General features: G+C 34.0%; 14 protein-coding genes and 1 non-coding gene across 17 annotated transcripts in view; 7 read left to right on the plus strand and 8 right to left on the minus strand.

Moving 5' to 3' along the window:
* LOC102590761 (mediator of RNA polymerase II transcription subunit 19a-like) overlaps positions 1-776 on the plus strand; it is a 6,931-nt gene extending 6,155 nt beyond the window's left edge. For 2 of the 3 annotated variants that reach the window (XR_001472382.1, XM_015305078.1), the window contains one exon: positions 1-776. This exon is cut by the window's left edge. The gene's annotated coding sequence lies outside the window, so the exon portion shown is untranslated. The other variant, XR_001472383.1, reaches the window with a different exon arrangement.
* Positions 777-6,857: 6,081 nt separating this feature from the next.
* LOC102591335 (formin-like protein 1) lies at positions 6,858-11,008 on the plus strand. The gene is made up of 4 exons (XM_006366751.2): positions 6,858-8,907; positions 8,978-9,174; positions 9,645-9,889; positions 10,014-11,008. The coding sequence occupies exons 1-4, from the start codon at positions 7,322-7,324 to the stop codon at positions 10,818-10,820; spliced, it is 2,835 nt and encodes a 944-aa protein (XP_006366813.1). The 5' UTR covers positions 6,858-7,321; the 3' UTR covers positions 10,821-11,008.
* A 263-nt stretch (positions 11,009-11,271) lies between these two features.
* On the minus strand, positions 11,272-15,406 carry LOC102591662 (probably inactive leucine-rich repeat receptor-like protein kinase At5g48380). The gene is made up of 3 exons (XM_006366752.2): positions 15,189-15,406; positions 12,737-13,735; positions 11,272-12,519 (listed from the first exon to the last, which is right to left on the minus strand). Exons 2-3 carry the CDS (start codon positions 13,598-13,600, stop codon positions 11,521-11,523), a joined length of 1,863 nt encoding a protein of 620 aa, XP_006366814.1. The 5' UTR covers positions 13,601-13,735; positions 15,189-15,406; the 3' UTR covers positions 11,272-11,520.
* Positions 15,407-21,687: 6,281 nt separating this feature from the next.
* LOC102591999 (FRIGIDA-like protein 3) lies at positions 21,688-26,419 on the plus strand. Its single transcript, XM_006366753.2, has 4 exons — positions 21,688-21,883; positions 23,368-24,429; positions 25,040-25,212; positions 25,824-26,419. The coding sequence occupies exons 2-4, from the start codon at positions 23,379-23,381 to the stop codon at positions 26,235-26,237; spliced, it is 1,638 nt and encodes a 545-aa protein (XP_006366815.1). The 5' UTR covers positions 21,688-21,883; positions 23,368-23,378; the 3' UTR covers positions 26,238-26,419.
* A 654-nt stretch (positions 26,420-27,073) lies between these two features.
* On the plus strand, positions 27,074-28,725 carry LOC102592564 (photosystem I reaction center subunit XI, chloroplastic). Its single transcript, XM_006366755.2, has 3 exons — positions 27,074-27,294; positions 27,925-28,150; positions 28,347-28,725. Exons 1-3 carry the CDS (start codon positions 27,124-27,126, stop codon positions 28,610-28,612), a joined length of 663 nt encoding a protein of 220 aa, XP_006366817.1. The 5' UTR covers positions 27,074-27,123; the 3' UTR covers positions 28,613-28,725.
* Positions 28,726-30,073: 1,348 nt separating this feature from the next.
* Positions 30,074-31,875, plus strand: LOC102592900 (photosystem I reaction center subunit XI, chloroplastic-like). The gene is made up of 3 exons (XM_006366756.2): positions 30,074-30,322; positions 31,036-31,261; positions 31,486-31,875. Exons 1-3 carry the CDS (start codon positions 30,152-30,154, stop codon positions 31,749-31,751), a joined length of 663 nt encoding a protein of 220 aa, XP_006366818.1. The 5' UTR covers positions 30,074-30,151; the 3' UTR covers positions 31,752-31,875.
* A 306-nt stretch (positions 31,876-32,181) lies between these two features.
* Positions 32,182-33,466, plus strand: LOC102596543 (uncharacterized). Its single transcript, XM_006366767.2, has 2 exons — positions 32,182-32,372; positions 32,840-33,466. Exons 1-2 carry the CDS (start codon positions 32,359-32,361, stop codon positions 33,393-33,395), a joined length of 570 nt encoding a protein of 189 aa, XP_006366829.1. The 5' UTR covers positions 32,182-32,358; the 3' UTR covers positions 33,396-33,466.
* Positions 33,467-34,884: 1,418 nt separating this feature from the next.
* TRNAD-GUC (transfer RNA aspartic acid (anticodon GUC)) lies at positions 34,885-34,956 on the minus strand. Its single transcript has one exon. It is a non-coding gene; the product is annotated as a tRNA-Asp (tRNA).
* Positions 34,957-35,049: 93 nt separating this feature from the next.
* LOC102593240 (NAD(P)H-quinone oxidoreductase subunit U, chloroplastic) lies at positions 35,050-36,727 on the plus strand. The gene is made up of 5 exons (XM_006366757.2): positions 35,050-35,344; positions 35,521-35,582; positions 35,706-35,795; positions 35,870-36,010; positions 36,517-36,727. The coding sequence occupies exons 1-5, from the start codon at positions 35,101-35,103 to the stop codon at positions 36,610-36,612; spliced, it is 633 nt and encodes a 210-aa protein (XP_006366819.1). The 5' UTR covers positions 35,050-35,100; the 3' UTR covers positions 36,613-36,727.
* Positions 36,728-37,932: 1,205 nt separating this feature from the next.
* On the minus strand, positions 37,933-41,727 carry SI1 (putative C-8,7 sterol isomerase). Its single transcript, NM_001288433.1, is given in 5 exon segments — positions 37,933-38,356; positions 39,061-39,169; positions 39,279-39,425; positions 40,131-40,317; positions 41,707-41,727. Coding segments are annotated over 4 exon segments (666 nt in total). The 5' UTR covers positions 40,279-40,317; positions 41,707-41,727; the 3' UTR covers positions 37,933-38,094.
* Positions 41,728-42,943: 1,216 nt separating this feature from the next.
* Positions 42,944-46,515, minus strand: LOC102593888 (uncharacterized CRM domain-containing protein At3g25440, chloroplastic). Its single transcript, XM_015305076.1, has 5 exons — positions 46,495-46,515; positions 46,119-46,287; positions 45,683-45,993; positions 44,242-44,649; positions 42,944-44,150 (listed from the first exon to the last, which is right to left on the minus strand). The coding sequence occupies exons 1-5, from the start codon at positions 46,513-46,515 to the stop codon at positions 43,611-43,613; spliced, it is 1,449 nt and encodes a 482-aa protein (XP_015160562.1). The 3' UTR covers positions 42,944-43,610.
* A 222-nt stretch (positions 46,516-46,737) lies between these two features.
* Positions 46,738-47,375, minus strand: LOC102594210 (calmodulin-like protein 3). Its single transcript, XM_006366760.2, has one exon. It carries the CDS (start codon positions 47,246-47,248, stop codon positions 46,799-46,801), a length of 450 nt encoding a protein of 149 aa, XP_006366822.1. The 5' UTR covers positions 47,249-47,375; the 3' UTR covers positions 46,738-46,798.
* A 3,612-nt stretch (positions 47,376-50,987) lies between these two features.
* On the minus strand, positions 50,988-51,735 carry LOC102594547 (putidaredoxin-like). The gene has a single exon (XM_006366761.2). The coding sequence runs from the start codon at positions 51,654-51,656 to the stop codon at positions 51,183-51,185; it is 474 nt and encodes a 157-aa protein (XP_006366823.1). The 5' UTR covers positions 51,657-51,735; the 3' UTR covers positions 50,988-51,182.
* Positions 51,736-52,436: 701 nt separating this feature from the next.
* Positions 52,437-55,389, minus strand: LOC102595868 (serine carboxypeptidase-like 20). The gene is made up of 14 exons (XM_006366765.1): positions 55,241-55,389; positions 54,997-55,142; positions 54,736-54,812; positions 54,536-54,658; positions 54,351-54,453; positions 54,237-54,274; positions 54,042-54,143; positions 53,800-53,880; positions 53,475-53,705; positions 53,333-53,398; positions 53,116-53,234; positions 52,856-52,969; positions 52,601-52,646; positions 52,437-52,520 (listed from the first exon to the last, which is right to left on the minus strand). The coding sequence occupies exons 1-14, from the start codon at positions 55,387-55,389 to the stop codon at positions 52,437-52,439; spliced, it is 1,479 nt and encodes a 492-aa protein (XP_006366827.1).
* Positions 55,390-56,903: 1,514 nt separating this feature from the next.
* On the minus strand, positions 56,904-60,646 carry LOC102595531 (serine carboxypeptidase-like 20). Its single transcript, XM_006366764.1, has 14 exons — positions 60,498-60,646; positions 60,252-60,397; positions 59,413-59,489; positions 59,210-59,332; positions 58,876-58,978; positions 58,753-58,790; positions 58,497-58,598; positions 58,241-58,321; positions 57,913-58,155; positions 57,771-57,836; positions 57,546-57,667; positions 57,323-57,436; positions 57,071-57,116; positions 56,904-56,987 (listed from the first exon to the last, which is right to left on the minus strand). Exons 1-14 carry the CDS (start codon positions 60,644-60,646, stop codon positions 56,904-56,906), a joined length of 1,494 nt encoding a protein of 497 aa, XP_006366826.1.
* Positions 60,647-62,346: the final 1,700 nt, after the last annotated feature.

Genomic DNA, 62,346 nt, shown 5'->3' on the forward strand with positions numbered 1-62,346 from the left:
AAAGGGTAGTGTCAATAATCTTTTGTATTGGGCGTTTTGTGATTTTCCCTTCTTTTTTTCTTCATGTATAATCTGCCAAGTTTACTTGATGTAGTGTTCTTGATATCAACTTGAGTTCTTTACTAAGAGCAGAGGTTGATCATAGTACTTTCTATATGTAGCATAATATTTCATGCCTTCCTGCATGCAGAATAGCCTCGGAATGGATTTAGTTCAAGGTACTCCCTTGTGTCATATATTAAGGGCTCCCATTAGTTGGCAGTGATGGTGAGGAACTTGATCCATCTTCAGGTTTAGCAAGTTGCTGCATGCTGTTGTATGATTCTATGTTTCCCTCTTTTGAGGGTTCTAATCTCAAGGTTCAGTCTTAACCATTTGGAGCTTTGGGTAATAAAATGAGAAGGTTGAGATGAATGTTGGTCTGCTCTTCTGTCATTTGTCTTCTCCATTGAGTTTGAAGGTTAACTTCTCAACAGCATTAAGCATCTGCAGAGAATTTTAAAAAAAGGTGTCGCTATATGGTCATGAATAGAATCACTTCTTGTATATACTAGGATAGAATGAGATACATAACTCCTTTCTTGATGAAAACAAGATTTATTTTGTGTGTGTTTGGCCAATTTTATCTGCATTGGACTTGGCTAAGCTAATTGTTAGATGTTCCTAGTGATCAACATGTAAATTTTTGGCTTTACTATTCGAATCCTGGACTAAAATGTAGCCCTACTGCAAATATGAGAAGTTTATATAAATAGGCAATGAAGATGATTTGTACTTAACTTTAGGCACTTTAGCCCTATCTGCATTTGGTTTCGTTATTTGATCAAGGTCATGTTTGAATGCTTCTTTTGCTAGTCCGGTTGTATGACCCAAGAAGCATGACAGTTCTAGTTCATTAGTGATCTTTGACAAGAAAAGGGAGAGTATTTGCTAGGTTCCTAGTGATAGCTGTAGTATATATTGCTTGAACTCTCCAAAAATGATGTTATACTCGTGTCAAATCCTCAAAAATTACACTATTCCTTTCAACTTTGCTAGAGTCTGAGTTCTCACTTCTCATGACTGAATGAGCATTGGTCTGGAATTCAACTTTGCATTACACTTGTTATGATTATGATGATAATGAAAAATTGGAGCAGTTGTCTTGTTGTATGAACAATAATGAAGGGAACAGTAGTCTTTGTTGCTATAGATGCATTGCATGTAATTTGTTATGTGTGCAGTTTAAGTAGGAAGCAAAAGCAGCTGTTATTAGGCTGGAAGAACATGTGTATTGACAAGTCACATCTGGATTTCAAATTTTTGTTTATAACTGCCGTCACATTGCATACATGGAGGAATCTTTCGCAATGTTGCATATAAAAAATAAGGATTAAAGTTATATACACTGATAATTTATACTAGTGGTGTAAATTTCATATTTACCAAGTTATTAATTATTGATAATCATAGTGATTAACTTGTAATTATCTTACAAGTGACATTTTAAAGCATCTTAAACTTTTTTTCCTCTTTTCTGGTATAAGAATCTTTCATCCCTTTGTAGTCAGTTAGCTCCATCAAATCAAGAAAAGACAAACTAATCAACTAAGATATAGTCATGACATGAGTCTTATATTAGTATTACTAGTATCTAAAAAGAAGGAAGTTACGTAGACTTTGTGATACTTATATTAGTGCGAGCCATTTGGGGAAAAAATGTGCGAACTTGATTCAAAGCGGATTGAGTAAAATTTAAAATGTGTTTTAAGCACTTATTTTTAAGTTTAAAAAGACAAAAAAAAACAATCAAAAATCACAAGTTAAAATTTCTGCCTTTAAAATCAAAAGTTATAAGGCCATCCAAACAGTCTCTAAATATTTACTCATTTTGTTTTCCTGCTTCGAGTTTGCCTTATCCCTTAAGAACTCTATTGAGCTTTTTGTTAGAGCTAAATTGGAGAAAAATGAAATGTTTCCACTCCCAATGCCACAAAATGATTGAGGATTACGATAGAGTTAAAATAAATTTTGTTGTTTATTATATTTAATAAGTATTACATAATCAAATAACTAAAGAAAGGATAGACTGCGGGAGAATCTTATTAAGTAGATTAATGACTCGTCGGAGCAGGACTTTAACTCCTTTTCTATCATGAACAATATATCAGTTTTAATTTCGACGTATTTTGGATGCTTAAAGGCATCGCTTGACACAAAGTAGCATTAAGCTATGTAGGCTCTTCTTCGTCAAATAAATAATTAAATTCACCACTTTGGTCTTATTAATAAATCGTTATTAATTCCATATAAAATATACTACTAATATTAATTGAGTGCGATGCTGAATAGGTGCAATAATGATGGAAAATTTTCTTTTAAAAATGATTTAAAGTACGGACAAATTTTAGATCATACAAAGGGGGAAAATGATGGAAGATAAAAAAGTAATTATATAAAGAGAGATTCTCCACTAAAGCTTTTTTTGGTGTTTTAGGACTTTTTTCTTTATCTTTTGGTATACTAATTGTAAAACTACTTTCAACTTTATGCAACGATAATGTAAATAATTATTGCACTCAATGTCAAAAAGAAAAAAAAAAGTTTGATACACTAAGCTTTCGTTAGGTGTGGAATTAAGAAAAATAAATTAGATCACAAGAATCTATTTTTATGAGTACGATTTGGAAAAGATAAGGTACACTGTGCACATAAATTTTATCCTTACTTTAATAGAGTAAAGAAATTGTTTTTGATAAACTATCGACTCAAGAAAATTATTTTCCCGATTGTTTTTGGGACAAACTTTTCCAAGATGTTTACAAAACGAAACGGCTAGTAGATTCTTGAAACTTTTTTACTCATGTCATTGAGATATCATTTTTATCTTTTTTGTTACTTTAATACTTTATCATTTGTAATAAATCTTTACAATTAGTGACAAATAGTAATTATTATTGTGCTTAAATGATTAATTGTATTATTTCATGTCTCTTACAATTATTTTGTTTAGTAAAGAAATAGGAGCCTATATGTGTCCATGCATGGAGCTCTACATTATTGGGAAAGTATTTGTCCTAAAGTTTAAAGACGTTTTTTTTAAAAGTTTGGTCCCAAAATGATAATATTGACAAACTTTATATTATAAGAAACAAAGATTATTATAATGGGAAACTTGTCCAAAATTTTATTATATAGTTTATCCTTATTTTTCTGAAAGGCCTTTTGCATGTTTGTGAGTGTCCAAAATGGTTACTTCTTCCAATTCCATGAACTGATGAACTGCTTCAGTTTCACATGATAATTGGACTCATTTGTCAATTGTTTTTATGTATCGTATTTTTTCTGTCTCAATTTATATAGACATCATTTTATATGATATAGATAATTTTTTTATAATTTATTTAAATAAAATATATGATAGATGTTTTGTGTCTATTCTAATATCTTATTTATTGTGTTTTGATTATTATATTATTTTATTATTATTTTTAACTCTTTTTTAGTAAGGTTTGCATTGATACCTTGTTACTTGCTATATTCTCTTTACTATATCCTTCTTCTTTGTATTTGGATTTATTACGAGGGTCTTTCAGAAACAAAATATCTACTTCCACGAAGTAGTGATAAAATCTATGTACATTCTATCCTCTCCAGACAACACTTATGGGTTTAATCATCGGATATGTAGTTGTTGCTGATGAATAACTTGTGTGATTATAAATTATTTTATTAATACAAAATTATATCATTTAAAATATAAAATTGCGTCATTTTCTTTTGGACGAAAACTAAAAATGATAAAAGTGTGATTGAGTACTAGATTATTACTTTATTCGGTCCCAAATATTACTAGTTGTTTTGGACTTTTAGCAAAAGATAAATTTGTTCTAAAATCTCTAAAAGATTTTTTTTTCTTACAAAAAATCACTACTATAACTTCAATAAGTGAAGTATTAGTTAAATTAATGAGAAATATTATACGGATAGAAGATAATAAATGCATTAAGAATTTTTGACAGAAATAATCCATTATGTAAAATATTTTATCAAAATAATACATTTTTCTGAAATTTTACCAAAATAGATTAAATGTATTTGTCAGTAACGTTTTATAAATTATTATATTAAAAAATTTCAACGGACAAAATTAACGGTAGACAGATTTTAACAGAAGCATAAAACGTTACCATGAGTAACAATTTAATCTTAAAACGTTATCACGAGGTAACGATTTTCTGGTACAACCATGAGTTTAATCAATCTCTCAGATAAATCTTCATTCATCTCCTCTTTCCTTCATCCTAATTCTACAGCACCATCGCATCTTTTCAGTTTTACCGAAAAAGTTCAAAAATTCATTTTTCATAATATCATAATAATATTTGAATCTCATGTTTTCAAATTCAATACCTATTTACAGCAAAACACATTTTCAAAATTAACACGACCTCAAATTTCAACAACATTCAACCAAAAATGTAATACCAACATTTAAAATAAAAACCAAAAAATAAATTGTATTACACAGTAAATCAAAATTGCAAATTACAAAATTTTGATTATATGTTCACAATCAGCAATTGCAAAATTTAAAATACAATAGAATAGAAAAAAAAATTAAATCACGAAACTCTAATCGGAGTTGGACATTTTCGAAAAGTCTCAACATCAATTTGATAATATACAAAAAAAAAGAAAAAAAAGAAAGAAAGAAAGAATAGATTTAAACCTTGCACTAATAAGTTAATAACTCATGAGAAAGGGGATCACTCTTTAAGGAAATTCTTAAATTACATCAATTTTTTCAGTTGTTTCTTGGATTCGTTGCAAGTATGTAAGTTGCAACTGAAATTTGAGAAATTGAAATAATCTCAGTTTTCAAACAACAAGATCTCACTCAAATTAAGATTTTTGATGTTTCACAGATGGTGAAATTGGAAATGAAGAATCGCCAAAATGGCATTTTTCCTGTCACAGTCCATAAAACTTATTCCCCTGTTGCCTCCCCAAGATTGAAAGGACACTTGTCTTTTTATCGTTAATTAAAACGTTACTCCGAAATATGTACTATCTCATGTCGTAACTGTTGATCACAAAATACTTCTTTAATGCCGTTTATAATTAAATATTGTTTGCTTATTCTTTAAAATAATTTTTTTATAAAACCTTACTCAAAAGTACGTTTATTCTATTTTGGTAAAATTTCAAAAAATTATACTACTTTTATTAAATACTTTAAATAATGGGTTAGTTAAGTCAAAACTTCATGCATTAAAGAAATGGATCTACCTATCATCGGAAACATCTAATTTATTTGTTACTTTTGTTTTGTCCGTTACACAAAAGTTTTCTCTAAAGTTACAATTTGCAACTTTTTTACTTTTAAATTAAGAATTGTTTAGATACTACTAATGGGACACTCTCAGCGATCGTTTGGTAGGGTGTAATAAATTAATATATAAAATAATTTCACATATATATATATATATATATTTGATGTGTGTTACTTGAGTCAAGGATCTCTTAAATATATCTTTTTTATCTCTCTAAAATGAGTAAAATTTGTGTAATCTTTTTTAAACTTTGTTTATAAAATTACATTGTTAAAGTTTTGTATAGATAATGCATATAAAAAACTTAAATCTATAAAAAGAAAGTGGATTATTTCTCTTTGTTTACCTTGGTTTTGATGACTCATTTTGAAACATAATATAATGTGCATTATTACTAGTTTATATACCTAATGTATGTGGGAGGTGATTTTATGTCGATTTAAATATTGGATAAGGAGAATACTAATGTCTATGAAGTTTTAAAAAATATATTTTTTGGTTATATAAAATATTATTTGTAAATCAATGTCGGCCACATTCTTCTGTATAGTCAAATTACGCTGCTCTTTTTAAAAATGTATATTACTATTGGTGTCTTCTAGGAATATAAATTTACTACTTTAATTTATTTATAATAAAATAATAACAATGCAATGTAAGTATGAACCATGCAGCGCAGCATCCAAAATCCACTACTAATTAATTAATAAATAAATCACATTGCCCTTTCTGTTCTTTCAAGAAAATTAATCAAGTTTAAATTATTGTCATCTACAATATAATGTCATCATGTATTTAAGAAAATAATTTTTTATTCGAACTCTAATTTCACGGGTGGTACTACTAGCTTGCTTGTATAACAACACAAGAGCACTCCTTCCTATACTCCTCATAGGTGTACCGTTAACTATACCTAATTTTTGTCAATTTCTCAAAATAGATATACATATATATACATGATTTTTTCTGAAGTTAATGGGTGCATGTGCATCCCCTTGTATGACTTTGGGTCTACCTCCGCTTATATGATCGAGTAACACATCCAAATCTATTAAAATTATATTGGAGTGATAAACACTCCTTCATTCTTAATCAGAGGTTCGAGTTGCTCTGAATATAGTTCCCTTTGTCCAATGTTAGTTAAAAGAATTTATTTTTGATTGATAGTTTATTATGTATAAAATTCTAAATCATTTTCAAACATTAATACACTAATAAAAAATTAGTAATTTATTAGTACTTTTTAAATTTTAATGGAGAAAAAAATAAACTAAAAAAGGGGCCACTTATGACTTATGAGATACGGCGTTATAACTCAACTTGTATAGTTGCATGAATCATCACTTCACAACAACTGGTAGCACCGTCTTTTTCTTCCTTTTTTTTCTCGATGTTCGTTATTTATATTAAAACTACACAATCATTTTAGATATAATATTTTTTAATATAATTTGAAATTGATAAATCAGTTTCACTACTGCATCACAATGGTACAACAGGCAGCATTGTCACTCACCAGCTGAGAATATAATTAGCTGGATTTGCACCATCCAAAATCTGTCTTCCATGAATATACTTTTTAATACAATAATTACTCCATAATCTTCCCCAATTTTCTACCTTTTCACACACACAGAAACTTTTTCTCCCCTTAGATTTTTCTCCCTCTGCTTTCTGTCACTCTCTTGGTTTCTTCTCTTTCCTCTCTTCAAATTTCTGTCTTTTTTCCTCACTGTAAACACAGACAACTCCCCCGCCCCTATGCTTTCAGCAATTTGTCTTCTATTACCATTTCTCATTTGACCAAATTCCAAAAAAGGAATCTTGCTGAACATTCACAAAGAACAGAGCAGATTGATTATTCACAAAAAAAATTAAATAATGTAAGCTAAATAAAATAAAATATATGCTCAATAGTAAGGAACTTCTTCTTGATTCTTGATTCAGTACAAAAAGTGTTTCTTAAAGTTCTCATCTTTTTTTTCTAAAGAAAGAATCTGTTAACGATGGTGGTTTCCTTTTTCTTCATTTTCTTCCTCTGTTTTTCACCTCAGTACTATTACTTATCATTTGCCACCACCGCCGCCGCCGTCTTCTCCGGAAACAACCGCCGTGTTCTCCATGAACCCTTTTTCCCATTAGACTCACCACCACCATCTTCTCAACCACCCATACCTTCTCCTCCAGCCCCTACAGAGTACCCATTTCAAGGCTCTACTACTACTCCTGATAACAGTGATAATAACCCCTTTTTCCCTACTTACCCTTCTCCTCCACTTCCCCCTGATTCACCTGCTGATTTTGTTCCTGCAAATGTTTCTTCTATTATCCTTCCAAATACCTCCAAATCTAACCCTGTTTCAAATAAACTTATTGTCACTGCTATTATCTCTGTTCTTGCTGCTGTCATTGTTCTATCTATTGCTATCTTTTTACATATACGAAAGCGAAGGAAACAGAGTGACCGGAAAACTCAAAGATCTGATAGTAATAGCAATGGGTTGAGTCGGGATGGTGCTAGGAGTGATGGTAATAATGGTGTTCCTAAGCTTCAAAGACCGTCTCAAACTAGTTCGGAGTTTCTCTATTTGGGTACTCTTGCTAGCTCACATGGCGGAGTTGAAACACATAATGCTCAGAATCGTAATGGTAGTAACACTAGCTCTACTCCTTCTTCGAGAAAAATGGACTCGCCGGAGCTCCGTCCATTGCCGCCGTTGCATGGACGGAATTTGAGACAGAGTTATGGGAATACCAGGTTTTTCTCCGGTACTGCTGAAAATGATGTAGATTTTTACTCTTCTGCGGGATCTATGGGTGGTAGAGAGAGTTCAATCGGAGGTGACTCACTGTCCCGGAGAGATTTTTCTGCTGTTGAAGTTGAGAAATTTGTTGGCTGTAGCTCATCTTCTTCGAGTTCGTCCTCGAGTTCCGGGTCCGGTTCGCCGGTCCGGTCTGTATCGCTGAGCATTTCGCCGCCGGCGAGTTTGAGTCCGGAAAGGAAAAGTGTAAGACCCAAGTCACCGGAACTGGTCGCTGTTGACACCGCTCCACCACCTCAGTATCCACCTCCTCCTCCACCGCCACCGGCGACTATTGTGCCACCATTTGCAGAATCTCCATCTCCATCACCATCACCTCCATGCCCATTATCACCAGAGAGATATTCAACCAGAAGTATGGACTCATCTCCGGGAATTTTCAATCTTTTGGATCAGGATGTTCAGTTTCCGGCGAGAATCAGAAATCACATTCAGCAAGCCACACCAGCTTTTGGACCACCACCGCCACGTCCGCCACCACCTCCACCACCTCGGTCTAAGAATATGGAAAGCCCCAAAACACCCTCACCTCCATTTTCAAAGCCAGCATTTAACCCTCCAGTTCTTGAATCTCCTTTAAAACCCATAGGAATTGAGAGTCCAGTATTGGTTTCTCCAATGGAGTTGCCTTCTATTTCGGAACATATTGAGAAGAATGATGAGAAAACTGAGGAACCCAAACCAAAGCTGAAAACTTTGCATTGGGATAAAGTGAGAGCAAGTTCGGATCGCGAAATGGTTTGGGATCAACTGAAATCAAGCTCATTTAAGTATGATAATCTGTAACTATTGCCTTTTGTTTGTATAAGTTGAATAGAGCTGATACTGATTTATTTGCAGGTTGAATGAAGAGATGATAGAAACACTGTTTGTTGTAAAGACTCCAACTTTGAATGCAAATGACACAGCTAGACGTCTTGTTCCCTCACCGAGCCAAGAGAATAGGGTACTTGATCCAAAGAAGGCACAGAACATTGCAATTTTGCTGAGGGCCATAAATGTAACCACAGAGGAAATATGTGAAGCCCTTTTAGAAGGTATTCGCAGTTCTTTGAAGAGTTTAACTTAAATACATCGATATTTATGCTATTAGGCTGACGTAAAAGATAACTACGGTAATCATTGGGATTTGTAGGCTGGAAAATAAGAAAGGTTACCTAGTACAGTGGGTTAAAATGCTTGGTATTGTAGGAATTCTTTACATTTGGTGGTTTATATAAGTTAAATCTCTCTCTGAATTGAAAATTAAGAGCTGAAAAATGGAATGATGGAAGTGTCTGTTAGTATTGATCGAGGCAAAATCATGTAGTTTATCGTGCTAAAAGTTATGCTCCTTTGCTCCCAAGAATTTCAGTACATGGATTTTGAAATCATGTAAAAAGTTTACCTTCACTCAATGTTCTTTGTTGGTTTCATCAATAGGCAGAAGTTCAAGTGTATGTAGAAGTTGTAAAGTGTTTGGATTTAGGAGAATAGACAGCAGTAACAAGTTACATCTTCTATTCAGGAAATGCTGAAACTATTGGAACTGAGCTCCTTGAGATTTTATTGAAGATGGCTCCATCCAAAGAGGAAGAACGTAAACTAAAAGAATACAAAGATGATTCTCCGGTCAAGCTCGGACCAGCAGAGAAGTTTCTGAAAGCAGTGCTTGATGTACCTTTTGCATTCAAAAGGGTAGACGCTATGCTGTATATATCAAATTTTGATTATGAGGTCGACTACCTCAGAAAGTCATTTGAAACTCTAGAGGTAACTATTTTAAGTCATCGTCAACTCCTACTTGTTATTGATGATCCATTCACTAAAAAAGAATTTTGATTTAGATCAGAAGTAAACTTGTGAATTATGTCTTTAAAATGCTTTCCTACTACAGGCAGCATGTGAAGAGTTGAGAAGTAGCAGAATGTTCTTAAAGCTTCTGGAAGCCGTGTTGAAGACGGGTAACCGCATGAATGTTGGGACAAACAGGGGAGATGCTCATGCCTTCAAACTTGACACACTGCTAAAGCTTGTAGATGTAAAGGGAGCAGATGGGAAAACAACCCTTTTGCATTTTGTGGTTCAGGAGATTATAAAAGGTGAAGGTACTCGTCTTTCCGGAGGAGATCAGAACGAACAGTGTACCACTAATGATGACGCTAAGTACCGGAAACTTGGCCTTCAAGTTGTTTCCAACATTACTTCAGAGCTTATACATGTTAAAAATGCTGCTGCTATGGATTCAGAAGTGCTCCACAGCGATGTTTTAAAGCTTTCTAAGGGGATTGGAAACATTACTGAGGTTGCAGGATACATTGAAGCCGTTGGATCAGAGGAAAGCAGTACTAAAAAATTCTCTGAGTCCATGAACAGGTTTATGGAAATAGCAGAAGAGAAGATCATAAGGCTCCAAGCTCAAGAAGCATTGGCCATGTCACTGGTGAAGGAAATAACCGAGTATTTCCATGGAGATTCAGCTAGAGAAGAGGCTCACCCTTTCAGAACCTTCATGGTGGTCAAAGACTTCCTAATGATTCTTGATCGCGTTTGCAAGGAAGTTGGAATGATAAATGAGAGAACAGTAGTTAGCTCCGCGCATAAATTTCCAGTTCCTGTTAATCCAAATCTACAACCTGTCACTAGCAGTTACACAGCTAAACGGCAGCATAGTTCCTCTGATGATGAATATTTATCTTCTTAGTAGTGTTAGTTGGTCATAACAGGCAACTCCCTAGTTTTTTGCTTCTGGCCAAAACCAATGTAATCTACTATAAAGGCCTTATAGGAGTTTGCCTGAGACTGTACCACGAATTTTCGAGTATAAGTAACTCTAAGTTGTATTTATTAGATCATTTTGTATAAGATCTTGGAAATTCTTTATCCTTTTCATATATATATAGCAAGATTTATCATCACATCCAAAATAATAGGAAGGTTCAAACCTACATTGATGGATACAATAACAACATACACGAGGTCTGGGAGGGTAGAGTGTATGCGGATATTATAGAGAGGCTCAAGTATTCTTTGTACTAATCTAACTATATGGAATATAAAATACAAAGTCTTCAAATGTTTGGAACATTTTACAGTCAGCTTTGAGTGATGGATTTTTTCCAACTTTGCATTTTATAATTACTGGAAGATGAGACTACACTGTTCAAGCAGTAAATCTGAAAAGAGGAAAAATACTGACTAACACCAATCTGTAGAAATCTCTTCACCATTAAAAATACAGAAAAAGAAGCACAAATTACATAGTTGGGTAGCTATGAATAAGGGACTTACAGTAGAAATAGAATGATATTATATAGATAGTGAACCGTGGTATTTGTACAGGATAGAAAATGATCTAGTAATTATTGTATCTTACTCGACCATTATCGAAGGGCTTCATTTACTTATTGAGCAACAATGAGCTCGTCCATTTGGAATCCGCTATCACTCTCAGGCATCATAATGTCATCATCAGTTGTGAAATGATATCGTTCTCCGATGGCTCTCAGAAGCTGGTACAGTTCAAACATTGTTGGCCTCTCCTTAGGAGCAGCAGCCAACACACATCGACAAGCAACTTTAAGGACCTGGAAGATCTCACTGTCATAACCTTTACTAGACAATGAATGGTCAATCGCATCTTGAAGTTTAGATTCACCAGAGAGTTGTGTGATCCATTCCACCAAATTCCCCTTAAAGGTCTCGGGAGCTTTGGCGACAGAAGTTGGTGTCTCACCTGTAACTAACTCGAGAAGTACAACACCGAAACTGTACACATCACCTTTTGGTGTAGCCATGAGAGTTCGCGCGTACTCAGGTGCAACATAACCAAAGTCCCCGAATTCCCCATTTACAAAGGTACTCAAATGAGTGTCAACTGGATTCATGAGCCTAGCAAGTCCAAAATCCGATATTTTAGGTTCATATTCCACATCCAGCAAGATGCATTTAGAACTAATATTTCTGTGGATGATACGAGGATTGCAGTTGTGGTGAAGCCATGCAAATCCTTTGGCTGCTCCAATAGCGATTTTCATTCTCATAGGCCACTCAAGAGTTTTTTCCCCTTCACTCACCGAATGCAACCTATCATGCAAGGTGCCATTTGGCATATCTTTGTAGACCAACAGCCTTTCTTTTTTCGCCATGCAGAAACCTAAAAGAGGCACCAGGTTACGGTGCTTTACATTTCCCAACGTAGCCATCTCGGATGTAAACTCTTTCTCTGAGTGTTGAGTATTCTGCAACCTCTTAACCATAAGTGAAGTGCCATCATCAAGTACTGCTTTGTAGAATGTCCCGGTTCTTCCTGACCCAACAATATTGTTCTTGCTGAAGTTGTTGGTGGCCTTCATGAGATCACTTAGTCTCATTTTTGAAGTAGATTTCTCAAACATTGAAAGCTGAAAATAAGGCACTTTAAGTCAATTAAGAATGCTTGAGCAAGAGAAAACTCACACGAGCTTATGGTGAAAAATTCATTAGTTAAATGCTTATATTAAAACACGAATTTATGGTTCTAAATATGATCGCAATGCCACAGTAGAACCCGTAAACACAAACCACAACCCACTAGAATTGATTTATGACCTATCAACAAAGCACGAACAGAATTCTCACCTGGATTGCCTTGGAACCCTTGATACTCTTCGCCCATTTATTCCCTTCAGGATCATCTTCCTTTTTCCTCTTCCTGGATATCTTTCTCATATAGAAGAACATACCGATGGTCAATAATACAGCGCCTAAAGTCACCCCACCAACAGCAGCACCGACAATGATTCCAGTAGGGGATTTCTTAGCATAACCCTCACAAAGAGCTAATGGTGGTCCACACAGTCCGGCATTATTGGCATAGCTCTCTGGGGGAAAAGTTGAATTTATGAAACGTGGAACTGGTCCAGTCAATCGATTGTTTGCTACATTAAAATTCTTGAGCCGACCAAGCAGGGCAATTTCTGGAGGAATTTGACCCGTAAACTGGTTGTTGTCAAGTCTAAGGCTATTCAAAAAAGAGCAGTTTGCAAGATTAACTGGGATATCCCCTGATAGATTGTTGGATGAGAGATCCAGCGTTACCATAAAACCTATAATTTTGGAGATATCATTTGGAATACTTCCATGGAGTTTGTTGCTCGAAAGATCTAATGATGTAATAGAGGTGCAATTCTTAAGACCACGTGGAAACTTGCCCTTGAGACCCATGTCAGGAAGACTGATACTCAGAACCCTGGTTTCATCAGGATGCCAGCACTGAATCCCAGCAAACTTGCAGATGAAACCTTCGGTCTGATTATCGAACTTCCATGTTGTGTTCAAGAACTTCAATGGATCTTCAAATGAATCTTTTATAGATTTCAGACAGTCAATGTCGCTTTGAAGAGCAGAGCAAACAGCACAGCTCAAGACCAAGTAGATCAAAATAGCAGCAAAGGTAGTAAGAGCTCTGTTATCCAAAGCCATCTTGGTGAGAGGCCCAGTCATAACCGCAACAATCGAAGGTCCTAATTAAGTAGTTGACTGAAACATTTAAGATCTCTATAGACTAGTTTGCAACCCCGAAAAATCCATTGCAAGAACAAATCCAATTTCTCCCGAGTTAAGAAGCAAAATGTAAGGCTGCAAGAAAAAAATAAGATGATGAATCAGTTTTATCAATCAGTCAATGCTGCCTCACTTCCAAACTAGTAAAAAAAAAACTATATGAATCTACGTTTCATCCGCTCTATTCGGACTCATTTCATATCAACATTAGATAACTTTTCTTCTTAAGCGAACTAGTGATTCTCCAGAAGTAGAGGTACTCAAATCCCACAGTTACAGGACAACCAAAATAAAGATTGAAGGACAAGTCAGATACAAGCAGAAAACTGTTCCTCACAGATTTTAATGGGAAAAACGGCAAACAAGGAAGCAAAAGAGACTTGGGAAGAGAAAAAAGCACAATAACAGCAATCCAAGAGATGCACTTCCATAAAACTATCGTCAACAAAAGTAAAACTTCATTCAAAAGATGATTTCACCTTATCATCTACATTGACAACCATAAAAGTTCACGCCTTTTACGTGGAAGTTGAAAAAAAAGAACACCCCTACTTGATATAAACAAAACACACGATGGAAGTTGGTTTTATCTGAACTTACAAAGCCACAAGCACAAACTTCACACCTCCAAGAAGGAAGCTGATAAAAGCCCCCTTACTTGATATACAGGGAATCCCAACAAGCAAGTCTAATAGAACCCAGAAAAGGTTCTGAAAATCAAACAACAAGAGAGCAAATTCCTATCCCAAAAAAAATTAATTGAAGTTGAGAGCTTTTTGACCATGACCTTCAAATTTTCAACAAATAATAAACCACTGTCCTTGTTCAAAGTACTCAAGAAGGCAGCCAATGTATTAAAGAAATGGTTAGTAATAATTAGTTAATCACTAAGGTCAACAACAACAACAACAACGGCAACAACAAACCTAGTGTAATCCCACAGGTCGGGTCTAGGGAGGGTACTGCACAAACCTTACCCCTACCTTGAGATGGTAGAGAGATTGTTTCCGAGATACAGAATTTACTTGATCTTCCACATCCACAAGCACAAAAGTTCAGACCTTCAAAAGGAAAGTTCAAAAAAGAAAAAAGACCTCTACTTGATATAAGACACAAACCCCATCTCACACAATCCACAAAACCCAAAAAGGGTTCTTAAGATCAAACAACAAAAGGCCAAATTCAACTTCAATTTCCAGAAATACAAGTCCAGAGCTTTTCTATGCAACTTTCAAAATTAAACAAATTTACAAAGTCCATATTCAAAGCAGCTACCAACACAATTAAAAAAAAATCAATCTTTTTATAGCAACTAGGCAAAAATACCAAAAAAACTTCAATTTCCATAAATTAAGTCCAGACCCTTTCTACACAACTTTCAAAATTCAACAAATTACCAAGTCCTTAGTCAAAGGCAAGCAACAACATAATAAAGAAACAATTTTTAATAAGAAATTCTACCAATAAACAAATTGAGCATAAAAAATACCAAAAGAAGACCAAGAAATTATAGATGCAAGATACTTACAGCCCAGTTGAGGATATCAAATGCTGGATCTTGATGGTCAATTACAAAGAAGAAAAGGGGCAAAAAAAGAGAGTATTTTTTTGATGATACAGTTTTTCTTTGGTCAAAGAAAGAAGGCTAACAGTGAGAACTAAAACTGAAAACTTGCAAAGAAATTGAAAAAAAGAAAAAGAGTGTTAAACGGGGACAGGCGACGACCAGTTGCTTGACTTGATATTTCATTTGTTATTGGAAAAGTTTTTAGCTAGTGTGAAACCCATCATTATTCTTTGAACCAAAATATAATTCACTGAAATACTGAAATGGATCACATGAATTGTGGTGCATTGGTGAGATTATTTTATTTTAATTAGAACTTTTACATTCGAGATTTAAATATGAAGAAAATCTTGTTAGGAGCATCTTTTCGAATGAATCTTGCCGGGTATTAAAATTTCAATATAAACTTTCGACCCGCTATAATTTTTTTTTTTAAAAAGCAAGTACTGAAATGAAAATATTGAAAGTGAAGAAAAAAACTTTAGATGACTTGTGACTTTTAGACTCTTTTTTCCCCTTTTCACACCTCAAGCTAATTGATCGAGTTTACCTGACACATTTTCTTTTTCAATTTATCTTAAGATAAAATATTATTGTGTTCGTTTTAGTTTGTTTGTTTTGTTTAAATTCGACATAAATTTTAAGATAGTTAGAAACTTTTTGAATTTTATCATCTTAAATTAAAAAAAATATGTTAAATATATCAAAAAAATAATTTTATGATATTAAACATGTCACCTAGAATGTTGAAATTAAAGAGCTAATAAAAATATAATAATTATACTTTCTTTTTTAAATGAACTAAAAAGATAAGTATGATAAACAAATTGAAATGATTCTATAATTGGAAAATTTTAACTTTATTATTTTATCTTAATAAAATGATGAATAATAATACAAATATGCATTTTTTATTTTAATCAATAATTTTTTAAATAAAAACTATCTTGTTTAAACTTTGTATTAAGTCGATTATATAAATTGAACTGAGGGATTATACACTTTTTTTGGTCCATTCTCCATTATTTTGTTTCTTCGATTGTTCTATTTTTATTTTTATTTTTGTTTATTTTAGTGACATTCATTTTTCTTCTGAGATTCATAATGAAGAAAAACATTATTAAAGGGTCAAACACTGTAATTAAAAAGCTTTAAAATTTGCCCCCTTTTTCAGATTAACATTTGCAATGAAATGTTTAAAATATTCCCACTTAGATTGATCAAACTATTACAAGTGAAGTTTCTATCCTACATTTTATATACATATATAGGAGTCAATGACTAATATATTCAGATGAGACGATTTAGAATGATGACAATTATAATTCAAGAATGAGCTTTGATTCAATAGTCTTACGCAATCTAAACACGCATACATTAAGTGAGAAAAAAAATAGAGATAAAAAGATGAATAGTTATTAAAAAACCTTTAATACGCTTCATATTTAAATAAAAACATTTGAGCAAATACAAAATTTAAATATTTATCTATAAAAAGTATAAATTAATAGTAACAACGTAAAATCGTTTATTATTTTCATTAGGGCAGTGGAAATAAATAGATAATGAAGTAATTAATACATGCTGTGTTGCACGAGTAAGACGGAAAGTTTGATCCAAACCTATAATCAACTTTGAAAATAGATGATTTGCTCTTAACATGTTTTTCTCACTATAATTAATGGAATGACCTTCAAATGCGGACAAAAATAATAAATAAACCATATATTTTATCATAATATTTGTATTAACTGGTGTTTACTAGTTTTTAATGAACTTGAAAAATAATAATTCGAATGAGTAGTTATCAAAAATTCTCATGGATCATTTTAGGTTATATATCAACATAATTTTTAAAATAAGTTGAATCAAACGAATCAAAATAAATTGAATTAATAAAATAAATGAGTCATTAATCTGGTGAAACCAAACGAATCGAACAAATCATAATTTGATTTAGCCATCCAAATTTTTTTTTTGCACGAATTAAAATATATTATTGAGAATAAGTTAAAAGCACCTAAAAGACTAAAGCAAACAATTTTGAAATAGTAATGATTCGTTAATTTGCTAACATGGGATTTTTTTTCTTAAAGTAGATCAATCTTTAACTTTAAAAAAGGGTTTGATTTTGCAGTGAATAGATAGGAACATTTAATCAAATCTCGGTTTTATTTTCACAATTATTGAAATTAAGCTATAGTTGACCTTTCCACAAATCAAATTGCACATTTATGAACCAAACAAAAAATAAATAAATAGATTTTTAATTATAAATTATTTTAATTCACAACTATATTATCAGTGGCAATGAATGCGAGGCTCCACAATTGGGCTGTTTAAGATCGTAGATACCTTTAGAACATGTTAACGAACATTCAAAATAATTCGAAGCTAATTAATAATCTGTTCAATCAAATTTTTAGTATTTAAAAACGTTCTTTTTAATTTATTTTTTTGATGAGAAGTAATTATATTTGGTCAATAAATTTTAAATATATATTTGAATTGGTATTTGACCAACCTTTTAAAAAATTGTTTCTAGTATAGTTTTCTCAAAAAGTATTTTATAAGAAAAATATTTTTAGGAAAACATTAAGAGCTCTCACATTTTTTAACCGTTGATAATCAAACTTTCAATCTTAAGACTGGAATGTTATATTATATGATCAGGACCAAGAACATCTTTTTTTCGTTTGCTAAAGTTTGGTGGATAGGATTATACATTATTTGTGCATGTGAGAGTTAGTTAAAATATATAGCAAATGAATAGTGGAAGCCTATGTAAATTAATGTAGTATAAAAAATTATGTGACACTAATTAACTTTTAACGGTTAAATTTTTAGTTTTGATTATAGATATGTATATGAAACTCAAAAAAGAGTGAAATAAAAGTTACCTATTTGAAGTAACAATAACAACATATCTAATGTACTTTTGAAAAGGATAGACAGTAGGCGAATTTTGCCAATTACCCCTATTGATATAGGTAAAGAGATTATTTTTGATAGATCCTAAAATGTCTAATGCAGTTAAAAAAAAGGTAACAAACGTAAAAATATAATAAAATATTTTGAACTGTAATTACACACAATAAAATAATATAAAAATCAGAGTAAAAGAAACAATCAATAGTAGCATAAACAGAAGGACAAAAAATAACAAAAGTAATATTATGACCACTAGTATGAACGAACAACGATACAACACATTACTACATACTAACCTCTATCCTAATCTGTGTCCTTCACGGTCTCTTATCTAAGGTCTTGTTACCGATAGGCTGAAATCGAGGGCCTGTTTTGCCACAAATATATTTGAGAACTAGTGTTTGGTCATATAATTTGACATTGCTTGACCAGGGTCGTATACAGGAGGGGGTAACCGGGTTCACGTGAACCCATGGTCCCCTCCTGAAATCATATATAGTAGTGTTATATTTTTAAAACATAATTAAATATAGATGCGTGAACCCAGACTCGAAGTATCATATAATGTAGTACGATGATAATTGGGTGCACCTCTCTAGGTGAGGTTAGAAATTTGAATCTTTTATCTATCTTGTTTTAGTTTTCTTTCTAAGATTTTGTATATGGTTTGGATAAATAAAAGTTAATTTTGGACCTATGATTTTAAAATTTTAATGCTTTTCAGTAAAAAGAATCTAACCGATCAAATTTATGTCTTAGATCCACCTTTTTGTAATAGTGCACCCATTATCTATAAATCCTGAATACGCCTCTGTGCTTGACAAATATATTTGGCAAACATCTCAAGTTTCATAGAGTAGAAAGGAGGATCATAGAACGAATAAATGGTGGAGACAAGGGGTGACGTATATTCATGATGCATTTTCTTTTCTTCATCCGCTCTACTTCCCCAAACATAATTATAGTTTTTGAGCCAAATTTTATTTTTTTTAAAAATTGCCTCAATTTTTTATATTTTATAAAAAAACACCCATTATTTATGATTTTTGACTAAATTTCATTCATGGTTTGTTGTACAAAATTTATACTAATATGTACATATTATATACAATTTTATCCGAACTTGCTTTTTGAAGTCATTTTCCGTTGGTGTAATATATCACAAATACAATAAATTACAGTTGAAAATAAAATGAACAAAAGTGAATAAACCAATCATTTAGGTTGAGGTGCAAATATCTCGTTCTCTATAAGGAAACAAGTCTACTATAGTATAATTTACATTGATCCAGTAATATCAATCTTGACTTGGCCTTTCAGGATACAACAATCCAATATCATCGCACAACTCAAACAACTCCAGGATTTTGTTGAAGATTCCAAAGCTCCACAAAAAAAAAACACATTCCTTCAACATATAATTACTCTCTTTTGTATAGTGAATACAGTTGAAGACTTGGAATATTTTCTTTGTCGCAACTCTCTCTTTCATTACTACACACTAAAATATTATTTCGCACTTCTCATCTTTCTTGGGATTATATCTTCTCTCCCCAATACAAAGTAAGATCACATTATTTATAGGTGATAAATTCTTCTTTACAATGAATATGAAGATAATGAGTAGTAAATTGAGTCAACGAATAACCCAAATGTTACATAAGTTACAAGGTATAATGAGATAGAATAATTGGTGGAATCAGTGGTAGATCATGACAATAGTGATTACAAGAGTTACATCACTAATATGTCTTGTAATCACTATAAAGAGTTACATTCTTGTCAAATTATACCCACTAATATATGCACTTAATATTTTAATTTTAATATCAAAATGCTTAAATACCAACACTTCCAATTACAAGTAGTAACAATAGTTTTTCATATATAAATCAATGATATTTCCTTTTGTTTTCTTCCTTTTTTTTCAAATTCATACCAATTATGTTCGTTGTCATAGCTTTCCATGAAACATTTTCATTATAAAATGATAATACAAGCTTATGACTATTTTTATTAAGTTTTAGAACTTATAGGTATAAAACATATATTTTTTTGGGAAAAGGGTCAAAAATATCCTTCAACTTTGGTTTATTGTTTGACTTTACCCTCGCTGTTAAAATGAAGTTAAATTTACCCTCGCCATTACTAATTTCACCAAAAGTACCCCTCAAATGGATGGAAAGCCCCAAATCAACTAAAATTACCCAATTTTGATTAAAATGACCAGATTTCTCTTACCCGACCCACGAATTCATACCAAATTAAAACCCTAAATCCATTTCTCTAATCTTCCTCTCCTTCCTCAGTTGAAACACCCTATTATCAGTTAACACCCATAACTTAGAGGCAAAAAAGCTCAACTACAATATCATTCTCCTTCTTCTCACAAGGTAAGTCATTATCTATTGAGTTAATTTCATTTTATTATGCTAATGGATATTTAACAATGATAGTTGCTAGCATATCACATTAGCGGGAAATTGAAAATAAATAATTTGTAATTTCGATCGGTAATTTTAGAGAAACTTTTGTGTTTTTTTTTTCATTTCAGAAATAGAGTTGATTGATCAATGATGAAGATTGAGGTGGGAAAATCGACAATGGTGTAGCCGGTGACTGAGACGCCGCAACTAAGGTTGTGGAACTCTATGGGAAAAACAACGATGGTGTAGCCGGTGACAGAAACTCCGCAACTGAGGTTGTGGAACTCTAATGTGGATTTGGTGGTGCCTAATTTCCACACACCAGTGTTTGTTTCTATAGGCCAACAGGATCCCTAAATTTTTTGACCGAAAGGTGCTTAAGGAGGTATTAAGCAAATCCCTACTGCCGTTTTATCCGATGGGTGAGAGGCTGTGCAGGGACGAAGATGGCCATATTGAGATTGATGGTAAAGGCCAAGGTGTGTTGTTTTGCAGAAGTTGAGTGATGGTGTGGTGGATGATTTTGGTGATTTTGCGCCGACGTTCGAGGCTTATTCCGGTAGTTGATGGAATGGAATCTTATGCTCTCTTAGTGTAATGGGTAAAAGAGATTGGGTTTTAGGTTAGAGGGGTCGGGGCATTGGTTTTAAAATGGGGAATGGGTCTTTTTTTAAAATTCGGGTTAATTTGGGTCAATTTTGGGGATTTCGTCTAATGAGGGGTAATTTTGGTGAAAAAACTAACAGGAGGAGTAAATTTAACTTCATTTTAACGGCGAGGGTAAAGTCAAACAATAAACCAAAGTTGAGGGGTATTTTTGACCCTTTTCCCTATTTTTTTAAAAGTGAAATATTTCTATGAAATTCTATGCCAAATGCATGTAAAATTTTACCCAAAAATGACTTGCTAAAAATATTTAAAAATTTATGGCCAACCGCTAGCTAGCTGAGTCATGTCCTCATCTAATCACGATACCACATAAATTGAGATAGAAGAAATAAAAAAATAAATTAATTGGTGTTATTTTTTATTTTTTTAAAAAAAAGCTGTAAAGGAGGGAGTACTGTAGTAGAAAGCTCTTTATTCATTGTGGCTTGTGCGCTGTCTGCGTGAGTGAGTGGTCTCTGTCGGGTAGCTGTATAATAAATTGTACTCTCCATTTCACTTTCCTCTTTTTTCTCCCTCAAATCCCTACACCCCTAACCCTCCCCAACCCAAAATGGCCTGAATTCTCCGGCGTGATTTGCCGCCGACACCTCTTCTTCGCCTATCGCCGCCTCCGCCGCCTCCGCCGATCGTGTAAGTTCACTCTGAAATTCTGTTTAATTAGCTTTGTTGCCTTCGTTACTGTCACTCAGTACCTTCAGATCAAGTGTTTATCGTCTACAATTAACTAGTAGAGTTTTACTTTTTATCAGTAGTTGTGAAGTTTGCTTTTTTGAATGCTCGTTGGAGCTGAGTTTTTTTTTGGATTTTAGTAGTTGATCTTTTTATTTTGTCAGTGTATTTTGTCGATCGTCAGTATAACTACTGGCGTTTACTTGAGCTTCAGTGAAATTATACTCCGTCTATTGACGAGTATGTTGCTGCCGGCTCTGTTTCGCCGGCTCTCTAATTTTTTTTATTTTTATTAATAAATAAATTATTTGAGAATTGATGCAAGTATTTTGTGTTTTTATATACTCGTAGCTCTTTTAGTAACGTGACATTTTTTTTGAGAAAGTTATAAATTTTTTTTTTTGAGAAAAGTAACGTGACATTTTGACAATGCATTCTATGGAGTATTATTTTTCTACATCTGTTGATCCTGAATTTCGAGTTACCTGTTGTTTCTACGGGTAAATGGCACATTTACGTTTACTTAGTAGTTGTTGGCCTAATTTAGGAGTTTTACTGAATTAGGACGTCAAAGAAATGATCATTATGTTTCTTCTCATACCAAATGGATAGGAAAAATAATCAAATGTGGCAAGATTTACAGTGTTTGGCATAGTTTTTGCTTTTCTACTGCATGCATGCCTTTAGTGAACAAGCAATAAGATTTTAAAAAAAAATATCAAGTACAATGAGCTAAGTGAATTAGTCTTTTATGATAACTTTGACATGGTCATATAAGATACAAAAGAGATCACAACTTACTAGTATTATCAGTCGCAACTACGGGATTGACCAGCTTAACCTTAACACAGTATGTTATAATTCACTAATCACTATATACAGATTGAAAATAATGAGGTCCTGGGTTGCAAAGTCTTGCAAGTAATCAAAATTAAACCGCTTTCTGTTTTAATCGCCAAATACTCTCACCCCTTACCCCAAAATAACTTTTTTCCCTCTCTGTTTTTGGGTCTGCCATTTTCTCTCTTTTTGGCTATAGGTGAAGAACCTGTAACTATGATCTATTTTGGGTTCTCAGCAACTCTTTCAAAAAGAGTAGCAGGTATTTTGTACTGGGAAAGGCTTTATTAGCATTGGTAATGTGAAATTAGTTTAGGAGCATTTATGACCAACTCTGACATACTTTATAAAAAGAGAAGTTGAAGGATTAGAAGAAAAATTTAGGTATTCAGATTCTTAAAACAAATTTTAATTAGGCTTGTCTTCGAACTAGTAGCTGTGTAATATGTATGACCTCTTTCAATAATCTGTCTACAAATAATTATGTAACATCATAAATATCTAACATTAAAACTTCTGAATTTTATTTGACAAAGGTATGAGCATTTTGTTGCTTTATCACAATTATCTCAAAAGCATTTATTGAAATTTCAATAGTTTATCAGGGAATTTCGCCATGGAAGATACACAATCAGTTGCAACATTGATGGACTCCACAACATCTAAGATACAGCAACTACAGAAAGCATTCGCTGAGTTGGAAAGTCACCGTGCTGTTACTCTCAACCTGCAGTGGAAGCAACTTGAAGAGCACTTTAATGGGCTTCAGAAGTCCTTGAAGAGGCGTTTCACTGAACTGGAAGACCAAGAGAAGGAGTTTGAGACAAAAATTGTTCAATCTACAGAGATATTGGAGAAGCGTCAAGCAGCTGTTATTGCTACAGAGCAAGCTTCTCTTCAGAGGCTCCAGGAGAAAAGAGATGCAGCAGTTTCTGCCATTTCAATTGCTTTGGAGAAGCATAGGAACCCTTGTTCTGTGGAACCAACTGTCATTAATTGTGAAGTTCAAGACGAGCCATCTGTTCTGGAAGAGAAACCCGATAATGTAACAGAGATTGGGCATGTTACAGGGGATACATGGAAATCTTTTCAGGATGGTGTTGTGGAAGTTAAGTCTTATCCAGAGCTAGTGAATCTATGCCGAAATATGGATTCTGAAGGTCTGCACAAATTCATATCAGACAACCGTAAAAACCTGGCAGCACTCAGGGAGGAGATTCCATTTGCTTTAAGAGCATCAACCAATCCTGCCTCTCTGGTTCTGGATTCACTGAATGGGTTTTACAACTCTGATGTGTCTATTTCTGATGCTAAAAAAGATGCTAATCTTTTGGGACTGCGACGAACTTGTATTATGTTGCTGGAATGCCTCAGTACTTTATTGAACACCCTGGATATAGATTCCATTTTAAGTATAATATCAGAAAATATAAGAGGACGTGCAAAAGCTATTGCTGAAGAGTGGAATCCGAAGTTGGATGAACTTGACGTTGATGCAAATAATGGAAATTCTTTGGAGGCTCATGCATTCTTACAGCTACTTGCTACTTTTAGTATTAGTTCCAACTTTAACCAGGAGAACTTATCCAAGCTGATACCCATGGTTTCACGTCGTCGCCAAACAGCTGATCTCTGTCGTTCCCTTGGATTATCTGACAGAATGCCAGGTTGGTTTCCATAACTTGTAGAATTAACTGTTCAAGGTTTTTTTCTACATTTTCTATTTTTTACAAGTTCTTAAGGCCTCTTTATTGTTTCTCCCCTTGATTTTTCAAAGAGTAATCTTATGATGGTTCAAAAATAGTTATATCATGGTAAAAATTACAGAATGCAGTGTTCTCATCTAGCTTGTTGAAAGTCTTAATTCATTTGGAGTCTAGATATTTAATAACTTAATTTGATACGAATGGAGAACTTTAAAAATAGGAAGTAACATATAATGCTAGAACGATAAAGCGATTTGAAGCACATAAGCAAATTCACCAGACACTTGACTGCAAAGGAATACATCACATCTTTGATATTTCCCTTTTTTTGTGCTTTTTACTTATATACATTGACGGTGTAAAACATTTTAAACTTGTTAGCTAGTTGCTTACCTTCTTTTCTAGGTTACTGATCCATACTTAAGTATAAATGGTTGCACATAATTGTTTTTTTAGAGAACTGACATTGTGAAGATACTTTACTTGTCAGTGCAGTCTTACTTATCAAAAAAATAAGCTAAAGCTTCATTTCTCTTATCTGCTTGAATGGTTTGCTGCTTGCTCTATACAGGTGTTATTGATGTGTTGATAAACAATGGAAGACATATAGATGCTGTTAATCTAGCTTTTGCATTTGAGCTGACAGAGCAGTTTCCGCCTGTTTCTCTATTGAAATCCTACTTGAATGAAGCTAGCAAAGCATCTACACTTCTCAATTCTGGAAATGCATCACCTACTGTGCAGGTTTGTTCCTTGTGCGTTGGTATAATTTGGACTTGACATTTTTCTTTTTATCATATTGCTTTCCAAATGAAGCCTGTTCAGTGTTTACTGTTGTGTCATGGTCCATATATAAAAACCTCTTTTTCCTCCTGTTCCTTTGGGGCGTGCAATTGTGTATGTAGAACTTTTCATTAGCGGTGTCACAATTTAAAAAGTGAACATATTGTAAAAATATCATTTCGGAAACACAAAAATGTGCATAATTTGCACCTTATCAGAGGAGGATGAGTACATTTTTTTAAAAATTACTATCATTTTAAGTTTGTTGAAACTATTTTTTTGCATATCATATGAGAATGATTTTTCATTCAAGGGATCGTTAATAATTAGATCTCATGGATTTACTCAAGTCTTTACAGTATAAAAGGCCAGGGGTTTAATACCTCCCGACTCTATTTCCTCTATTGCCAAAAAGGCACAAAATTTAGGGCATTACACTACATGAGGATCGAATACTCGACCTCGGTCGAACAAGGAAGCACCTAAATACTAATCCATTCCAGGCTTGCTGTAAAGGGGTGTAATTTTTATTTTATCTAGTCATTTGGAATAATTAATTGTTTTTTCTCCAGAATGATGTCAATGAGAAAGAGTTGTCTGCACTAAAGGCTGTATTAAAATGCATTGAAGACCATAAGCTTGAGGAGCAATACCTTGTGGATCCCCTTCAGAAAAGGGTTCATCAGCTGGAGAAAGTGAAGGCCGACAAGAAAAAGGCAACTGAAGTTGCAAAACCTCAATCCAAAAGACCTCGTCCCAATGGTGTCGGAAATGGCCCCCGAGTAAATAATGTCGTCACTGAGAAGAACTTCTATCCAAGAATGACTGATAGGTACCCGCAGCCCGTTTATGACAGACCATATGCTTACCCTGGACCGACCAGCACCCACGTTCCATCATTCATGGGTGCTCCTGCTTACAACTTCTCTCCTGGCCACGACTTTTTTGGAAATGGCTACCATTACCAGGCTCCTTACCTGCACTGATAAGGAAACTTTGATGATTATCCCTTTTAACTATTAGTGTTTAACCTTGGAGTTTGCTTAATTTGCTCGTGTGGGCGAATTTAATACTGAATGTAGCCTACTTGTCTGTTTCTAATCTGGTGTAAAAGCTGATATTTTAATCTTTGAATATATGCACTGTGTTTCATGTTTATATCCATTAATCTCGTGTTTAACGTTTATTTCGTGATGCTACTGGAAATTATATATAAATTAGTTTGTCTACTTGCTAGTGTGTACCAATTCAGGGAAACAAAGAAATGTCGAACTTGTTCTCGTCCCGGTAAAACGAGCCACCCGTGATAGTCAGATCGGTTTGATTATCATTAGTAAAAGCTAGCTTTGTAAGCTAAGCAAGCAGGGCGCTATGCTTGGTCGTAGATCGATCATGATGTGAATGACTTTTTTGTAATGTAATGTAAATGTAATAGAAGAGATGGAATTCAATTATCAATGCCTCTCCATTTTCAACAAAGGTGATATGAGTTCCCGACTTCATTTGTTTGTGCCCTTCTGGTGCGAGGATTAAATTCATTTACTAATTATGGGTTATTATTTGTAATAATCTTCAAGTGATTTTGAAATGTAAAAATTGGATTCTTAACATGAAAAATTTAAAACTTACAAAAATGAAAAAGAATAAAGGTCCATAATAATCATGTAGTGTTGATCATCCATTCTTAACCAATGAGGTATGGATAAGGGATAACGTTTTATTATTTTATAACCAATCACAAGCTCCCACGTAAGAGTCATCCACCTTCAGAACCACAAATTTTGTCTGCCAGCAAAAAATTTAAAAAATCCTCATGTTCATGTTTGAAACTTAGTTATATTCCTGTCTGACTTAAGTGTCAATATTTGCAAAATGGCTACTGCAGCTTCCACCATGGCTAGCCAGTTGAATAGCAGCTTTGCTTCGTCTTTAACCAGAGGTCACGGCCTTGTTACTCCTAAAGGCATTTCTGGTGCACCTTTCAAGATTTTCCCTTCAACAAGAAAGTCTTGCTTCACCGTTAAGGCTGTCCAAGCTGATAAAGTAAGATACCAAATCACCACTTTTCTTACTATCATGTTCTTGATTTTCAATATTTTCTTTGTGTTTTTCGAAAATCAGAAATTCTAACTAGGAGATTCAGAAAATGATAAAATGTCACATATGAAATCCAAACATATACAATTTCAGATTTTTTTATGCTTAATTATAAGTTAAATATCAAGTATTCCGGCTATATGCACAATATAATTTTTCTATAAAGTAGATTCAATTGAAACCCTTTTAAACCACGTAGCTCCACCCCTTTTGCATCTTATAAGTTTCCTAATTATAATTTTTGGTGGGAAAAATGTTGCTAGTGAGATTCAAACACATGAGCACTTACGGCTCTTTCAAGACATCTAAAATCACTAGGCTACAACACTTTTTTTTGTCAAGGGTGTCTAAAATATGTTATTTAATCACTTCGTATATCATTTTACTTATATATACGGTATTATTTCCCGACGAAGGGTGTCAAGTAGCTACGCCCCTGCCACCATGCATGATACAATTTTTCAACAATAGAATTCAATTGAACCCTCTTCGAATCATGTATATGTGCCAGACTTTGCTTAATTGACTCCCAATAATTTTAACTAATTCATGTCCTGATCTTCTTTGGTTCTGCAGCCTACTTTCCAAGTGATTCAACCTCTAAATGGTGACCCTTTCATTGGAAGTCTTGAAACTCCAGTAACCTCAAGCCCATTGATTGCATGGTACCTCTCCAACTTGCCTGCCTACCGGACCGCGGTGAACCCGCTTCTCCGGGGAGTTGAAGTGGGCCTGGCCCATGGATTCTTACTAGTTGGGCCTTTTGTAAAGGCTGGTCCATTAAGAAACACAGCTTATGCAGGTAAAGCCCAATTCCTAGTTTCAATTTTTACACATAGAGTTTGAGTTCTATATGCTGTTAACTAACATGTTACTACAAGTAGGGGCGGAAGGGGATTCGTCTGAACCTCCTTTGTCGGAAAATTACACTTTATATATAAGGTCAATTTTTTTTTATGTATATAAAATAGATGATGAACCCGACCCATTGTATGCAGGGGGAGCTGGTTCATTGGCAGCAGCAGGACTTGTAGTGATCCTTAGCATGTGTTTGACAATTTATGGAATTTCATCATTCAAAGAAGGAGATCCATCAACAGCACCAGCATTAACATTAACTGGTAGGAAAAAAGTACCAGATCAATTGCAAACTGCAGATGGATGGGCTAAATTCACTGGTGGATTCTTTTTTGGTGGAATTTCTGGTGTCACCTGGGCTTATTTCCTCCTTTATGTCCTTGATCTTCCTTACTTTGTTAAGTAAATTTCTGTACTATTATGAATGTTAAATTGGATATATCAAAGTTGTATATCGAACCGCTGATCTCTTGGAGAAGTGTAATGAATGTTTACTTTAAACGCTAGCATATCCGCACATTTCGTTCTTGATTCTAATTCTTGCCTCCGGCTCTAGTGTAGTGGTAATCGCGCAATGCATAATGTGTGTAATGTGTTGGGTGCATGTCACGGCTAATCTTGAGCTAGTCTTGGTTATATAAAAAAGAAAAAAAAGTGATTTCTAGTACTCAAGGGCGTGATCTAGTGGTCAATGAAGTGGTTGAGAGTCATGAGGTTTCAGGTTCAAATCTAAGGTGATTCTTTCCATCTAGTTGAGGTGTGCGAAAGTTCGTCCAGACATCATGGTTATCAAAAAAGAAGAAGTTGGTTTCTCCAAATCAACCAGTTCAAGTTGGATTGTTTAATCTAAAGACTAAATGGGTTGCTGTTTACGAAATACAAATTTGGCTTGAAATTGGTTTATATGCATGTCAAAAATGGAATCAAATATAAGAAACATGTCTTACATATAAATTGTTTTAATTTAATCAACGGAAAATGATCACCTTCGAACTATTGGAAATAAAATATCATCCATTTGGTTTTTGGTTAAAACATGCCTCAAATATTAGAAACAGAACAAAAATGCATTAGCAAACTGGTCCAACTATGCTCCTATCCCGTTAAGGGGAAGGCATGGGAGCCAAAACGCCTTACAAGGCGTGATTCTCACACGCGTTTCAATAAAAAAGTTAACACCCTTTACTATAAGGCGTGTGAGGGGTCACGCCTTTTACCTGTTTCGATTTTGTTAGGAATTTTTGATGAAAAATATTGTCCTTCAGGCTCTGGACTCTACAAAATTGCTAAAGTGACAACAACATTGATTCTCATGTTAACAAAAATTATTCGACTATCAGCTGAATTGTGCAACTCAACTATTAACGATACCAAAAGTACTTAATCCCTTTTCAATTTAATTTGTGTTTCTTAATGTAAAATTAATTAGTCAATTTGGTGTAAATAGGGACTTTTTTTTATGACAAGGAAACCCATCGCCACATAGGGTAAAACCCCTTACTCCTATGCAATAGCTCACAAACCACACACAAGAGAGGTAGCCCGCAGTAGATAAGTCTGGTGCGACGAATTCGATCCAAAAGGCAAACCCCTTACTTTCGTTGGGAAGGAGTTTCGAACTTGAAACCTTCAGCATGAAAGTTCCAAGTCCAAACCACTAGGCCATCCCGAAGGGTGTAAACATGGACTTTCTTTCCCTGTTCTTTTTACAAAAATCAAGTTAGCTATGAATGATCCATTCGTGACCAATGCAGTTCGGATAAGAGATAATGTTTCAAAACTAACCAATAAGAAGCTCCCACGTAAGAGTTTCATCCACCCTAAGAACCACCAATCTGTAAACCCAAAAGATTTTCTTTGCCAGTCATTAACAAGACTTGTCTGCATCTTTTGTTATATTCTAACTAACTGATCAAACAAACAGAGCCAAACAATATTTTCCAAAATGGCTACTGCAGCATCCACAATGGCTAGCCCGTTGAAGAGCAGCTTTGCTTCGTCTTTAACCAGAGGTCACGGCCTTGTTACTCCCAAAGGCATTTCTGGTGCACCTTTTAAGATTTTCCCTTCAACAAGAAAGTCTTGCTTCACCGTCAAGGCTGTCCAAGCTGATAAAGTAAGATAACTAATCACCACTTTTCTTATTATCATGTTCTTGAATTTGACAACTTTTTTTTGAGATAAATTATAATATTCAGATCAGTTTGTACATGCCTCAACTAACTCAGCCGGGAGTCGAATCAGTAAATTTTATATTTGTGTCAAATAGATTCACTTAATATGTTCAATAATCTATTCAGAACCTAGTAACCAAAATACTAAGTTATTGTTTAGATCCCATAAATTTAAAATCTGTGATGTATCGAGTAATTCTGTCCACTGAGGCTAGGACAAATGGGAAAAGATCACCTATAGTTTGGATTTCTGTATGTTTTCTTTAGATAAGCGGCGGAGCTTAAAATTATTTAAATGCCACACCTAGATTTCAAACTAGCAATGTAAAATCAAGTTTCGAGAGTATGCCTTAATCTAATAGGCGGCATAGAGTTTCTAAGTGAAGGAACTATACATGGAACTAGCTTTTTCTAATCACCTTTTGCCATTACATAAAAAGTTTCTCTTGTGTAGAGAAAATTCAGTAATTTAATTCTTTGGCTATTGACAGGGCAAGGAATCTGAAAGGGGATTTGAAAAAAATACTCAAATGCCATACCTAAAGTTCATCTTATAAGAAAAAAATTTCTAACAAAATGTAAATTTTGGTTTGTTGGATCTGATTATTACTCAATAACTGTCCTTTGCTTTGTGTTGTTTTTCTTGATTCTGCAGCCAACTTTCCAAGTGATTCAGCCCCTTAATGGTGACCCTTTCATTGGAAGTCTTGAAACTCCAGTCACCTCAAGTCCATTGATTGCATGGTACCTCTCCAACTTGCCTGCCTACCGGACCGCGGTGAACCCACTTCTCCGGGGAGTAGAAGTGGGCCTGGCCCATGGATTCTTACTAGTTGGCCCATTCGTAAAGGCTGGCCCATTAAGAAACACAGAGTATGCAGGTAAAGTCAGACTTTAGAATTTTAACTTGATGAGTTTAATCTTTATAACTCACGGTTGATTCACACCATAGATGTCCCTAGTTTTTAAGAGTTGTGCAAATAGACAAAACATTAAACTGTCATCTAAACATCTACAAAATTTCAGACCATGGTCTAAAAGGGTCATTATTTCGAAATGTATGTATCTAAGTTCTGTGACGAAAATATTGTTACTATTATTGCAGGGGGAGCTGGTTCTTTGGCAGCAGCAGGACTTGTTGTGATCCTTAGTATGTGTTTGACAATTTATGGAATTTCATCATTCAAAGAAGGAGATCCATCAACAGCACCAGCATTGACATTGACTGGCAGGAAAAAAGTGCCAGATCAATTGCAAACTGCAGATGGATGGGCTAAATTCACTGGTGGATTCTTTTTTGGTGGAATTTCTGGTGTCACTTGGGCTTATTTCCTCCTATATGTTCTTGATCTTCCTTACTTTGTTAAGTAAATTTCTTTAATTGATGTAACTATTTTGAATGTTAAATTGGATATGAAAGATGTATATTGAACTACTAAGCTCTTGGAGGAGTGCAATTTAACTCGTTGTAATGAGTTACTTGTCTTATTCTTTATAACTTGTAGTTATCTTTAGTGACCTTTTAAATGACTTGACTGTATATAAAATTCTTACATTTTTCAAGTCTATGACTCTGAGTCGAAGAAACCGAGATGATTGGGCACATGCTAGAATAATCTTTTAAAAGGGAATCATATAACTAAAAGAATATTTGTAAAGAACGATTGAACTCGTAAAAAATGCAGATGTCTTACCTTTTCTTTAGAATATTATCTTTAATTGTAACTCACTCTATTTAAATTTTATCAAAGCCTTTTTCAAGTAAGCAAATTAATCCAAATACGAAAAATGAACAGTTCAACAAAATATTTCTCTCTCTCTCCATGCAAATCATGCATTAAAATACTTTACCTCCAAATTGAGGATACACATAACACATGTATAAAACCTCAGGGCCTGTAGATTACTTTTTTCAGTCATTGTAAACATTCCTAGAAAACAAATACATAACTACTCATTTCAGCTTTAGAGCACAGCCATGGCACCTTCAGGGTATGTAGATTACATTTTAAAGTTATTGTAAAGAATATTTATATGAATTATGTTGCTTATAAAGCAAGTGCAAGATATATTTATGACAAATATTTACTGGTAATCAATAAAAATCGCGAGTTTCTCACGCTATAATCAGTTAAATTGGAGTGATAGAACTGATAGTATATGTATAGTTTGAATCCTTTGTTTTTTAGGCATTTTAATGTGTTAGCTTACTGGTTATGTACATGTTTAGAATGGTTGGCTGGCTTTGTTTTGAATTGTTACGAAATTTTATAGTTGGTAAAAGACATAACCTAAATGTATAATCCAGAGAATTTTAGTAACTCAGTTGGTTGGCTACTTGAACTTTCACCTTGTTGGTGAGGGAATTCCCTCCCTGATTTCCCCTTCCGCTACCCCTAATTTTTTGTTCATTTTAAAAAAAAAACTATATGTATAATCTTGCTTTTGCCATTTGCCAGAAACTCAGGCAGCAGTGGCAAGCACAGTGTAGTCGTGACAGCTCTAGACGGAGTCATAAATGTGAACTCACTCTTTACCATTGCCATTTTTGTGGGACTGTCTCTTGCATCTCCAGGGCAAAAGAGCCTCAACAGTAGCGAACGTTGTCAGCCAGGGATTCTAACAGTAAAGCAACTAGTAATCTTCGAGGTGCTTTCGTTCAGTTTCTTTCTCTTCTCATCACTAGTAGCACAGGCCATAAAACTCTCCCTCAATCTTCTCTATAGCGAAGATCTGTCTCATGATTTCAGTGTTATTGTCAATGGAACACTCCTTAGAGCAGGAATGTTGATGACAGCCATTTCCTCTGTTATGGGGTGCTTGTTTCTTATGGTTTCTATGTTGAATGTGATTGAGATCAAGACTGGGATGCTAATCTGTGGAGCTAAATCTACTATTATATCAGTTACTTTCCTCATAATCCTCGTTTCTTCTGGTCTTTTGGTGTATATTTCTGCTGCATGGTATGCATTTATCCACGCAAACGTTCACCCCCATGAAAACAGGACTTCTTGATTTGCCAAGCTCTCTAGTTCTATCAAATCCTATTTTGTTGTCCAATAACAGCGGTGTCTGGATTAGTTTGTGTGCACTTCAACAATTCTATCTAACAAACCTTTGCTACCTCACAGAGCTTCATATCTTGTTTTTCATCTTTGGTCCAGTACGTCAAATTTTCGGCTAAGTATAGACCCTTTGTAAGGGGACCTATTATTTCAATCTTTTGTAATTGTTTAGGTGATGGACAGGAAAGTCCACTTTCCTTCTTGTTAAGATATTTAATATATATAGTTAATTTATCACATCAATGTATAGTGCAGTGATTTTTAAGTAATACAATAACAACATACCTAGTGAAATCCCACAAGTGAGGTCTAGAGAGGCAAGCACGGTGTACCAGACCTTACCACTAAGGGTGTTCACGGTTTGGTTTGGGTCGGTTATTGGTCAAAACCAAAACCAAACCAACTTAATCGGTTCTAAAATTATCAAAACCAAACCAAACCAAACCAAATATAATATACATTTATCGGTTTGGTTGTTTTCGGTTTTGGTTTGGTTTGGCTCGGTTATTCGGTTTTTTAACCATACATAAAAATAAAAGAAACAATTCATTCAAAACGTGAAAAAAGTGACAACAATCCATTCAAACAAAAAAATAGTTAGAATGACTGGCATTACAGAACTTTCGATCATTGAATTTACTGAATAAAACTTCAAAATTCACTATTTTGGCATTGAAGGAAGAGACAATGATATTTTTAGTCTCACAAAAAATTTTCATACACTCATATACATGAAACCAATAAGAAAAATGTTCTCACCTTGGACATTTTTTCTTTCATAAGTAAATTATAAATAAATTTTGATGAAACATATATAAAATCTTTAAAATTGTTTATGAATATAATATATTATGTATGTATAATAATAAAATTTATGTATATAGCTTGTTGGTTCGGTTCGGTTATTTCTTCGATTTTTTTCGAACAAAATCATAACCAAACCAAATACTATCGGTTCTTAACAATCTAAAACCAAACCAAACCAAAACGCAAATTAAATCGGTTTGGTTTGATTTTTCGATTTGGATTGGTTTTTATCCAAACCATGAACACCCCTACTTACCACTATCTCGTGGAGTTAGAGAGGCTGTTTTAAGTAATAATCTTCAGATTTTATTTGTTGTTGCAAGTTGTGGAAATGCAGAATTTTATTTTGGCATCATGACATTTTTTTATCTTTACTTTCATGCAACCTGGTAGTGTTAGTATACAAGACGCTGAACTAAGAAACATAGACGGAGAACATAGATATCTCAAAATGTATAAATTCGGAGAATTTTAGTAGCTCAATTGGTTGGCTAAACTTTTATCTTGTTGATATAGACGGAGAACATAGATATCTCAAAATGTATAAATCCGGAGAATTTAAGTAGCTCAGTTGGTTGGGTAAACTTTCATCTGGTTGGTCCCTCCCAGCAACTGTTGCTTAAAAAAAAAACCGCCGCTGCCGGGGATCGAACCCGGGTCACCCGCGTGACAGGCGGGAATACTTACCACTATACTACAACGACTTTGTTGGCTATATATTTTGTACGATGAAAGATATTATTATTTAATAGTAATAGATTGGGAATGAATGGTGCTGGATTGCCCATCCTTTTTATTTAAATTGGTAAGAAGAAAGGAAAACAAATATAGAGAAGAAGATATCCAGGATGGCTGCAACTCCCAACATTTACACCCAAAAGTTCCCAACAATTACAACTCAAAATTACATAGCCTCCAATATATCTTGTTTTATAAGTTTCCGAAAACAGAGCAGAAAATTGGTTTTAATAGTTGGAAACTCCAGTAGCAGCGACACAGCCTCAGCAATAGGCACAGATGAAACCTCACCTGTTGAAATTGCCCCTTCTATTATCTCTGCTCTTAATGTTGAAAAAGCTCTTCTTGGCATAGGTGCTTTCTTCCATTTCATTTATTTTTACAATTCACTTTTCTTATCACTGCAAAAGTGTATTGAAATTAAACTTTGTTTTCGAACATTTTAAATTTGATTTGTTCATCTTAATAACTATGATTTTTATTTTATTTTTGTCCTTCATTTGACTAATAAGTTACATTTTAGAATGCAGCAATAACAGATATAGATCACTATGGAATACTAGGACTTTCAAGAAAATGTTCATATGCTGAGGTCCACACAAAAACATCTCTTTAATTTTGTTTTTCTCTCTTTTTCACCCATTAATTAATCAGATAAAAAAGAAAAGAATAATTTGTTCTTAATGTTTGACTTGTATTCGTACAATATATATAGGTTCCAGTAGCGTACAAGAAAAAAGTTGAAGAAATTATGAATGAGGGATTGGTAGAAGAAGAGCTTAACAAGAAGCTTCAACTCCTAAAAGTATTAATTTCATCTCATTTTTTCTTATTAATAGACAAAGTTTTAGAGATTAATTTTTCTTTTGACATATATAGGAATCATATTCAATTTTGTCAACACCAGAGGAGAGAAGGTTGTATGATTGGAGTTTGGTAAGGAGTGAAGCACCGGATGATTACAAATGGCCATTTGAGGTTGATCCAACTCCGCCCTCTACGGGGACTCCTCCTCCTCAGGTACTGCTTTTTTCCCCATCACTTAATTAATACTCCCTCCGTCTCACAAATAATGATTTAGTTTAACTTGACACGAAATTTAAAAAAATAAAGAAGACTTTTGAATCTTGTGGTCTTAAATTAAAGTTATGTCAAATGTACAAAATTACCTTTTAATTTTGTGGCCTTAAACATGCTACGTGGAAAGCTGAAATTAAAATGTTACCAAAAAAAGAAATAGATCATTTTTTTTTGAAACAGAATAAAAAGGAAAGAAAGTCATTCTTTTTTAAATGGAGGGAGTAATTATTATATCAAAACATCACTTTGAAATTATTTTTAAAAAAAAGAGTCTATTGGGATAATATTTTCTTGGTTACTTACCAAACACTAGAAAATAAGTAAGATAACATTTTCACCAAGCATACTGTAAGTTAATTATTCCTTCAGTTAGACCAGAAAATGATTATAACTTGAGTTATCAATAATACTTTACGTTTTTTAATTGTATAAAAACATAATTACAGGAGCCAGAAGATGTGGAACCAACAATATTAGTGGGATATTTCTTTTTAGGTTGGTTTGTACTAGCTGCCGTGTTATCAATTGCCCTTAATCTCTAGAAAGAAAATTATATATGTTTATCATATAATAAGATATTCATTTTCGTGTAACATATATACACTTAAACCTTCAATTGTTGCATTTTTATGAAATTCTATGTAAATTTACCTTTTTTCTTCCAACGCACACCAGGGGATTTTTCACATTCTCTTTCTCCAGGGGAGTTCTAATCTTCCAATTAGGATCCCCTCATTGTTAGTAGTTTTAAATTTATACCTATAGCTTAGTAGATGGACTTAATATTTGGAATAAGGCGAGAACTAAGTAGTATGCAATTATTTACTAGTATTAACTATTAACTACTTATTTCCAAAGAAAAGTGAAAGTTTGGGGGGGATTTGAACGATTTGTAGTATCAAACTATCAATTAATAACATGTAACTTTCAACAAGGTTAATTTAAACTGATAATTTATAGAAAGAGAAATCAAGATTGTATTCACCAAAAGATTGTATGAATTATGTTGGGTAAATAGAAAATCCCATCTGGTAATGCTAGTATATCAGCTTATCAATCTTATACTACATTTAATCGTTTCTGAACCAAATTGAATGCATGCCACTTTTATTCTTTCGAAAGTGTTACCTCAAATCAGTGACATTTACTCAAAGTTGGTTAATCATAGGCAAGCTTTTATATCTCAAATCTTCGTTACTAGCTCTTTTCCTATGTTTTGCACATTATAACTCAAATAAGTAAAATTAAAGATTCTAATGTTTGCAACCATTAGAAATCAGTTAAGATGAAAGAACTTATAATGTATACAATCATAATACATGTTTTATTTCGTAAATATCCTTTGTTTAGGTCAAGTCGTCATGGATTTCAAAACCCGAGGTTTAGCCAGTCACGCAAACTCTTGATAAAACTTGTTCAAGTGTACATTGTTCTTCACTATAAACCAAGATGATAGTAGTATTTATAGTCCTGGAAAATTTGGAATTTAAAATAAAAAAGCTGGTCCATTGCTGACAGCTCATCACAAGTGTGACGATCCGCCGCTTACACTATCATCCCTTAACAATAACTTGATTAGAATCTATATTAAAGTATTAGATTGTTTTACATAGCTTACATTGGAAGCTCTCTTGTTAACTTATGGCACCAATGCATAGTGCAGTGTGGAGTAATCATCAGATTTTATTTGTTGTTGCAGAAATGCAGAATTTATTTTGGCATCATACCAGTATTTTTCAATCTTTTCTCCTTCTCCTTTCTTTCTAAACTAGCAGAATCATAGGACATCAAAAGGGGTTCATGCGACCTGGTATACAAGAGGCTGAACTAAGAAATATAGACGTAGAACATAGATATAGAATGACATATTTCAGCAGGAATGAGCAGATTTCTAGAACAGAGATAATATTCCATTCCAGTATTGTTTCTAATGAAGACAATTAAACTCAACAACCATACAAAGAAATAGAATCGTGACAATGTTATTCAGTTGAGGCTTTTGGATATCAATGTTTAGAATCACCTCAGCGGGTCTTGGTCTTCTGCTCGTGGACGTTGACAGCAGCACATATTTTCTTCCAGCAGTGGATCACTATGAGACTTGGTATCCAAACCCAGAAATGATTTGCAAAGACATAGTAAGCGTAGTAATAGAAGGGGCTTGTAGAAAAATTGTCGCCTTCCAAGACAGCTGTTATGAAGTATATAGCCGTGCCATAGAGCTGCCCCAAACAAATGGATAGTTGAAGTACGTGCCTGTATGCCTTCTTAGTAGCTATAGCATACCTGCCAATGCCAAAAGAACAATGAGGTCAAACTTGAATACATCTTCCTGCCCCGTCCATATACTTTTACTAATAAAGGATTTAGTCAAAATGATCCCAGCATCAAATCCCGCATACAATATTTGGTGGATAGAGTTACCTGGTACATGTGGTACATGAGCTACTGAGAGGTAGCAGGTACCACATGAAATTAGTAAAGATGCATGCAAGTTGACTCGACCACCACAGTTATCCAAGAAAAACAATCCGCATAATTAAATGCAGCATTTGGATGGTTGTATAAGAACAAATAATCCCCAATAATCTAATGTAGTGTTTGGTTGGCGCTATAAAAAAAATACCGACATTAAATTACACGAGAATTAACATGTTATTTTATGCGGGATAAAGTGTGGAATAAGAACAGTGGATTAGCATTACGAGGAGAGAAATACCCTTAAAATAAGTAACTGTTACATTATATTCCTTGTATTATTACTTTATCAAAATTATATTCCCTGTATATTATTATTAGTCAAGTTATTCCTTGTATAATTAATACTCACTGCAATACAATCCTTCATTTTTATTTCCCGCATAACATACGGTACATAACAAGTCCATGCATAACTAGAATGTGAACAAGCAACCCCTTAGGATAAGCACATTGATTCTGACAGTCTCAAGGTGCATGACAAGTTAATATCGCTTGAGAATGATACTTACACTGCAAGAAGGCATGCTGGCCCCTCTATGACAGCTGTGACCCCTTCAACACTGAGAACTGCAGCATCTCGGCCTACGTATCTTGAATCACCTTTGCTGTATTCTTTCCCTGCAATATATTGTTTGTGTTGGTACTTTTATAGGCCAAATTAGAAACATATCCTAATACAAATGAACTGTTCTTGTTTGTAAGAAGACTTTGCTAAATTGAGACTTACAGACTTCAGCAAGGTAAACAGGACTAGTCTTTTGGTAGAAATCTGGAGTAAAAACGAAATATCCCTCAAGGACCATGTGGGTTAGGCCCGTGAAAATCCACCAGCACATGAGCACCCTGTCAGTCTTTGATAATTTAGGAACAAACCCTAGCAAGGAAAAGAAGGAGAAATGAAGTTAGAGAACAAAACATGGCCACAATGGAGAATGAAAAAGATGGACTTTGCATATAGAAATTTATAACACTAATGCAGCTGAAAATTATGTAGTATAGAACTAGATAGAAAAGACCAACATGATAGTAATTTATGTCCTCATTTATCATTCACTACTAAACTTTGAGTACATGAAACTAACACTTAGGGGCTGCATGAGCTTAATTGAGAAGTGAAATAATTGTCAAGACTGCTTGAAGTCCTGACTGAGGCATAGGATAAGCTGTACAACTCGACGTTTTAGGGTTCAATATCTTCTTTAATCCCATTCACAAGTCAGTAAAGTTGTGGGTTGACATTAACATCAAACTAGATTCTCTTTTTTAGGGTCAAGACTGCCTGCAATTACAACAACATACCCATCGTAATCCCACAAGTGGGATATGGGGAAGGTAGGATGTAAGAAGACCTTATCCCTATTGTAGGGTAGAGATGCCGATTCGGATAGACCCTCGGCTCAAAAGAAGTGTAATCAGGATTGAAAGGAAAATAATGACAGCAAAATAGCAAGACTAACAAAGCAAATGAAGCAATAGGTAGTAGTAAAAATGAAGAATAAGATACTAAGCGAATTACTATATAAGGAGAAGATGAGAAGAGGAGAATAAATCAGTCATGCAATAATCATTGAATAATTACCTGAGAATATCCACATGAACACCACAACCAGTAAGGATGAGATGCCATATACACCAACAATTTCTGACTGTGAGAGGAATAGGGGAACAAAACCAGGCAATTTTAGATCATGCGGAACGTAGGGGTGAGCTTCTCCCTGGCTTGCCATTTTTTCTCAGTGCCTGACTTAAGGACCCTTTCCTGTGATCTGCAATTCACAGAAAGAACAAAGTCCATACATTAGAGAAGGTGTTACTCAATGAGCTACTCCACAATTTTCACATTCCCATCTAACTTCACTTGTAAGTATAAGTTATACTCTAATTTGACGATCTATCAAAAATCAGACGGAAACTACCCTACAGCTATTAAACTTTTTTTAAGGAATCGGGGCACAAAAGGCAAATACAAGAATCATAGTGAAATCAGTGGAAGTGATCAATCAACTACGCCTCAACTACAAAATAGTTGGACTTGACTATGTGAAACCATTGTATCCGTTCCATTCTTTTCAACTGCATATTATTCTGATGAACAAGTCAAATTAGGGATTCTCCAATGTGTATGGTAAAGGAAGAAAACAATTTCCTAGAAAGTATTTCACTAAAGAAGTTATTGGGCAACACTTCTCATGGAAAAAATACCATAAAAAAGATTCACCTATGGCATAAATAAAATCATCTTTTAACAAATATCGCAACTCTTAATCCACATACTTGCTACAAACAACACTTGAACATTATTTTCAATAATTAAGAAATTTCATCAAATTCCCAAAACAAAACATAATTTAATTGTCACAATTATAACATGTTTGGCCAAACTTCAAAATAACTTATTTTGAAAAGTGTTTTCCAAGAAAAGTACTTTTGGTGAGGAACAATTTGTGTTTGGCTAATAAAATTAAAAAACATTTTTGAGCAACAATTAGTGTTTGACCAAGTCATCAGTTACTCCTCAAAAACACTTATTTTCTCCCAAAAGCTTGGCCAAACACTTCACTTTTTTCAAATAAACACTTATGGTCTCCCAAAAACATGGTCAAACAAGCTATTAACATCAATGCTTAATTAATATTTTCCACTCACCAACCAAGCATCTGAAAAACTTTTCGAGGAAATAATTTTCAAAACATTTCCCTTAATACCAAACACAACTAGGTCTCTAAATCAGGAAAACTAATGCTGGTTAAAAATTAAAAAGAATGAGTAAAGTTTTCAAAACCCATAGAATCTAAAGATGAAAATTAAGGTCAAAATCTCTAAAATCACAATTCCCACACAATGACAGAAAACTAGATCCCTTTTTCACTTTCAAGCAAATGTAAGCATAAAACAGAAGTACAAACAAAACAGACTAGTAATTACCCTAAAGGATGAGACTTTCACACTTCTCAGTCACTTTTATTCACATATGAACATTATAATAACTATTAAATCCAAAATTTACATAATTCCTGAAACATGCATATAAAGACATGAACTTTAGCATCCCATTTGGTTAAATCATTTAAATAGCTCAAAAAATCCATTAAAATACAGAAAATTACAAAAGGGTAACTCTTAAGAATTTTTCAGATCAGTGAGAGTTGACTTACCGGCGATGAAGAAGAAAAGGGAGAGAGTAGAGAAGCTGAGAGAGTAGAGCACTGAAATACAAATAAGTAAAGATTTGGAGTCACGTGAGAAAGGCACGTGACTCTCACAGTTCTGTTTGGATGGTAATGGGAAATAATTTTCTTTAGAAATTTTTTATAAATTATTTTTCTTTTTTTATGGAAATTAATTTTATAACATCATCTTGTTATAACCGCTAAAAAAATAGTATTTGAACAAATAAAATTGTTATAAAGAAGTTCTGCTGTATAGTTTAAAGTTATATTGTTGTGAAAGTAAGAGAATGGTTGGTGGGACAAGGGAGTGCATACAAAGCCGATTTTGGGACCATTATTACTTAATTCACTTTTTATATTCGAAATTTAAGCCTCGTTTTTTCAATTTTTGCAAAAAAAATTAAAATCGTAACTAAAATATCAACGACAAATTCTATCGAATTCAATAATTTTGATTACTATATTAAAAATTATTAAAATTCATAAATTTTAAATTCTTATTTCTCATTCTAAGTCTACTATCTGTGTGATTTCTTACTAAGCAATGTGTTTTGTTTATGATTTTCAATATCTAAAAGAAAAGTGATATGTGTGGGCATGATTTTTTAGACATGTGTTATTATCACATAGTTCAATTATTATGTCTTTTTGACCACCCAAAGGAACTAGTATTCTGACACTGGGGTGCTGCATGTTGCAAATGTGATGATAAATTTTTTTTTGTGCTTAATATATATATATATATATATATATATATATCTAGAAAGGGGTGCTAGCAACGGTTCATTAATTAATTTAACTCAAAGTCTTTATATTATTTTATATGTAGAAACATGCTCATAATTGTTTAGAGAACGGCTGGCTAGGGTTAGAGGAATTGTCTACAAAGATATCTAAATTGTGAAATTAAAGTATTCATCTGTTATGTGAAGATTTTGATGATCAATAATTCGAATCATGATTACTGAAGATCAAGGAGAAGAAGATTACCATAAGTTTCAAATAAAATTCAAATATTTGGAATCTATGGTCAAATGCCTACTTAGACAATGGGTTGATGCAAATTATGTATATTCGATGTCAAAAAATATCAAATTTGAATCTACAATTTCAAAAGTAAAGTCCTTTTAAGTGCTAACAATCTTAAAGGTCGAACTCATTAAGTTTGAATCTTGAATGTTGAATCTGGCTCAGATTCTATTTCATATAATAAGTGATGCACTAATAATTCAACAAGATCTCAATACCTCAAAATCAACACAAGGATACATTTTCGTAGAAATGTTCTTGTGACATACTAAACACAGTAAAGAAAAACAAAGAAATGGCAGTCATCAACTTCGTACTTCATACATTTCTGAGAAACTACATAAACTACGCGTTTGAAGTATGCAGTTTTAACCAAACCATTGTAATTTACTATAGTCACGAAGTAAATATCAGATATGAGTAAGTTCTATCTTGTGTAGACTCGTAAAGGTAAGAGTTCTGTAAATGGCACCACACTAGGACTGCTCAAACTTATGAACTTCCACTCTGGATTAGGGAAGAATCAACCCTTGGAAAATAATAATCCTATTGTCCAGGAGCCCCAGAATGAAATTGCTAATGTTGTACTCGTCTTTGTTCAGCAAAACAACTTTGTCACGTGTGATCCTCTACCACAATGTGTCTGGGCTCTTGTTGAGGACAAGTTAACAGCTGCAACTGCACATTTTCACCATTTCAGTCCTAAGAGTTCTATAGACAGGCGAGAAGGGAACCACCATGATGAACATGGATAAAGTTTGCTGCTTCTCGCCTGCTGCAAACTGTTGACTATAACAGGCCCACCATCCCTCTCACTTAACAAACCTCGCTTGGAACTTTTGCTAACGAATAAACCACTTTCATCTCTTCCGTTTCTTCAAAAGTGATGCAGCTTGCAGAATAATCTTATCAACCTCATCAAGACCTGGTGTGTCGACATCTTTACCTGGTGATTTCTCTTTCCTCAAGTTAGAAGATATTTGACGCAAATGCTCCTCGAAATCCTGTTCATCTCCATTACTTTGCACTGGAAACTTTTCAAACACATCCAAATAAAGTGGTTCTTCAGCCTTCTCTTCATGCTCTTCCTCAGAATCAGTCTCAAAAATATCTGAAAGATCTTCAGAATCTGAGCATATATCTGTATCTACCATGGAATCATTTTCTTCACCCTGTTCTTCATTTTCAACCATTATCCGTTTGAGCTTATCAGATGCCTCAATTTGCTGATCTGAACGGTGTTCAGGGTGAAATTTCTCAAGGCCAACCTCTTGATTTTTGTTAGGAGCATCAGTTTCATTTTCAGCTTGCAACCGAAGCAGCTCAAGATCTTGCTCCAGACGTGGAATGTATCTCTCAACAGCTCTTAAGGAATCTCTGTATTTAGATTTATCCAAGGCCTGTGTAAAGGGGCAATAACAAAAATAAGAGCGCGAAAAAGTGGGGATCCACATAATAGCATACACAAAAGTTAGCAGACAGTAAGAGAACCTTTTTCCTGGAAAGAGTACTTCTTGGAGACATTATCTCAGTTGGTGGTTGAGAGTAATTCTTTCCCCTGTACATTATAATGGTGTCATCATCCTGGATATCAAGAACAATTCCACCACTTAATCTTGCAAGCTCTACAGCAATTTCCTTAACCTCCTCAGGAGAAAACGTTTTCACCACCACTTTCAGAGTTTGGTGCTTCTTCCAATGCAAATGCATATTAAGGATCACACCCTGGTATATCCCACGTCTTCCAACTGGTACATAATTCTTGCACTTCTCCCCCATTTTCAGGAAGTAGAAGTGTTCTTCTGGTGTCAATATTTCTGGGTCATGAGTAGCTTCCGATATCTCCTTAGGCTCAACCTTCCTAAGAGCTTCAACAAGCCTCTCCTCTTTCTTCCGTGCCTAGAAAGATGAAATTTTGCAATCCCTAAATACTTCAATTGTATTTGACAGTCAACATAAAGTAGGTGGCGCAACCCATCCATAATTGTGTTGGATTCCAAATAGCCATTAAGTAATAATCCAAAGAGCAATCTATTCTTTAGCATCTATTGGCAAGTAAATAAGTGAAGAAACTAATGTCACAACTATCAATAAAAACAGTTCTAGAATTGCAAATGACACCACAATCAGCACAACTGAAATATCAGTTTGATATGACTAGATTGATACCAACAGTCCATTAAATTATTCAACCTCAACAAAGTCATATATTAGGAACACATAATTTCTAGGTTCAGAAATGGCAAAGGGTAATACTTTCAGGAAACAAAAGATTAGAACAGGCATATCTAGATAAATAGTCCTTTCCCATAAACTTAAATTAGAATAAAGCATATAAACAAAAAGACCCACAATCTCTAGGAAGAAATGCAGATTTAACAGAAAACAGGAAAAGGTATAACCAAAGGATCTATATTAAAGATACCAAATAGTTGGGATCAAGACTTATTTGTTCTTACACTTGCATTAGATCCATATTTGTTAAGACATTCTTCTTAGGCACACTATAGACTTGAATGTCACTGCAGGGGATATTAATATTATGAGTATTGGAATGAAATGATGCCAGATACAGTGAAATGGATATAGAAGATTCAAATAGCCGACCTTAATTAGGTAGAGATTGAGATCTAGCTTACTGATTCATTCGAAGGAAATACACAAGCTAAGACAATTTCAAGAGTTGTCAAATGCAAAAGAGTATGGTATTTCAAACAGATTGAAGCTACCAAAACCCGTGCAGCATAAGTAGTTCAAAGTTCAAATATCATCTTTTTATCTTTACAACCTCGGAGACAGGCCAGTTTGAGAATACCTCAGCTGATTCCACAAGTACCTGTGACCTCTCACCAGCATAGGTACCGGTTTACTTCAAACATCATCTTACAAAACTTCCACTAGACTAAATAACATGCTACAAGAAAAGCATTACCTTCCTCAATTTAAAAAGGATTCTTTCTTCAGCTGTCATCCTTTGGAACTCTTTCTTCTTCTTCCACCTGAAGAACTTCAACCACTTCACAACCTGTCTTTTACCCTTCAGTTTCTTCCTCTTGATTTTATCTTCTTTAAACTCGCCGGAACTCTCAGCAACAACATCATTACCACCGCCATTCGACGTTTCCCCTTCCCCAGCTTTGCCAGCCGTACAGTAATACCGGCCCGAATCTATCAATCCAAAATCCCATTTTTGTACGATTAAGCGTGGCCCAACTATGACTTCTCTTTCAAAAACCTTGCATACTGCATTAAATACACTAATATATCATCATGAGATTAGCACAATCACTTCAAATTAAACAGTTATCAGTGTAAGTGTAAATGCATGATTTTTGCAGAAACAAATTCAGAATTTGAAGAAATAGTACCTGGTTTGCTGGGGAACGGAATGGGGTAAAACGGGTTGGAAGATGAAACGGCAGCATAAGAGATGGTGTAGCTGCCGTGATTTGCAGAGCGTCGCCGGAAAGAAGAAACCTCGCCGGAGCATTTTTCACACTTTCTGGTGACCGACGGGGAACTAGTCTCCGGGAATAGCTAAATGGGTCTAAATTGGATACTTAGCAAATGGACTTGGGCTAGTATGGTCTATTTTGAAGGCCCAAACCATCACTCGTGAATCTTTTAACAAATAGCCACTTTTAGCTCGGAGCTTTAAATTCCACGCGTGAAATTCTAAGACATTGTTAGGGTATTTCACCTGTAAAACTTGAAACTACATGGTCGGAAACTGGTAAATACTACTTCTAATATTCTTTTACACATAATTTGCTTATACTAATGTTAGGTGTGCTAAATTTAGCGCATAAAAATATAACATGTTCATCTTGTTTAGATGATATTTATTAGCGAGTTATTTTGAATATAGCTTATCTAAAAGTTTAAGCTAATTTGAATGGCATATCTATTCATTAAAAAAAAACACAAAGTAAATAATCCAAGATCAAAGAAATATAACTTGTATTGCTTCTTTCAAAGGGTCACATACAAAAAAAGGATATATATACACAAGTATATACCCTTTTCTTTTTCTTTCTTCCAATAAATTTCATGTTAATGAAAATCCACCACCTTTCATCATTTGTCTAAATTCTTTAAAATCAACCATCCCATCACCATCCACGTCGACTTTCATGATCATCCTCTTACAATCTTCCAAAGTTTTACCTTGTTTCAATCCTAATGATCCCAAAACGGACCTTAATTCTTCCACCGTTATATATCCATCACCATTTTGATCAAACACGTTGAACGCTTCTCTCATATCCTCCTCTTCGTCCTTCTCGTCCATGATTGACTTGTACAATGTCCCGAATTCATCTATATCGATATATCCATCTCCGTTTACGTCTATTTTTTCAATCATATGAACAAGTTCTTGTTCCTCAATGTGTATTCCCAAGCTTTGTAACGAATCGTTGAGCTCCTTTTTCGTTATAGTTCCATCTCCGTTACGATCAAACATTTGGAAAATTCTATTTAGCTCTACGGGGTCCATTTCTTAGATGAAATTACAAAGAGAATGAACCCTTTGAAGGTTTTAGTATAAAAGGATTTGGGTTTGGGATTGATGATGTTAAAAGAAGCATGAAAATGCATGTGAGAGAAAATAACAAGGGAAATAATATTTCTGAGAAGATAGAAATAAATGGCTAAGGGGTTTAAATGGTGGAGGAAAAATTAAGGAGGGTGGTTTGAGGACACCCACTAATTTCGTGGAATCAATGATATTCTTTTTAAGATATAAAAATAGACACAAGATTCAAGAATATCTAATTCCACATTTCTTGGTGACTTTATTAATTATTCCGTATCAAATATTTTAGTTAACATAAATTAGATTTGATTGAAACTATTTGACGTTTTAAAAGATACATTTTGTTCAAATCTAACTTTATTGCTCCAATTTAGTGGTGTATTGAATTTTTTGGAGATAGATAAATGATAGTCTAAGCAATCGAGAAATAGATAATAATAGCACCTTATATTATTTATTGTACATAGATGTTGTTTTGTTGCCGTTTATCTGTTATTTTTGTTTTGATTGTTATTTCTTCTACTTCAGTTGCTTCTTCTTTTTTTAGATAACTTTGAATTGTTTTTCTTGAACCGAAGGTTTATCAAAACAACCTATCTATCTCTTAGATTGGAATAAGATTTGGGTACGTTTTACCATCACTATACCTCACTCTGTGAGACTAGTGTTTATGTTGTTTTTTTAGTGATATGTTATTCTCGTTTTAATTTTTAATTGCTTAGTTTGATATAAATATCGGGTATGAGTAAGTAGTTACTCCGTTTGAGTAGGTGAGTTTGGACGTCATCTCTTGAAATATGTCATTGTGGAACTCATGTCTGTAGACGTGAGGTAAAGGTTTAGGACCACGTAAAATATAGTGGTGTGTATACTATACAAGTACTAGTATGCATCCAGCTAAATATAGGTTGGAGAAATTGATAGATTCAACAATATAAAGTCGTAATAAGTGACCTTTCATTCATTGTAGGGACTCTTAAATCTGATTTTGAGTTACTCCGTGGTTCATGGCGGATGTGCTGCAAAGATTAAGGGGACCAGAGAATGCTGTCGAGGTGGCAAAATTGGCCCATGAAACATGACCGGCCAAACTCAAACAAAAAACAATGTTAGTTGTGTTGGTAGATATAGCAAATTCCCATTGAATTAGTCGAGATGTGTACATGCTTGTATGAGGGTGTGTTGCTCATGCCTAACTGCTAAAGACAGCAAGAGGCCATAAACCAATTGTCTATCCTGTTCAACATGGGTTAAAGGAACAAAAACCAGAAGCATCAAACTTGTTAATCCAGAAATTTTGGAAATCTAATTTCATTAACTAACAGCTACTACATTCTGCATTCACCATCCACTGCATTTCACTTGGCGTGGAAGCCATAAATCTGATAGATAGGTTAGTTCCAATAATTAGGTCATTGTTGACTTGTCTGCAATGCATACCGACTAAAAGATCTATCCAACTTTATCATATTGGCTTCCCAAGTTCTATCTTTTAAGATCGTCTTTACATACTGAATGGGAGAGGAGAGGAGAGAGTGCACAACTGACCATCAATAAACAACTGGAATTGACAACTGGTCTGTTGCACAAGGTAATTCTTATCGGAGATAGGAATGTGATCAAACTGTGTGTCCTCCAAGATCTCGTAACAGAAGTATCTAATTGTCAAGTATATAGGAATTGAAATCCCATTGCTTGCGAAAACAAAGATATGATTGGTTTTGGATAGTGCTTGCTTACTCCAAGTATTCAGAAACACGGAAAAGAATATAGCAGTACTGATATATATAAGCACAAGAACAAGATGTCAACAAAATGGGTGACTCAATGAAAAATATACAAGCATAATGCAAGTTGTTATGTTTAAATGGGTCATGAGATGTGCCAGGATCATTGAGTTCACAAACTCCAGCCAAGAAGCTCACCTTTTTATTTCCCAATTCCACCTTTTTTATCACCTAATCCTTTATACGCATGTACTATAATTACTACTAAAGAGCTTTATGTGAAAGAACACTAAAACGTGGAACTCTGAAGACTGTGGCTACTGAAATCAAATTAGCTAGTTCAAGCTTCTTGACTTTACCCGCTGAACTATAAAGTTTACATTCTTCCAAGTAAATCTAAGTGCCTTTATATTCGTGATCTGAAGATATGAAAATCGAAGTTGTACCATGAAAATATGGCTCAGTGAAAAGGAGGCTGGTCTGATAGAAGTAATAAAGTAACATTTTGAAGGTAGATAGACACAAGTACGAGTAAAGAAGGGGATGGGTAGAAATGTCTACATTCATTACAGAGAGAACTATGTAGTGACATATGGCTAAAAGAACACATGCAATGGCAATAGACAATGAGTACAAGGATAGATATGCTTAACGCAATGATAAATATATTTTAAGGTTGATGCGCTCAAGTAGTAAGGTCTGCGTACACCAGACTCCAATTGTGGGATTACACGGGGTATGTGTTGTTGCTCTCAAGTAGTATTTCAAGAAAGTAGGCAGACAGGCCAAAATATATTAGTACTCTGATTCAGGTTCAGAAAAAAGGGTGTTTATATTTTTTGCCCTTCACTTCATAAAATTTATTAGTTTACCAAAACAAAAAACAAAAGAAAGTTCAGAAAGGAAATTTGATGCATGACATTTTTGTGACAGTACGACAATAGATGAATGTCTAACAGCAGAAACAGATACAGGTCTAAGCCTTATTGCAGAAGTGATGGGACTACTGGAGAATAATAGAAGAAAGCATACATCTAGAGCTAACACATGACAATGCTCATAACCTCAAACAAACAGAAAGCTGGAAGAATGTTAGGCAAGGTTAACAACTGATTGGCTGCCTACTATCCAGTTCTCAGAATGAATTTAGTATGAGCAGTGATACTCTGTTACTTTTCTTAAGCATGTCGCATAAAATCTCTTTAGCTGGGATAGTTCCTTGTGCCTAAGGTCCCGATTAGAATCCTAACCCTCCCAATTACGAAAGGGTTTTTTATTGATCTCAGACATAGCACCACATGTTCTCCTGCTATGGGGTGTGACAAGAATCCTTGCAAACTGAAACAGGAGAATTTCCTCACAATAGAATGAATTTGTGTTGCTTTAGAAGGTCAGGGACATAATTTACTCAATAGTAGATTGTAAGTGCCTATAACTAAACGTAATGAATTCTTGTTGCTTTAGAGGGTCAGGTACATAATCTACTCAGTAAATACTAGCTTATACACTACAACTAAATAGAGGCACATCCAGTAGCACCTGATGTTTAGTTGCAGCTAACCGCGACAATGCTCAAGATTCTTGTTTCTTTAGAAGGTCAGGGACGTAGTATACTCAGTAAATAGCACTCTAGCTAATACATTACAATTAGTTTTCTTTATAGGCACATCCAGTGGTATGCAATCTTTAGTTGCAGGTGGTCTGGCGACCAATGGTCAAGAAAGGCTATGATGTTTTCCACCTCTCACCAAATTTAGTCGTAGCCTTATTTCTCAAGTCAGTAACACATTTTTACAAAGGCATAAACATGAATTTCAGACTATGTGATTGCAGAGGAATTACAAGCTCACAACAACAATTATGCCTTAATCACTAATTAGTTGGGACTTGGGACCAGCAATATGAATCTTTTATATCTACTCAACTCTATCAAACCAATTCCATTCTAGTACCGGTAAATTAAAGTGTCGTCATACCACCAAAGACAGATTGATATTAAAATAACTCATACAGGAATTGGGAAAGTATTCATTTAAAACGAACAAAGTTGTCAACTTTCAGACAATTTTGACAGAAATTGCCTATCAAGTACCATAAGTTCCACATTTTATTAACTCAAAGCACTAAAATTCCAGTTCACAGACATAGAAAAATATTCATTTCACCTTTTATGGGATATCCCATGGCTTAGGCTCAGGAATTGCCACAACCATTCCTTGAAGCTCCGGTGAGAGGACCACCTGACAACCCAACCTAGAATGCTTGTTCAAAACCCTAGCCCTAGAGTTCCTCTTCAGCACATACTGCTCATCGTAAGAAGCTTTTGGAAGCTTCTCGAGCCATTCTTGAGCAATGTGCACCTCACACTCGGAGGAGCACGCATCAATGTCTTCAAGGCGATGTGAATCCGGGTCGATTAACCCGTGGTTGGTTAGAGCTTTGAGCAGAGTTTGGCCCGAGAGTCCAATAATCTCCCGTTTACAGCCCTCAGGGTCAACGGCGAAGAGCTTGACGATCCGATCGGCGACTTTGGCGGAGCCGGTGCGGGATGAACATGAGGATGCGGAGGATCGAGTAATTGAAAAAATCGAAGGGTTTCGTGCGATTCGTGAGGCGAATCTCTGCATATTAGCAACGGCCATCTTCGAATGTTAACCAATTTTGGGGGAAATGAATGCCCTAAACTCTCCACTAGTGTGGAAGGAGAAAACTATATTTTTAAAAATAATTGTCCGGTTTGGATTCGTTTGTGTACACCTCGACTAATATCATCCTAAATAATTATAACTCACTGTCTATCTAGGCTACAACATATGGAAATAAATCATTTTTTTGTCTAGCCATTTCAATTTATATGACAAGTTTGATTAATTCATATAGCAGAATTTGATTAGATACGAATTCAAAGAATCGAAGACGTTTGAAGTTTGTGATTCAAAAATCATTTATAATTATTTATATAGTTGTAATTTGTAAATAATTTAATTTCTCTAGTTCACTCATCAAGAGTATTTTCTAAGCAATCATGAACGTGGAGTAAAAAAAGTTGAAATTGTTTATTTATCAAACCAAGGGAACAAACTCTTTTATAGAAATGAAAAAAAGGGTAAAAAAATGTCTAAGTTTGATCTAAAAATAGTTTCGTCGTCAACAATTTGGTTCAGAAAATGCTTGTAGGCACCCCACCCCTCGACTCGAAAATCACAATGTAGATAGATTACTTTTATATATTACTAGTACTAGTATATAAGATGAATACTGGAGAGAAATTGATGTGAGGAGAAATTATCATTTCTATTGCTGACAAGAATATATATCATGAAATATCCCACTCCTTTCTTTTCTCTTTTATAAAATTTTCATGCAGGAAACAAGCAAAATCTATCTTTTATCTCTAAAATCATTCTTCATTCTTCATATAATCAAATTTTCTTGCCCTGTAGCCAACTGTCGTAGAAATACAACGACTCTTGTGGTTTGTACTCAGGCACGGTGTGTCCAGATCCCTGAGGATTTCGGAAATCAATCAATTAAATCAAAGAAAAAATAGAAAACAAAAAAAAAACATTTCTTGATAAAAACATACCTTAATAGTCAGAAATGTGAGGTTGTTGGCATAACCTTGTGTGTAACTGCAGAAAAGATTTAAGATGAATTTTACAGAATTGCAACACATTAGACATGAAAAAGATTTAGAATTAGGTGAAAACGCGAACATACCCTGCAACTTGTTGGGAACTGCAAAAAAGATTTAAGCATTTAGTATGAATTTTACAGAATTGGATCACATTAGAGAAGTTAAACATGAACATGATTTAGTAGGTGAAAAACACAAATATACCCTTGAATTTTTTCTTTCGTATACCATGGCCTCCATTCATCCACGATTGCATATCCAAGTGAACTTGTCCATTTTTCTGAACCAGTGTATGGTACACACATATCGTGATCCCCACTGCAACAAACAAATGTGTCTTAGTCGATAGAATATACAGGAAATACATATAGACGATCAGTTTTCTTCTTTATATGTGTTTTACATAATAATACCACGAGTAATACAGAAGAATGCATGTTAAGAGACTCGGTAATCTATTGAACCTGTATATGAGTGCCCGATAACCCTGAGTTGTAAGGTTTTTGTGATACGGAATCATGCTTCCAGCATCATGAGTGAAGTTTAAGTGTTTGCATAGCTCCCAAGGACCTGTCACAGTTGCCTGTTGTACCACAAGATTGAACCATAAATCGATCACCAATTGGTAAAAGTAAATCATCATGTTTAAAGTTAGTACAAGATGAGTAAATTGTATCTTACTGGTTCAGCATGAATTGCTTTACGAACATCTTCATTGTTTAGCCACGCAGTAGCAACAGTATCATCCTGCATATTTCATTTCAGATTATGTGTCTCTTGAAGAGAATAAACAAAAGGAAAGAAAAAACCAAGAGTGACTTACAGTGCAAAAGACATTATTATGATCGAGAAGCTCTGGCCAAGATGGGACAAGTCCCTCTCTTACTGGAGCATTAAAAGGCCAAGCACGGCCAAACATTCTGGTTCTAACAGGAAGAGGCCTTTCTGTCTCACCTAGTTTACGAAAGCTCATTGGCAATTCTGAGTTTTTGGTGCTATAAGGGGTGTGGTAACACGGTTCTAGTATGTCATAAATGTTTAGTCCCATGACTTTCTGCAATAGGCGGAAAAGATGAATTTGGACCAATACAGAACAATGAATTGTTGTCACGACAAAATAAATCAAGCATCACAGAGTAACACCTTACCTGACTAATTTTTAATAGTAATAATGTACAGTTCTGACTGCTTGAGATGTAGAAGTCTCCTTTGCATGCAGCAGTTGCATCCTGAGCATGAAAAAGAATAATCAGAGACCAGTTGCTAATATATTGGAGTGGTAAATGTATAAACATACATTAACATTTGCTTTGTAACATATTTTTTGACAGACTACAATTCTAAATAAGTTCAAGAGTCAAATGATTCAAGCACAAGAAGAAGCAAATACCTCGAATAATTTATCTGAAATGAGGCCCATACCATGTTGAAATGGAACAATAGCATTACCGTCTATCTTCTCATCTGTCACGCCATTTCCCACCATATAACCCTGTGCAATAGAACATAAAGAGTTTACAACCCAGACAACTAGTTAAAATCTTGAAATGTATATACCTTAAACATGGACAGAGTCAGTCCTGACCTTAAAGTTGATGACGGGCGTTACTTTAGCATCGATACCTGAAAAAACATAAGCAGCAGAAGGTTAGTTTGTGTATCCCCTGCCTAGCAGTAGCACCAACCAATACATGATTACCTTTTACTACTTCAGAAGCCAGAGTTGGCACGTATATTCCAGCATAAGACTCTCCAGATATGTAGAATGGGTTCGTGAGGAACTCCGGGTAGATCTCAAACCACTAGCAAGAGCATCAGTTAGTAGAAACCATAAACGAGCTTAGACAGATCTAGCGTAAAACTAGTAAATTTATGTAATGTTACCTTGAGGAGAAACGCATGGGTTTCGGTTGCAGTTTTTAAGTCTCCTGTATTATAGTCAGCTTTATTTTTCGAGTAAGATAATCCAACACCAACAGGAGAGTCCAGATATATTATATTGGAAACCTGGAAGAATCAAATAATAATGAGTGGCTAATGAAATGTAAGCATATGATAAAAGTAGAATTAACACAAATAATAACCTTTGACCAACTGTATGGATTGTTATGCAGAATAGGCAAGCTACCATTTGCCTTCCCCAACTCAAAATTAAAAGGTCCTGCAATGTATAGAACACAAGACTCAACTGTTACACTATGCATTACAAAATATAGGCATTTGTTAAAAAATCAAGTCTTTTGTCTAATCGAGTATATCGATTAGAGTATTATCATCTACGATCAAAATATTTTAACCCGCTCAAATTCAACTCAACCAGTAAAATTAAGAATTAAAGTTGTTACCATGCTCATAGACAAATCCATCAAAGCTTGAACAGCCAGGTCCACCATTAAGCCAAAGAACAACTGGATCCTTTGATGGATTTCTTTCAGATTCAATAAAGTAGTAATACATATTCTTGCCATGGCTTTCATCTAAATTAACATACCTGAAAACCCATTTCAAATAATATTCAAAAAAAAGGTACAAAAATCAAAATAAAGTTTATTACATCTTTTTATCAAAAAACACAAAAAGAATCCATACCCAGCATAATGTTTTGACAGCAATTTGCCAGTGAAGCCAGGGATTTGAGTTACCAGTGCACCCTGAGGTGCCCCTTCTGTTACCAAAAAACAAAATGCCAACAATGTTAACACTATAGTATACTCTAAAATAATGTTTTTTCTAGCCATGTTTGGTGTATCAAAATTCAGAATTATTTGATGTTTCCCCTAAAAGAACACAAATGATGGGGCTTTTATAGTGTGAGAAAATGAAGTGTGACATCATTATAATAACTATTCCATTAATATTTGGATTAATACAATCTAACTTAGTCTTAATATAGTAAAAAGTTAATTATGAATTTATGATTTATATTTTTGAATAGTTTGACTGAGAAAATAACAAAAAAATAAAGTCTTATACATTTAAGGAATATTCATCAATTTATTTATGTATTTGGATTTTTGGGATGTTGGACGGACAAAATGACAAAGTAGAAGTCTCTTATATTTATGAATGAAATACAATAATACTATCTATATCATATTAACTAATTCTATATTTATTTTCAAATTATTACAGATATTTTCATTAATTAAGAATTTTGTATCATATTTTAAGTTGGATACATTGAGATGCAACATTCTCTGAAAAGTAGCCCAAATTAGGATAATTGAATATCTGAATAAGTTTTGTATCCGACTCCTCTCCATTTTCCTCAAGTTTCTATTTGGATTAGTGATGCATAACATAAGTTAATTTAAGTGGTTAAGATTTAACTTCCCAAAATAAATTTCTAACCATGATTTAAATAATAAATATATTGTATAATTTGTTTTAAAAATGATTATAATCCCAAATCTTTGCAATATATTAATTATTATCTTGTTAATAATTATAGAAAAACAAGTTTTCTTCTTAAAATTTTTATGCAGGATCTTTCTTTTATTTTCTTGTTAAATTAATCTTTTTATTACATAACATACCAATTAATTAAGATACACCACATATCTGTTAGAACTCAAATACAAATATATGGTGTATAAAAGCAAAAAGCTTATTTGCTGTTTAGATTATAAATTTATTCCAAGTCTAATAAAGGGGTGACTTACATACAAGTACATCAATGAATTTCTAATGTTTTTTTTTATATAATTATGTAATAATATAAATGTATATTAAATATTTACTATTGATGATGTTTAATCAGCTATTGGTAAAAATTGTGAAATCATTTAGCTTTTTGATTTTCGTTTACACCTACTTAATCAACACAACAACAATAATATCATACCCAATGTAATTCCTTAAAGACTTAGTAATCTATTATGAACCTGTATATGATTGTTTGATATCCCGAGCTGTGAGATTTTTGTGATACGGAATCACACTTCTAAAATCATACAAAAATGCATCCCAACCGCCAATAATTTGGTAAAAAAAAGTTAATTGGCACCCCTGGCTCGAAAATTACAATGTATATAGTGTGGGAGATGAATATTGGAGAGAAATTGATATGAACATGCTTTAACAGAGAAATTATCATTTTTATTGCTGATAGGAATATATATCTTCAAATACATTGTAAAATTCCAATATCCCCTCTCTTTTATAAAATTTTCCTGTAGAAAATAAGAAAAATCTATCTTTTATAAATAATTGAAGTTAATGTCTACTAATTAAGTCTTCATTCTTCATATTATCATATCTTCTTGCCCTCTAGCCAACGTTCATAGAACTCCAACGCCTCTAGTGGTTTGTACTCAGGCACGGTGTGTCCAGCTCCCTGAAGATATCCGAAATCAATCAATTAAACAAAAGGGAAAAAAAAAATAGAAAACGAAAAAATATTTCTTGATATACACATACCTTAATAGTCAGAAAAGTGAGGTTGTTGGCATAACCTTGTGTGTAACTGCAGAAAAGATTTAAGATGAATTTTACAGAATTGCAACACATTAGAGATGAACAAGATTTAGAAGGTGAAAACGCGAACATACCCTGCAACTTGTACGTATCTGCAAAAAAGATTTAAGCATTTAGAATGAATTTTACAGAATTGAATCACATTAGAGAAGTTAAACATGAACATGATTTAGTAAGTGAAAAACACGAACATACCCTTGAATTTCTTCTTTTGTATACCAAGGCCTCCATTCATCCACGATTGCATATCCAAGTGAACTTGTCCATTTTTCTGAACCAGTGTATGGTACACACATATCGTGATCCCCACTGCAACACACAAATATGTGTCTTAGTCAATGTCTATCCGTGTTTTACATAATAATACCACGAGTAATACAGAAGAATGCATGTTAAGAGACTCAGTAATCTATTGGACCTGTATATGAGTGCCCTATATCCCCAAGCTGTGAGGTTTTTGTGATATGGAATCATGCTTCCAGTATCATGAGTGAAGATTAGTTTGTTTGAGCAAAGCCGCCAGCGACCTATCACAGTTATCTGTTGTATAACCATAAATCGATCACCAATTATATTGTCTTTTTTGAGTGAAGGTAAATCATCATGTTTAAAGTTAGTACAACATGAGTAAATTGTATCTTACTGGTTCAGCATGAATTGCTTTACGAACATCTTCATTATTTAGCCACACTGTAGCAATACGATCACTCTGCATATTTCATTTCAGATTAGATGTCTCTTAAAGAGAATAAACAAAAGGAAAGAATAAATCAAGAGCGACTTACAATGCAAGGGACGTAGTTTGTATGTTTGAGAATCTCCGGCCAAGATGGGACAAGTCCCTCTCTTACTGGAGCATTATAAGGCCAAGCACGGCCAAACATTCTTTTTCTGACAGGAAAAGGCCTTTTTGTCTCACCTAGTTTTCGAAAACTCATTGGTAATCTTGAGTTATCAGTGGTTACATCAGGTACAGTGTTGTGGTAACACGGTTCTAGAATGTCATACGTGTTTAGATCGTCAACATTCTGCAATAGGCAGAAAAGGTGAATGTGGATCGATAAACCAGAACAATGGATTGTTTGAATCAAACATGACAAAATAACACCTTACCCGATTAATTTTACCTTGCATGTCTTTACAATGCTGACTCGTTTCATTGTAGAAGTTTCCTTGGCATGCAGCATTTGCTTCCTGAGCATGAAAAAGAATAATCAGAGACCAGTTCCTAATATATTGAAGTAGTAAATGTATAAACATACATTAACATTTGCTTTGTAACATATTTTTTGACAGACTAGAATTCTAAAATTAGTTCAGAAGTCGAATGATTCAAGCACTAGAAAATTAAACAAGAAGAAGCAAATACCTCGAATATTTTATCTGAAATAAGGCCCATACCATGTTGAAATGGAACAAGAGCATTAGCGTCTATTATATCATCTGTCACGCCATTTCCCACCATGTAACCCTGTGCAATAGAACATAAAGAGTTTACAGCCCAGACAACTAGTTAAAATCTTGAAGTGTATATACCTTAAACATGAACGGTTCAATGTAATCAGTGACCTAAAGTCAGCCATTAAGTAAATGTCTGAAGTATATTGAATAAAATTAGCCCTGACCTTAAAGTTGATGGCGGGCTTTACTCCAGCATCAATACCTAAAAAACATAAGCAGAAGAAGGTTAGTTTCTTAATCCCCTGAACACCACCAATCAATACATGTTCATTTAAGATCCAGATTACCTTTTGCTATATCAGAAGCCAGAGTTGGTACGTATATTCCAGCATAAGACTCTCCAGATATGTAAAATTGGTTCGTGAGGAACTCCGGGTAAATCTCAAACCACTAGCAAGAGCATCAGTTAGTAGAAACCATAAACGAGCTAGGACATAGCTAGTATAAAACTACATTACAAAAGAAAGTGTGAATTACATGAGGATTTTCCTAGGGATTAGTATGAAAATCCGCAGGAAACTTATTTTCCTACAAATTTTAATACTAATCCCCAAGAAAATCCCCATGTAATTCGCACTTTTCTTGTAGTGATAGCTAGTAATTAAATTTATGTAATGTTACCTTGAGGAGAAACGAATGGGTATCGGATGCAGTCTTTAAGTCCCCTGTGTTATAGTCAGCTTTATCGTTCGAGTAAGATAATCCAACACCAACAGGAGCATCCAGATATATTATATTGGAAACCTAGAAGAATCAAATCATAATGAGTGAGTACTAATAAAATGTAAGCATATGATAAAAGTAGAATTAACACAAATAATAACCTTAGACCAACTGTATGGATTGTTATGCAGAATGGGCAGGCTATCATTTGTCTTTCCCGCCTCAAAATTAAAAGGTCCTGCAATGTATACAACACAAGAATCAACTGTTACTTGAATTGTTAACATTATTCTTTATAAAATATAGACATTTGTAAAAGAATCAAGTCCTTTATCTGATTGAATATTTCGATTAGAATATTATCATGAGTCTTAACCATCAGAATGACTATTCAAGTTTAAGACTATTATGTTGGTTCAATTCTTTATTTTAAAAAATATATAAATTAGACCTTAATTGATCTACGACAACATCAATATGCATATCTTTTTATAAGTAAATTCTTATTAATAGAAATTATCTACAAATAATACATCATACTAATTTTGATGAGAGAACAATAGTGATACTACTTGTGAGATTCATTCCATAAGTTGTACACACACGTTAACAAATTTTGGGGCCCTTTTTCTAGATCAAATCGTTATCTAACAAAATTTCTTTCCTTTTATTGTAAAAAAATAATTTCTTTTAAAAATATATTTAAATATAAGAAAAATATACAAATTTATTGATAAAAAGTGGGAGCCAAAAGCTAGGCTTTACCCAAAAGCCGGCTCCTTGTATATACAACAAGAACAACAACAACAACAACAACATAAATTTCACAAGTCAAATCTAGAGAGGGCTGATTAAAACTCGTTCATTTATTAGTTCAATCCGTTTCAATCCATCAAAATTTAGACTGATATCTATCCCTGATAATCTATAAAAAATCTAGTCAAAATATTTTAATCCGCCCAAATTCAGCCCAACGCATAAGTAGAAGTAGAGTTGTTACCATGCTCATAGACAAAGCCATCAAAGCTTGAACAGCCAGGTCCACCATTAAGCCAAAGAACAACTGGATCCTTTGATGGATTTCTTTCAGATTCAACAAAGTAGTAATACAAATTCTTGCCATGACTCTCATCTATATTAACATACCTGAAAATCCCATTTCAAGAAACATTCAAAAAAAAAGGAAGAAAAATCAAGATAAAGTTTACATCTTTTTATTAAAAAAAAACACAAAAAGAATACATACCCAGCATAGTGTTTTGAGTTAAAAGTGCCATTGAATCCAGGGAGTTGAGTGACCAGTGCACTCTGAGGTACCCCTTCTGTTACCAAAAACAAAAATGCCAAGAATGTTAAGACTATATTATACTGTAAAAAAATGTTTATTCTTGCCATTTTTGGTGTATCAAAATTCAGAATTCTTTAATATTTTCCCTAAAACAACACAAATGATGGGGTTTTATAGTTTGAGAAAATGAAATGTGATATCATTATAATAACTTTTCCATCAATTTTTGCTTTTGACCAAGATTAATGTAATCTATTTTGGTCTTCCAAATATAAATATGTCATTTATTTATATTTTTTTCCTAATAAAGAATAGATTTGTCAAAACAGGTCAGCCTAGCCCCATCCCGTCTAAGTTTCACGGGCCAAAAAAATTGATGGGTTAAGACAGGCTGACGGGCCTTGAAGTGGCGAACCCCAGCCAATCCTAAAAAAGGCCATGGGTTGGAGCGGGTTAGCCCTCTTCATTTTTTTACGATTTTTTTTCCAATCAAAATTTAACCTTAAAATTCTGCCAATATATTAAATTCTTTTAAGGGAAAATTATGTGAAATGACAAACATTTAGATTATTATGTAATATATCTATAGTTTCGATTACTTTTAATCCGTGGCCACACTTTCGCGAAATTTTGCTATTCGGTTTTCTTATTGTATAAATCCAGAATTTTTCTAATTCGATCCCTGATTGTATAAATCCAGAATTTATATAATTCAGTTTCTAATGGTATAAATTCAGAATTTGTATATGCTTACACTAGCTATTTGTATACGATTTAAGAAAAATCATTATAAATTACCATGTTTGTATATTGGCAAGCGAAATATACATACGAAATTCTGAAAATTTTCTAAATGTATAAATACAAAATTTGTATATATTTACCATGTTTGTATATTCGAAAGCAAAACATACACACGGGCAAGCGAAGTATACAAAATGCAATCCCCGTTTGTATATACTTATCCTGTTTGTATATTTCCAAGTGAAATATACAAACGGACAAGCTAAATATACAAACCGCAATCTCCACAGTAAACAAAACCATATTGTAACATCCGGTAATTTGAAATATCTATGAAGAGGCTTAAAAATCGAAAATAGTCACTTTTGGAATAAAATTGAAAATCTGGAAATTTGGCCAAGTGTGGAAATCAGTGAGTTTTTGGCCAACTTTGAGCGGTCATAACTCCTAGCTCAGAATGAGTTAGGAGTAGTTACAGTTATGTTTGGAAAGCCCTTGGAATGATCTTTCCAACGCCACCGAGTTTGCTCAATTCCGAGTTCGTATGAGCGAGTTATGCCCTTTGAAAGTTGGGCAGTGGGCAGGGAATCCGTCCGGAAATTTAAGGGCATTTTGGTCTTTTCCCTAGCCATTTCTTTTGGGATTATATTGTTGTGTTAGGCTGATATTTGGATCATTTTGGTTCCATTTTAAAGAGTGAAAGCTAGGGCTTGAGAGAAGAAGAAGAGAAATAGAAGAGCAAGCAAGGAGATCAAGCAAAGATCGTCGTGGAAATCGTCGGGGGTGATCCCTACTAGGTATGTGAGTTCTTTGTGTGGGTTGATCCTTTCCCCCACACACCAAGCTCATTTTTATGATTTGAGAAAAGATTGGATTTGTTGTTGAAGTTGTGGAAGTTGTTGAAGTTGTTAGTTGTTGTTGTTGAAATTATTGTTGGTTGTGGGACGTGATTGGGTTGTGTATTTGAGTTGTAATCTATTGTATGTTGAGAGATTGAGGATCCTTAGTGTTTGGGGTTAGGTCCATTGAAGTAAGGATGGTTTAGAGTTGAAGAAAAGAGGGA

The sequence above is a fragment of the Solanum tuberosum genome, unplaced genomic scaffold (genome assembly GCF_000226075.1).
Source record: "Solanum tuberosum cultivar DM 1-3 516 R44 unplaced genomic scaffold, SolTub_3.0 scf00686, whole genome shotgun sequence".
NCBI lineage: Eukaryota > Viridiplantae > Streptophyta > Magnoliopsida > Solanales > Solanaceae > Solanum > Solanum tuberosum.

Bases quoted from the DNA above. Each gene is read 5' to 3' on its own strand.
- LOC102593240 (XM_006366757.2), top strand. From the start codon at position 35,101: ATGGCTGCAACTCCCAACATTTACACCCAAAAGTTCCCAACAATTACA. The intron at 35,796-35,869 runs GTATTAATTTCA...TGACATATATAG, and splicing joins AGAAGCTTCAACTCCTAAAA to GAATCATATTCAATTTTGTC. The intron at 36,011-36,516 runs GTACTGCTTTTT...ACATAATTACAG, and splicing joins CGGGGACTCCTCCTCCTCAG to GAGCCAGAAGATGTGGAACC.
- LOC102594210 (XM_006366760.2), bottom strand. From the start codon at position 47,248: ATGGACCCCGTAGAGCTAAATAGAATTTTCCAAATGTTTGATCGTAAC.
- LOC102591999 (XM_006366753.2), top strand. From the start codon at position 23,379: ATGGAAGATACACAATCAGTTGCAACATTGATGGACTCCACAACATCT. The intron at 24,430-25,039 runs GTTGGTTTCCAT...TGCTCTATACAG, and splicing joins ATTATCTGACAGAATGCCAG to GTGTTATTGATGTGTTGATA. The intron at 25,213-25,823 runs GTTTGTTCCTTG...TTTTTTCTCCAG, and splicing joins ATGCATCACCTACTGTGCAG to AATGATGTCAATGAGAAAGA.
- LOC102591662 (XM_006366752.2), bottom strand. From the start codon at position 13,600: ATGACTGGGCCTCTCACCAAGATGGCTTTGGATAACAGAGCTCTTACT. The intron at 12,520-12,736 runs GTGAGAATTCTG...CCTTATTTTCAG, and splicing joins AGGGTTCCAAGGCAATCCAG to CTTTCAATGTTTGAGAAATC.
- LOC102591335 (XM_006366751.2), top strand. From the start codon at position 7,322: ATGGTGGTTTCCTTTTTCTTCATTTTCTTCCTCTGTTTTTCACCTCAG. The intron at 8,908-8,977 runs GTATGATAATCT...ATTTATTTGCAG, and splicing joins CTGAAATCAAGCTCATTTAA to GTTGAATGAAGAGATGATAG. The intron at 9,890-10,013 runs GTAACTATTTTA...TTCCTACTACAG, and splicing joins AGTCATTTGAAACTCTAGAG to GCAGCATGTGAAGAGTTGAG.
- LOC102595868 (XM_006366765.1), bottom strand. From the start codon at position 55,389: ATGGCTAGAAAAAACATTATTTTAGAGTATACTATAGTGTTAACATTG. The intron at 54,144-54,236 runs GTCAGGACTGAC...TCTATTGCACAG, and splicing joins CGCCCGTCATCAACTTTAAG to GGTTATATGGTGGGAAATGG. The intron at 52,970-53,115 runs GTTCAATAGATT...TGTTTGTTGCAG, and splicing joins TATCGGGCACTCATATACAG to TGGGGATCACGATATGTGTG.
- LOC102592900 (XM_006366756.2), top strand. From the start codon at position 30,152: ATGGCTACTGCAGCATCCACAATGGCTAGCCCGTTGAAGAGCAGCTTT. The intron at 30,323-31,035 runs GTAAGATAACTA...TTGATTCTGCAG, and splicing joins AGGCTGTCCAAGCTGATAAA to CCAACTTTCCAAGTGATTCA. The intron at 31,262-31,485 runs GTAAAGTCAGAC...CTATTATTGCAG, and splicing joins AAGAAACACAGAGTATGCAG to GGGGAGCTGGTTCTTTGGCA.
- LOC102594547 (XM_006366761.2), bottom strand. From the start codon at position 51,656: ATGGCCGTTGCTAATATGCAGAGATTCGCCTCACGAATCGCACGAAAC.
- LOC102593888 (XM_015305076.1), bottom strand. From the start codon at position 46,515: ATGTGTAAAAGAATATTAGAA. The intron at 44,650-45,682 runs GTAATGCTTTTC...TCATCTTTCTAG, and splicing joins TCCTTTTTAAATTGAGGAAG to GCACGGAAGAAAGAGGAGAG. The intron at 44,151-44,241 runs GTTCTCTTACTG...CCCTTTACACAG, and splicing joins GTACTCTTTCCAGGAAAAAG to GCCTTGGATAAATCTAAATA.
- LOC102592564 (XM_006366755.2), top strand. From the start codon at position 27,124: ATGGCTACTGCAGCTTCCACCATGGCTAGCCAGTTGAATAGCAGCTTT. The intron at 27,295-27,924 runs GTAAGATACCAA...TTGGTTCTGCAG, and splicing joins AGGCTGTCCAAGCTGATAAA to CCTACTTTCCAAGTGATTCA. The intron at 28,151-28,346 runs GTAAAGCCCAAT...CATTGTATGCAG, and splicing joins AAGAAACACAGCTTATGCAG to GGGGAGCTGGTTCATTGGCA.
- LOC102595531 (XM_006366764.1), bottom strand. From the start codon at position 60,646: ATGGCAAGAATAAACATTTTTTTACAGTATAATATAGTCTTAACATTC. The intron at 60,398-60,497 runs GTATGTATTCTT...TGGGATTTTCAG, and splicing joins AACTCAAAACACTATGCTGG to GTATGTTAATATAGATGAGA. The intron at 57,117-57,322 runs GTATGTTCGTGT...TCTTTTCTGCAG, and splicing joins ACAAAAGAAGAAATTCAAGG to TTACACACAAGGTTATGCCA.